At 34.1% G+C, this 72,089-nt stretch overlaps 3 protein-coding genes, 1 long non-coding RNA gene and 1 other non-coding gene across 5 annotated transcripts; 2 read left to right on the forward strand and 3 right to left on the reverse strand.

Annotated features, from left to right (window-relative positions):
• Positions 1 to 22,782: 22,782 nt before the first annotated feature.
• LOC132058506 (exocyst complex component EXO70H1-like) lies at positions 22,783 to 24,919 on the reverse strand. Its single transcript, XM_059450986.1, has one exon. The coding sequence runs from the start codon at positions 24,753 to 24,755 to the stop codon at positions 22,809 to 22,811; it is 1,947 nt and encodes a 648-aa protein (XP_059306969.1). The 5' UTR covers positions 24,756 to 24,919; the 3' UTR covers positions 22,783 to 22,808.
• Positions 24,920 to 29,742: 4,823 nt separating this feature from the next.
• LOC132057200 (uncharacterized) lies at positions 29,743 to 31,931 on the reverse strand. The gene is made up of 2 exons (XR_009415089.1): positions 31,713 to 31,931; positions 29,743 to 29,845 (listed from the first exon to the last, which is right to left on the reverse strand). It is a non-coding gene; the product is annotated as an uncharacterized LOC132057200 (long non-coding RNA).
• A 24-nt stretch (positions 31,932 to 31,955) lies between these two features.
• Positions 31,956 to 38,352, reverse strand: LOC132057201 (probable pectate lyase 4). The gene is made up of 5 exons (XM_059449682.1): positions 37,977 to 38,352; positions 36,031 to 36,382; positions 35,553 to 35,763; positions 35,376 to 35,444; positions 31,956 to 32,231 (listed from the first exon to the last, which is right to left on the reverse strand). Exons 1-5 carry the CDS (start codon positions 38,236 to 38,238, stop codon positions 31,995 to 31,997), a joined length of 1,131 nt encoding a protein of 376 aa, XP_059305665.1. The 5' UTR covers positions 38,239 to 38,352; the 3' UTR covers positions 31,956 to 31,994.
• Positions 38,353 to 39,863: 1,511 nt separating this feature from the next.
• Positions 39,864 to 39,980, forward strand: LOC132058626 (U5 spliceosomal RNA). The gene has a single exon (XR_009415350.1). It is a non-coding gene; the product is annotated as a U5 spliceosomal RNA (small nuclear RNA).
• Positions 39,981 to 63,300: 23,320 nt separating this feature from the next.
• LOC132057202 (ankyrin repeat-containing protein At5g02620-like) lies at positions 63,301 to 67,315 on the forward strand. The gene is made up of 3 exons (XM_059449684.1): positions 63,301 to 63,845; positions 64,638 to 65,047; positions 66,287 to 67,315. The coding sequence occupies exons 1-3, from the start codon at positions 63,512 to 63,514 to the stop codon at positions 67,166 to 67,168; spliced, it is 1,626 nt and encodes a 541-aa protein (XP_059305667.1). The 5' UTR covers positions 63,301 to 63,511; the 3' UTR covers positions 67,169 to 67,315.
• The last annotated feature ends 4,774 nt before the right edge of the window (positions 67,316 to 72,089 follow it).

Genomic DNA, 72,089 nt, shown 5'->3' on the forward strand with positions numbered 1-72,089 from the left:
TGTGTGTATATATATAGGAAGTTTTTTTTTTTTGATGAACTATATATGAAAGTTATCCTTCTGCATTTGTCTTTTTGCTTATTTATAGGGATTATTAATTGATGTCCTTATTAAATGGAATGTAATAAGTTGTTTTAATTATGGAGTAAATCCTTAAATCTGTTAAGTTACATTAATTCTGTCAAGACACGGGTTATGTTTTTTTTGGGGGGTCAGATATTATTAGTTAAAACTGATATGTTTAATTTTGTGCTAAAATTATGTAATGTCAAATTTAACATTTTCTAGGTATTTAAAAAAAAAAAAAAAAAAAAAAACTTAGTTCTTGTGAGTTTGTTACTAATTCATAGCAACTATTGAGCCTTTTGCATAAATTGTCCTTTTAGTATGATAATTATGGGCTTGGCTTAAAAGCATTATAATTCATTTTGGCTTTGTAAATTAGATAATTGACCTCGGCCTATTACTAATGTTTTGTATACCTATATTTTGTGACCTCCCAAATTTATTGGTGGGTCTTTCGAGGCCCACTAACATTTCTAGATGTAAAATTTTCACAAACAGCTACCTTTTAGCTCGTTCTAACAACCTATAACTACATGTTCTGCATTTACAATTCGTAACTGGAGGACCTTATATTTAGCTAGTAGATGCGTCGACTTAAATATAGGATAAAATATAACGGAAATACACACGCTGAGAAAACTGAAAGTGCTATATTTATGGAAACAAAATCTATTCCAATTTAAATTAAAATCAGTTTTTAATGTTCCCTGATTCACGCAAATATCACCCCATTCCATATCTGATCTCATAGCTCATTCAAACAGCTAACAAGATGTTATGTTATATTGGTGGTTTAATAAGATTTGAAAAGTCTACTCTATATAAACTGATTTGACCTTTTGTTTTGGATTTATATTTTAATAGTTGTATTTCGTATATATTTTGGCTATATTTTAGTTGCATTTTGACCGATCCGTTAGATACTAATTAAGTTTCTTGTTAATTATATTTCATATATATTTTACATATATTGGGAGTATATTTAGATGAAATTTTAACTTCTGTAACATGCTGTACATTAAAAGTGGACTTATGGAATATATCTAAGTTATATTTGTTGTATATTTCGACTGTATTTAAATGGTTAAATATACTACAAAAAATTACAGTTATGGTGAAGAACAATAAACACGAATTAACTGAAGAAACATGTGAAAAAAAATAACAATACAAAATATACTTAAAATGCACATAAAATATAGATCTATAGTTAAGTCACAGATCTGTAATAACTGAACTAAAAAATACAAACGAACTAAATATACTGAAAATACAACATAAACATATAGGTTAAATACACGGTGAAACGTAAAATCAGTATAGAATCTTACCTTTTTTGGGAATTAGATTTGAATTATGAGTGAAATTAATGAGTAGTTAATTAGAGATAAACAAGGAAGATGAACTATTGTAAAACTAATTTGAAATTGGAGGAAATTAAGGGATATTGGGCATAATGACGTGTATTTAGGGGATAGGAGAGAGGGACATTTTTTGGCTTAAATTTAGGAGTGTGGAAGTTATCAGATGAGTGGTAAAAAAATGGTAGCTATAGGAAGTAAATATGTTATATTTTAGCTACTAAATATAATTATTGTAAAGTTTAGTTATGTTCCATAAATAGGTAATAATGTAAGCTATGCAAAGTAAATTTTAGTTTCTAGATTGAGTCAACCCCTATCATGGAAGGACTAAGGCATTGGAGCATAATTTGAAGTGGAAATATTTACTTATGCATTTTTCTGTTGGGTTTGGTCGGCCCAACTCCCTATCTCTTTACTATTTATTTGTCAAAATTGATTAAATGTGATTTATTGAAACCCTTAAAAATTGTCATGTATTAGAGTTGCCAAAAAACCGTTTTCTAAATATAAAACTGATTTTTACAATTATTAGCATAAAAAAATGATTTTTGGGACAAAATAATAGACTTGGTTGATTTTGCGAAACTAGAGATAAAAAATGATTGTGGACCGTGCATATGGACATCTTGGACAAAATTGGACTTAAACTTATTTTTTTGGATCAACTTGGATTAAAAGGATAAAAATCTAAAAAATATAAAATATGGTTAAAATATGGATAATAATAGTATGCCAAAAAATAATTTTAAAGCTTAAACTAAAAAACCTTTTTCTTAAACTCGGGTGGGCTTACGTAGTTTTCTACTTAGGTTAACGCCTTCGGGTTTTAACCTAGGTGCTCTAGTCCGAAACCCAAAACGCCCAATTTTGGGAAAACTTTACCATTTTTATTTCTTGAAAGTGTTGTATTTTGCGTAAATGACCAACTTTTTATCGCGGGAATCTAAAACAAAAGCAGTTTTATATCAAAAACCATTTATATCTACAAGGCATACTATTAGAACCCGTAGGTCAACCGTATTTTATGGATCCTTAATATCGAGGTGCCTAACACCTTTCCCGGGGGATCACCAGAACCCTTACCCATACTTTGGTTAGATTAGGTTTCTTTTAAAATTTAGCCCTTTTAAATGAACCCTTTTTGAATTAGTTTTCCTAATTTCCTAAAAATTAGGTGGCAACTCTAAACAATATCCATTTACAGCACCATCACGTAGAGGTATATTTTTCCTTTTACCCGGTACAATTGACAATCGTACTTCCCCGGGATACTTTTGTTTTTAAATGAGGCAAGTGCAAGTACGAATCGGAAAAAAATATCGACCCGCTACAGGAGCATCACAGGAAAAAAATGTGAGCTGCACAAGATGACCGAGTATAACCTGGCTGAACGTGTGTATGAAGTCGGGACAGGTTATTACGAAGGCATGGGAGGAAACTTACATACCATTTATGAGGGCACGAGAACGTGTAGTTGTGGTAAGTGGCAAACATACCACATGTCGTGTTCTCATGCCGTCAAATATTTCGAGTCAATGGGAAAAACGGTATCAAGTTATGTGGCATCGGAATACAACATCAAAAGTTACCTTAAAGCGTATGCCGGCCACTTCTACCTACTTGGTGATCAAGCTTATTGGCCAAACGAACCATTTTCAATGGTTGCTAACAAGGAGTATATCCGTAAAATCCGTGTTAACGCATGAACTCAGATTCACAATCAAATGGATGTCAATGATAGGACATACTCTCGCAGGTGCTCTACGTGTAAGGAATTTGGCCATGATAAGCGTTTGTGTAGCCTATGAGGCCGTGGTGGTGCAAGTACCTCTCATAGCGAAGGAGCGTCTCGTACTTGATGTATTGTTTTAAATATTTTGTTATTGTAAATAATGATGTATGAGTTGGTTATTTCAATGAATTATTTTGAACCTCTCGTATTGGATGAATTATTTTTTAATATAAAATTTATATTTGTACATTCAAAACAAAGTAATGTCTTGACTAAATAATAAGACATTTAAATCAACACCTTATAAAATAAAATACTTAAAACATAAATATAACAAGATTCAAATAAACAAAACTTACTTCAGGGCACTTTACAACCCCTAAAACGACGATCCAAACGTTTAAGTATACTTGATGTAATGAGCCAACATTATTGTCCGCAAAAAAAGATATCAAGTTCTATATAAAATATTGATATTTTGGAGTTTTGAAACATGACTAATCTTTAGTCCAAGTATAAAAAAAAAGTGAATTTGAGAACTTTAAGATTGTACAAGAAAAAGATAACCTAGTGCGCAATAGGACTAAACTGTAAAATTGCAGTTTAGCCCTATTGCGCACTAATTTAGTGCGCAAAGGGTAGTTTGGTTACTTTTTTTTTTATTGGGTTATTTTGGTAGCCGAACCCACTTTTTGGGTCATTTGAGTTGCGGACTCACGAAATACTCTCTCTATCCTAATTTATCACTACAAAAAAAGGGTAATTTGCGGAGGTTGAAACTTGCAATTTGCGGGGGTTTTAGCCTCTTCAAGCAATTAGTGGAGGCTAAAACCCTCGCGAATTGCAACTTTCAACCTTCACAAATTACTCTTTTTTTGTAGTGTATGTCGCACACTTTTCTTTTTAATATGTTTTAAAAAAATGTCACATTTCTATATATATATATTTAGAAACAATATAACTTCATGAGATGACTTATAGCCACACATTTATTTAAGGTTTGTTTTGGATTACAAATTTTAAAAATCGTTCTTTCTTTCTTAAGCTCCATACCTAGTCAAACGGTGCCACATAAATTAGTACGGATGGAGTAATTTGCAGGCTGCAGTGAAATTGCGTATCACAACAGGAGAAGACTTATTCTTTTTAATGTCTACTTACTTTATTAAGGGGGAGATGAAAACTTTCACCTTGTTGGTGAGGGTTCGAACCCCACATTGTAATCCCCTCCCCATTTCCCTCTCCCCTACCCTCAATGAAATAAAAGATTTAAAAAAAAAAAAAAAAACGGGGAGATGAAAACTTTGCGAGAATGTTTGACAATCAACAAACATAAATTATAAGTTCAAGACATCATCATCATTATGATATATTAACTCGTTTATCTTTTCTTTGCATTTTGTTCGGGGATGGATTCAAAATTTTAAGTTTATTGATTCAAATTTTTTTAGTATACTTATATTTATAATATTTGTTGCTCCCAAATGCACACGCAAGTATACGTGGTCGTACAAGTAATATAGACTGTTAAGTCCAGATATCGATCCCACAGAGACTTAGATTCCACTGTCGAACTAATTCAAATTCGAATAAAACTATTCAAGGAAGTGAAAATCAAGGTATTTGTTGTAACTAAACTAAGACTGAAAAGTAAATAATTTGTGATGGGTATTTTTGTGACTGAGAGTATTTTGACAAAGACTGTAAGATTTATCAGATGAGAGAAAGATCTAGGGTCATGGCTTTCGACAATCCAGTTGATCTTCGGACAATTCCACCTATTTTATTTCCCGGGTTATTAGTTGACGGGTTAATTATAACTTTATGATATTCTCTCGAACTACTCACAAGCCTGTAGATGTTAGTGTAACGCCTATATCTCTATGGTCATCAGAGGTAACAAGAACGCATTTAATTCTCCGTATTCAACTAAGTAGGGCTAAAGGGTGTATCTCTATCCTTAGCAGCGAAATGATTAAATCGAACAAACTCTATTTATTCTTATTACGTACGTGAATTCCCTTTCTCAAGTCCAATTCACGCACCATAGATAGTGTCTAACTATTGGCCAGATAATCAAACAATTAAGATCAAGAATAAATAAGAAACCCAAAATATGGAAATTTAATTGATAGAAATAGTCACCAAACCAACTATCATGTCTTTCGCCACAACCCTAGAATTAAGAAGTTTAGCTGCTCATGATTCTCAATGAACAACAAGAATTCATGAATAATCTAGGGTTAAAAAGATGAAAATAAAATAAAATCTAGAGAGAGAAAGTAAAACGGCGGCTTACAAGTCTTAGAATATCCCAAAGACACCGTTTTCAGCTAATAAAGCAGTTATATATACCCTAGGGTTAGCATAAGAAATAAGTAAACCTCATCCTGATCGAAACGGGAAAGCGGCCCGTCGTTGTGCTTTCCTTCCGCGATGCGGTAGGATAGCCTGATGCACTTCCGCTTTTCTTCCGCTATGCAGATGAAAAGCCTTATGATAAATTTTGGTCAGGAGCTTGTTTTGTTCGCTTTCTTCCCGCGATGCGGATGAAAAGTCTGATTGTGCAATTTGATCAGAGATAGATTTCCTCCGCTTTTGTTCCGCGATGCAGATGGATCGCGAATTCTTCAGTTCATCACTTCCTCTCTACTGTTCCTGCTTCTCACGTCGCCACAGTCAGATGCCAAAGCTTCCAAAAAAAGTCCACCAAATTGCTCATTTCTCCCCAAATGGTTGCGTTGCACCTATTCACAAAACATAACGACATAACCCCCAATACAACGATATTGTCTTCAAGAAAACAAGTAAAGTACTAAGTTTTAGAGGGAAAGTGACACGAAACTTTAGATATTTGTGCCAAATATCAATATTCAATTAATTTTTTAATACATATATATGGTTTGAACCAGATTTACTAAGATTCACCGAATGTCCGTACTTTCCATCCCACACCCACCCTTAATTCCGTCTCAATAATGAAGTTCAATCCAATATGCGAATTGGCCTTCTTTTGGGGTGGTCTTTAAATTTTGCCCCTCATATTTGAAATCTTTAAATTTTGCCCTTCGGTTAAAACCCATGGGTTCCAGGTTCGAATTCCCATACAGTCAAAATTTTAAAAAAAAATCGCAAGGAAGAGTTTAAATTTTGCCCTTCGGTTAAAACCCATGGGTTCCAGGTTTGAATTTCCACACAGTCAAAATTTTTAAAAAAAATCGCAAGGAAGAGTTTAAATTTCGCTATGCCCCCACCGGCATACACTAGTGAATGAATTACCAAAGTTATGCCGGACCCGACATACTTATGCCTTATGGGCAGACTTGGCATAAGTATGCCGGGTCCGGCATAACTTTGGTAATTCCTTCACAAGTTTATGCCGGGTCCAGCATAAAAGTTTGCCCATTAAAAGTTTGCCCATAAGTATGCCCCCACCGGCATAAACTTGTTAAGGAATTACCAAAGTTATGCCGGACCCGACATACTTATGCCAAGTCTGCCCATAAGGCATGAGTATGCCGGGTCCGGCATAAATTTGGTAATTCCTTAACAAGTGTATGTCGGGTCCGGCATACACGCGACCCAAACCTTGCCTTGCAATTTTTTTTTTTAATTTATGCTTGAGCGGGGGTTCAAACTCAGAACCTCATGATTTCTGCGTGAACGCTCAGGGTTGCAATGCGAAAGGCAAAAATTAAAGACCAGCAATATGAGGGGCATAATTTAAAGACCACTCCAAAAGAAGGGCAATCCGCGCAAAAAAATGATATGAGTCAGCTTTGCTATCAATCCACTATGAGTCAGCTTTGCTATTGAAAAAATAGAAGTCAAATTCCAAAAAACATACTTGGTTTATCGAAAAGCAAAACAGTCATCATTCGTGAAATCCTTGATGGTGCTTTCTGAACATATCAAAAATAGTATACAAGATCATAGCAAGAAAATAACAAATAAACTTTTTTTATCCCAATCGCGATGGAGAAACTCAAACGATAAACAATCCTCTAATTTGATCGGTCCAAAAAATAAATCGGACAACTGATGTCCTACATCCTCTGGAAAAAATCTAATCACATGAGCAGAATGTCTCTCTTTTACTATCGCGTCTCTATATTTATTGTAAAACTCTCTATACAATGGAACTATTTTACTTGCAATTGACACTTTCAAATCATCGCGGAGTTTACTATCAACTACGACGCACACGGAAGGCTTCCGGTGAGCTTGCTCGGACGATAAATTGAATCTCTTGAAAATCTCCTTCACTTGTTGTGGAGTCATTGTAGCGTTTGATTCTCGCGGTAGCGACTCGATGACGTGGCTCCATCCTAGCCGTTCGTAGTTTGACGCGAACTGTTTGACCTTTTCCTCATGTTTCGATATCCAATTTTCAACTAGCAAGTACTTGAGATTCGACGAACAGACCTTTACGGCTATGTATTGGAAATTGTTGGCTAAGAAGATATACGCGAAGGAAACGTCCTTGTAGTGCTTCGCTTTGCCGTCGAGTTTGCAGAGAAGAATAAGAATCAACGAAGTGAATCGAAGTGATATCACCGGCACCGGGGACTCGATTGTAGTGCTTGTAGCCGAAAAAAAGGTTGCGATTTTTAGGAGACCCATTAAATAGAATGGTAATTTTAGAAAAATTTAATTAATGTATATGTTTAAACTTTGAAAAATTCATTCATTTTAGACTATAAAAAGTGCCAAAAATTCATTTAAATTAGAAGGGGGAGTACATTTTTATTCTAAATATAATTAATTTTAAGCTTCTTGTTATCCTTAATGGATAGCTCTTTTCATCCCAACTTATGTGACACTTTTCATTTTTTTTTTTATTAGAATTTGACTAAAGGTGAATAATATTTTTGATCCCTCAGCTATTGGTAAGTTTTAAATTTAGTCTTTGTGATATATGCCTAAGCATGTTTAACCTTCAATCACCTGAAATGTGCACTTTTTATCCTTTTGCTTGTGAATGTTCACAGATTTTCAGAATTATTAAATGTTTCACCGTTTATTTACTTATGTGTTATACTTAAGCTTCTCCTATTACTTTATATTTGAGGGTAATATACTATTACATATAGACCAAACATGACATGCTTACCTCATAAAGGGACCAAAAATATAGCCATTTTAATTCATTGAAGGATAAATATGTTGAAATATATCACAAGGACCAAAATCAGAATTTATCAATAAGTTAAAGTTAAAAAATGATATTTTCTCAATGACTAGTCTTTGAAACTAAATTGAATTAAATTAACTTAACATTTTGAAATTAAAATTTGAATATTTAAAAACTATACAAAATAAGTTGCAACTCTTGCCAACATGATAAAAAAATACATTTTAAAATATTGATTAAAATTTAAATAGTTTGAATCTCGTAAAGAAAAAGTACTACGGAAAAAGTATATGATTAATAGCCTCAATAATAGACTTGTTTTGGGCTTTTGGGCTCTTGAGAGAAGAAGAATCGACTGGAGAAATTGAGCTCTTGATAGAGAAGATAGTGGGAATATGTGCCGTCACTGAAGAGAGAAAAGGGGACTTATGCACATTTTAGGAGAATAGAGAGAGGAGCTTTTGTATATTTTAAGAGAAGTGAAATGAACTTAAATGTATAATTTTAAACCTCCAAACTTTTTCAAATTATGAATTGTACCCGAACCCCTTTTCCTAACTCCCAATCCAAAATAATAAATGAAAAAGAAAATGAATAACCTTATTCTCAATTAAAACTTGAAAGTGGCCTGCCAAATCTTCTCCTCTGGCTTTCTTTTTCTTCTCATTCTAGAAAATGAATAACCTTATTCTCAATTAAAACTTGAAAGTGGCCTGCCAAATCTTCTCCTCTTGCTTTCTTTTTCTTCTCATTCTAGAAAATGTACGCATGAAAAGTTGAAAACAGCTTTTAGTGACATAGATATTTTTGAACTTTTTTTGAGATGGCGTGATATGATAAAAGAGACGCGTTTTAAAATTGATTAAGAGGAGCCATCATATATCTGAGTCAGGCCTGACTTCAATTACATTACTATATTAAGCAACAGCAGACAGACTTTTTATTTCTCTGGACTTTAATATGGAAACTGGCGTATCCTAATGCCTTTGAAAAATCCCATTTTAGAAAAGTAAATAAATTAGAAAGAAACCAAAGAAAATGTCAATAAATAACTAGAATTGTGGCTGATAAGCAAGCTGGTAAAAAGATGAGGTAAGCGATTTCATCTGAATCCTGTGCTTACATTTTCCATGACATCGTAGTTGGGGTCCACAGCCCTAATAGAGTAATACTGATCCAAATTATTTTTAAAACAGGTTTTGGTTTCTAAATGATGTATTTTTCCATTAATTAAGTAGAGAAAGAAACCATTCGGATTAGTTGGTAATATTAGTATTAGTTGGAAATTTTGTGAAAGATTCTTATAGAAGCCGTTAATCATGCACTGTTCAATATTATGTTTGATTGGTGCTATTGCCCTCCATCTAATTTCATTTTATTTTTATCGTGGTGATGTCCAATCTCTTGGTTAATTTTATTTTATCTCAGTCAAACTTTATTTGCTAATTAGATAGAGGCACATTATTTGATGTTTTCATTACGAGTTGGTTTCTCTTTGCTTGCATCTTGATCGAGCTGGCTTGGATCATTTCTTCTTCTTCTTCTTCTTCTTCGTTTGGGCTTCCCACAAGCTTCTAGTATTCATTGTAGGGTCTCGATTTCTTTGAATTTGTGTTGATAAATTTTACTTTAGGAATAAAATGCTCTCGATCAAAAACTGTTGGGACAAATATTTAAGATGAAAATCATCGTATATCTTCCCGGATCCATCATGTCAAATCACGTAGAAAAATAAAGTTAGATAAGGAAGCGTACCTAAATTTCATGAGAAATAATGAAATCTTTCGTCTTGCGGGACGTAATAGCAGCTCTCAAGTTTTCTAACATGAGACGATAATCTTATTTATAATTATTGCTCATGGTTTATGTAATTTTAATTTAGTCCATCATTAAATTAGATATTACATCAGGACATCTACACATAAACGACATATATACTTTATGGGTGTCTTAGGCCCAATTAATTTTAGACCTTAATTAGTTGATCATTTTTAATTTGTGCCGATCAACTTTAGACCTTTAATTTGTGCCGATCTTACGATAGCCCCCCTCCCCCACCCCCCAACACACACATATAGGTATATAATTCATTTGTTTCAAGTAAGATATTTCTCGTTTACTCTCCAAAATTATAATTGTGGCAAAATCTCTTGTACCCGATATGCATTTTTCGTACTAAAAGTATAATAATAAGAAAGCAAAAAATAAAAAAAAAATAGATATGGGGTTTTGATTAGTCGTAATTAGCAAGTTGTAGTTAAAGCAAATAAAAAACCGTGCTCCTAAAGTCTTGCTATACGACTTATATGAATATATGATTTTTTTCTATTTGCGAGCTACTATGAGAATTGATAGGATGAGCACCACTTGTGATAGAATGATAGGAGTAAAAGCTTTTAATTTATGGTTAGAGATTTTGGGTTCAAGTTTTAAAAATAAAAAAATTCTACGATAAAGAAAGCAATAAAACTTTCCGTACTAAGCTTTTTATAGCGTAAAACCTCCATTACACGTTTACGGATAACTGAATTAGAGATAATTATTTTATCAAGATAAATACGACTGAATACTTCTATTACCTTCAAATCCCCGTGACACAATTCATAAAACAGTGACGATCATTTGTTCACAATTTTAAGTAAGAAAAAGGTGATCGAAATAAGAATCTCCAAAGAATCGAGTGATCAAATACTGATGCTTAATTTTGTACACCCGCATTAGGAAAAAATAATGGACGGGAATAAATTAAGTTCGGGGGGATGATTTTTTTATCTCCAAAACATGCCTTAAAAAATATGGGCTGAAGTGTACCGATATTTGATTTTGAGATCACCATTTAAGTATATTTGTCATGCATAAAAATCTCTAGTCTATCCAGAATAACTTCTGACATGTGGTGTATGGATTTTTTTTTTTAACCCCTCCCCCAGGAGCTTCTCCTTTTTGCTTCCTTGGTGACTCAAACCCACAACCTTCGGGTTGAAAGTGTATGAAATTTTATATGGCTGAAATTCATTTTTTTTTTTTTTTTTGGCTTGAACTTCAGTCATATGCAGAGGCGGATCCAGGATTTAAATTTTATGGGTTCAATCTTTTAAGATTTAGCTTGAATCCATTATGTTTTAAAAGTTATGGGTTCATGCCTACTATTTATTGCAATTTTACTAATTTTTTACACACAAATTTATACTCCGCATCGAAAGTTAGGGGTTCAATTGAACCCCCATATAGAATGCTACATCTGCCACTGGTCATATGTAACTTCAGACACTATATGCCTGAAGTTGTTCGGAAGTAGGTACACATATAAATAAGTTTTAAAAATGAGTACAAAGTTAATCAATATGTCCAAATAAGGTATCCCCAGAAATCTTTTACAAACATTAATTAGTATGGCTATATATAGTGTAATAACAATGGGCTTATCTCTTAAGCGTGACGTTCCGGCACCCCCCCCCCCCCCAAAAAAAAAAAAACTCCCCCGGCCGCGGCGATAGATATCTTAAACGTGACATCTGGGTTTGTTGATAGTTTATAAATGTAAACTCAATTATATTCATCGTGCACTTTATGTGTTTGGTGGTCTAATGTGGGGTAAATAGTGTAGGCTAAACTTGATGAAGCCCGTAATGTGAGAACCATCAGACTTCATTAGTTGCAACTAGGTTCCATGATCTAGTCTTTACATGAACACACCATCAAAATTGTTTCATAATATCTATTGTGTGTGTGGTAGCTGTCTATTAATGTTGCCATATTGTGAAAGGAGAGATGACAATCAATCCGCGACGTGGCTCAAGCAGGTATGCAATCATTCTTGCTAATCTGCATTATTTTTGTGTCCTAATAGCATGTTGGATCTTGGTTTAATATGTTAATTTTCTTACGTATATATAAATCATTAATTCATTAAGGTAATAAGGAATTTTTGAGTTAAATGTTTCTAAATAAAATGTATCATTCTTTTTATGATAAACAAAAAAGAAAAGTGTGCCGCATAAATTAGGACAAAATGAATTCTATGAATGTCATATTTTTGTATTTAGGAAAAATATAACCTTAATATTTTATTTATTTTTGTTTTACCCTTAACGAGACGCTCAAATATTTCTAACTTGAAATATTTCTAACTTGTTTTAGAGTCTTTCTTTTAATATTGAATTTTATAATGAATCAAATGATGTCACATAAATTAAATTAACAATTATTATCCATAGGAAAATTTCTATTGAATTGATTTCTTATTACGGAGTCGTCTATATACTGTGGAGACTGAATCTTAACGTTAGCTAGCTTTCTTTTGGCTTAAATCAGAGACATAGCTAGTAGTTATTGAATTTCTTAAATTTGCACAAGTTGTGTAGCAATTATAATTGAAATTCATTGAGTACATTTATTAGTTGACTGACTTTAAAGTAGGAGAATCTTTAATCAAGGTGTGACACTTTCAAGGTCATCACAGATTGATTGATCAAGATGAAATATTGAATGAGGTGAAAACAAATGCATATTTATTGTACTCCCTCCGTCCCATATTAATTGTCCACATTATTACAAATATTCGTCCCAAATTACTTGTCCATTCACAAAATCAAGATAGAATTAATTAAATTTTTTCTATTTTGACCTTAGCATTAATTGTTTTTAAAAATAACCAATATTTATTAATAGAGCACAATTTTGACACAACATGCACGCAGAAAAGGCCCAAAAACTAAAGTCGACAAGGCCATCATGGGAATTGTACACCAAAACACAACCGACAAGGCCACCATAGAAGTAGATACACATCTAAACGAAGACCGACAAGGCCGCACAAAAGCTATCGCAAAGATCTTAAAGGTAATGTTGTAAAAGTACACTTTTATTAACGGTTTTTTTAAAGTGCTTGTAAAGGGAAAATTGGACAAGTAATATGAGACGGAGGGAGTAAAGTACAGGTGCAAAATGCCAAAATTGTGGCTAGTATTTGTCATAACTGTATTGATTTATACTCCTTTCGTCTCAAATTATCTGTCGTGGTTGTTAAAAATAGTTGTCTTAGTTTACTCTCTTTGTCTCAAATTATCTGTCGTGGTTATTAAAAATAGTTGTCTCAAATTATTTGTCATTTTACAAGTTCAAGACAATTAATTATTTTTCCCTATTTTATCCTTTGTAGAATTCTATAATTAATGTAGATGACACATAAACAGAGTAAACATTTAGTGGAGAGAGATTATAATATAGACATAACTAACTAAGGGTAAGTTAGTCAAATACCCCTCCTAATAAATACTCCCTCCATCCCAAAATAAGTGTCACCATAGCAAAAAGATTTTGTCCTAAAATAAGTGTCACCTTAGAAATTCAAAACAAGAATTCGCAAGTGTTTCCAACTATGTCCTTAGTATTAAAAAAGCAGTCATCTTTAATATTGCTTAATGTTAAAAAAAAAACATCAAATAAATAGGGGTAGTTTAGTAAACTCCGCATTATATTTATTAATTTCTTAATGGGTGTGATTTTTGCTGGGGTGACACTTATTTTGGGACGGAGGGAGTATTTATTAAGGTGCAAGTAAAACAAAAAGAAAAAGAACACGACTGATAATTTGAGACGGATGGAGTATTTGTTGCTTTAGAAGTTTAAGACACAATTAATTATATTTTCCTTAGTAGAATTTTATCGTTAATGGAGATGAAACATAAATAGAGTAAACATTTAATGGAGAGAGATTATAGCTTAGATTAAAGGTAAAGTAGTCAAATACCCTTCCTAATTAATATTTCTAAAGGAGTGGGTAAAAAAAAAAATAGAAATAATTTGAAATGGAGGGAGTAATTGTTTGCTTTGTTCATGTATAGTTGCTATCTGTATTATGGAAAATTGTCAAAAGGTTCTTGACCTTATGATTGGGACTAAATCAGTGATAATTTCGATCAGATTATTTGGGAAATTTTGAAAATTGATAGATGCAAGTGAATATTATACTAGTGTTTTTCAGGTTCAAATGTATCCAGTTTTAGTATTCATCTTTCTAAAGATTGCCCCATTTTAGTTTCGCTTGGTGAAACCACAAAAAAACATATATTGACGGATTAAATTTTGAGTTTTTATCAGTAGCTAGGTAGTGTTGTATACTTGCTTCGTTCCAATTTTATGTTATAACATTTCCTTAGTAGCCTGTTTTGAAAAAATAATGACACATTTCTATATTTGAATACATTGGGTTGCACGACCTACTTTCTATCCTATGCAATATTCAATTTTCGCTTAAGGATGGAATACGTTACTTTATTTATTCTATGCTATCGTCTTGCAAAATATAAACAACATGTAAGTAAAGAACAGATGAATTTTACGTGGAAATTACCCGGCTCATAACGGCGATAAAAACCATGACCTACACCTCTGTAGGATTTTCCCCAAAACTCCACTACAATAGTGAACCTCTGTAACCTAGGAACTAACCTCTAATCCCTTTCTTACTAATCGAACTCTGACTAGCACGCAACCTTCAAGTTGACCTCCAACTTGAAGTTGAATTTACAACGTTTTGTATCTAACTGTAACGCTTCTAATAAAGCCTATAAACATACAACTCGATAAACAACCTAATCAAAGTTTTCTAGACTCAAGAACTGTAAAACATAAACTCTATTCTACAGCTTCTTCAATCGTCTTCTCATACTAGGGACACACACCTATTCGTGATATCTTCATTGACCGCTCAATATTCTGAAATCTCTCTTTGTGGGTGCGCCAACCTTCTTCTTGGTAAGACTTGGATATATTTAGCATTGAGTGCACAAGAAGTCGGCAAACACAAAAGATTCTTCGAGCAGGGCCATGAGATATAATAGGGTTTGTGTTGAATTGGGATTCTTGAATTTTGGATCAACTGCATTGTCCTAGTAGGAGTCCTGAAGAACCTTGTTTAATTATGATAATTAATCTTATAATCTTGACCGCCAAGTCTTTACCATAAAACTGCAAATCCTAGTTGCTATAGGACTTGCGTTGGAACATGTTCACGAACCTGTTTCATCCACCTGGTTCGTCCGACTCTGAATCTTTGCACTATCTGAGATGGAACATGTTCACGAACCTGTTTCATCATCCCCTTCTCGCTCATTCCTCTGACTGTATCTTAAGCCTGCTTTTGTGATGGATGATGGAACATGTTGACAGACCTGTTTCATAGCATCAAGCTTTTTGTTCGGTGTTTGTATTCTCTTTATTCAGATTTATTCAATCATGTCTTCAGCCTTGTCTAGCTCTGTGACTCTGATCATGTTCTTGCTCTGTGTTGGAACATGCTTGCAGAACTGGTTCATGTGCTTTGTCTGCGACTCTCTTTATTCGAACAAAATACTTCTGAGTCATCTTCACCTTTTCTCCTCATGATCTCTTCTCTTCCTGATTCATTCAATCATTGCACCTGATGACTTTTTGATGTTTTCATGCTTGTTCTATTCTCAGCGCCGGCTGAAGCCTAAAGCCACCAAAGCAGTGGCTTTAGGCCCCAAATATATTAGGGCCCCAAAATAATTTGTATTAGATATATGATTTTAAAAATTATATATTTATTATTAGTGATAAATAATTTTACGATAATTTTACTGGCAATTATTTATCAATTATTATTAGAATAGAAAAGACATTATTAAGTCCTTAAATATTTTTTAAGGCATAATAGTCACTGACAGTTTTAATCTATTTTTATAGTTAAAGTGATACGAAAATATTTATATGTCGAAGATGATACTCTTATTGGCCTGAAGTCTTACTTCTATTTTTAAATGTTTCCATTGCTTATAGAATAATTTTGAAAAGGTTTTTGTAACAATCGCTTGAGCTAAAAAAAAAAAACCAAATTGATGAAATGATCGTAAACACAAAATATAAAACTTGTGATTCAGTTAATGTCACATGAAAAATTACACGAATTGATTATATCGTCAATTGAAAAAAATACACTTTAAAAAAGCTATAAGAATAAATAACAAATAAACTATATTGAAATTTTACTATATAAATATAAGGCCTCCTTTTAAATTCCGGCTTTAGGCCACCGGCCTGTCTATTCTTCAAATGAATTGCTCCGTGACTAAGTCATCTTCATCTCCTTTATTCTGTCTGTGTCATACCTTATTTTAACCAGGGTCAAAATAGTTTACAACATCCGGGTAATTCCGGGGTTATTTAAAGTTGGGAGTCGCCACCTAATTATTATGGTGAATTAGGGCACCTAGGGTTATTAAAGTAATTATCTAAAGTTGATTTGTTTTTAAAGTCTACGAAACCAAGATTCCGAGTAAGGGCTCAAACTAACCTAGAGGGAAGGTATTAGGCATCCTCTAAGTTCCATTAATAATGGTTAATCCGACCGGACTCAAAATTAATTAGGCTAAGGGTAAATATAATATCCTAAGTGTTTGGAAAATAGTATGTATATGACGCTAAAATTATAAATAGGAATATAATAATGCTATTTTAAAAAGAAATGCTTGTAAATATTGTACTGCTCAAATGAAAATACAATAATGTTATTCGAAATAAGATTTGTAATAGATATAGCAATTTGCATAAAAGGGGAACTTTAGATACCATTGAAAGTAGATTTAAAATGTAATGATTTGCTTATAAATAATAGATTTTAACAAATTTGAACTTTGACTAAAATAGTATTAATAATATAGATGCAAACTGAATCTAGCTTTGCTTTTATAAGGATGTGAATTTCTTTCCCTTTATTTAACTATGTTTAGCTAAAAGCCTACATGATTGATTCAAGCTTTGAAAAGTTATTTATAAAATATACACAGTTTGTACTTGCGTATTAATGATGTTTTGAAATTAGGAAAATAAGCATAAAATACACTCCTTTAATTCAAACATAAGAACTTATATTATCAGTTATTCTAGAGACGAATATTATAGCCACTATAAATGATCTTAATATAAAGAAGAAGATAAAGTTTATGGGATTAATTATTAATTTTCCTTAAGTTAACTACCCATTATTAAACTAAGTCCCACTAAGTTGCTAAAGTTCATCTAAATCACAAGCAAAATGTTAGTCATACAATATATGTTACTACACATAAAAATAAAAGTGAGAGATAGTTATAATGTAAATGGGCCTGGCCCATTTGAGACTGCTGCGGCTGTTTGCTATTGGGCCTCAACCCAGGCTTTGTTTTCCATTTTTTTGCTGCGGATAAGGGGGTCGACGGAGAGAGATTTCGTTGGGCTTCGGCCCAACATCGAATGCGGGAGGACAAGTCCCTCGGACTCGCGTGCGAAGGTCATGCAAAAATAACGGAGGAAAAGGATTAGCATACACTCAACGAACAAGGTAAAACATGGAAAACATGAACTTAAAATAGATCAATAGATGATATGTATACTACATGTATTTGAGTATACTTCGCATGACTAACAAGTGAGGGAAGAGGTTTGAAGATGTAATTCAAATAAAGCTTAATCTATAACACATTTATTGGAACTTAAACAAAGGGTTAAAGCCCCCTTTTAGATTAGATTACGATAAGCTATCTTAAGAACTAGTACCGTACAACTCATGCATGATACAAGCGGAACATCAATTAACCTAACCAATGGCAAAACTTAGCCTCTTAAACAACGAATTCAAACTTAACACATTAATGATCCATGTATCAAAAAACCAGAATATTAACCACCATTAATCAACGGAATGTTAAAAAAACATCAAATAAAAAACATATAACTAAAAATGAGCTATGTTGGCATTCAATTTCTTAATGGACACGGAATGACATAGGCCTACCTACGTGAACGGATGACCCAATCGGTAATTTTAGACCAAGATGACAATCAATCGGTATAAAGAACAGTTATAAACTGACACAAATGTGCCCATGAACTGGATTTAAGAAGCAGGAAAAGAGACTTTTAGATGTTATATGTTGTTGATTAAAATGGGTTCAAGTTAGGCATCCATTCTAACACTCGATGGTCTTTACACAGAAACACACAAACAGTAGCTGAACACACCAACATTCAAACTAGCCTATGTCTTTGCCTTAATTCTACAATATGAAGGGGGAAAACCATAAAAAAAAAATGTTCTTATTCCTCATATTGAAATTTGACCTATTTTATGCTAAAGTGATAAAAGAACCGATTAGTTTCTCAAACCAATAATCACGGAGACTCGGACCAAGATACCAACGTCTCGTATTCAAACTTTAAAATCCAAGAATGATGTTATTACGGGATCATGAAAAAGGCGAAAGCCACATAGAGACTATCGAATGGGCAAGAGGTGAATGAATGCAGTTCTTGCTCTATCCGTTTGTATTCATATACATAATATACCTAGGATATATATACCACGTCGTGCACTCTCTTTATACCGAACAAATATCTTCTTCATCTCGATAACCTTTTCTATATCTTATGTATATTTGATTCTAAATAAGCTCCAAGGTCGGAAATTCATTCGCAATCAACCAAACCACGATACATTTTCAAATTCATTACGCATTCTAGCAACTCCGAACATCAAACGGATAATGCGACGACAAAGAAAACTACATAGCTAAAATAGAATAAGCTAAAATCTTAACTAATTTGAAATTAGAGACTATAAGTCATGATTATCGAAGTTTACCTTTTTTGTGTGCGGTGATGCGGAGACTTCGAGTCCCGAATAAATAACGAATGGTTCGAATCTCGGGTTGAGACGAACCGAAGCGTATCAATTTTGCGTATATATTCAATATAGTTGTAAAAGTATTTTGAGGGTAATTAAAAGGTTAAAGAGTTGTTTCTGTCTTAAATTTATAAAGACGAAGCTAGGGTTCCTTCACTTTGTTTTTGGGCGGGATTTTAAAATCTACCACTCGAATTGGGTCAAAACCCATTCAAAATTTGAACGTTTCGACTTAAATATTCATCGAAGAAAGGAGAAAAGAGCGGATGATCACGTGATTCGGCTTTGATATTTAAAGATAGTTTGACCAATATCTTTGAAGTTTGTCGTATGATTCGAAACCAAAAAAAATGGAAAACCTTTTGGTTCGATGACTTGACCGGATGTATTAAGCCAAGATGAAGACAAATCGTGTATGGAAATGGTTAGACAAAGTTTTTGAGGGTGAAAGAGGGTTCGTTGTTTTTACCGAAAATAGGAGGAGAGAGAGAGAAAAGAGAGAGAAAGAAGAGAGCCGCGGGAAGAGAAAGAGATGAGAGAACGGTGAGTTTAGGTTTAATAGACGCGTGATTGAGTCGGGTGTATCATGAAAAATTAGCGGGTATGGATTGGACTTGGGCCTATTTTATTGATCCGAAAATGGGTTCTTCCTTTCCTTTAATTTAATTATTTCTTAGGCTTCTAATTTAATAACTAGTACAAACATACACTATGATAATTAGTGAAATTAATATGTAGAAAATAAAGACTTGATAAAGTATAATGACGACGAACCGCTTTGAAATTTGTGATAAGATAATGCTAGTAATGTTGATAGGAAATAGTAAATGACAGTAATGATATTAATAGCAGTAAATAGTAGCGAAAATAAAATATTTAGATTTAATTAATTTAAAAACCCAAGGAAATAAGTTGGAATAAAGGAGGGACAAAATTGGGTGTCAACAGTCTGCATCTGTATCTGTGAGAACATGTGTGTGGACCTGTTCTAATCACCCTGTGCTTCTTGCTTTTTGCACCTGTCTCTAAACTGGTTCACATGCTTTTGTTCATTTAGTGAATCATCAAAACTCAGACGTGCTAGTGCCAACAGAATATAATTAACTTTACACTTCTCATTTCACCTTTAATGAGATTCTTTTATAGTCACACTTAATGCTATGACATGTTTAAATCAAGTTTCAAAAAAATTGCACATAAGTACTGTTACAAGATATTTATAATCACAAACTTTAAAAAAATTCGTTTCATTTTTAAATTTCGTATCGATTCAAATTATGTTACATAAATTAAAACGAAAACATACTTCGTTAAGGAAAAAAGTTATGAAGAAAAAGAAAAACATTAAAGAGAGAGTTGGAGAAATTTCATGGTTAACTTGAATTACCAAGTAATTGCAAATGGAGAAAGATACGTACTCCAAAATTAGAGAACATTCGTTAAAGTTTTTTGAAAAAGACAGGAAGTTTCTCCAAAATAGGACTTTTTATATGGCCTTTTCTTCAAATTTGACTTTTTTATAAGTTTTTTTTTGTCTCAAAGTAAAGACCACAAATAAAATTCTGTGACCGCAGATGCATTTTAGGTCCATCCAGGCTCATAATAATATGATAGCTTCATATATCAACTTATATTTAATGTCATTCATAAAAAACTCTTCTTTCATATCACGTAAGCTCAAAATTCATAAATGCATGTGTCAGTATTCTTACGAGGCTGTTACCACATATTTTCCAATAATTTTTCTTTGTGGACCTTGTGGGCACTGACAGATGGATGTAGTGGCGGAGCTAGCTTAGAAAAGCGGGATTCAACTGAATTATTTTCGCTGAAAAATTAAGTATCGTTTAAATAGAATAAAAATTATGAGTAATTGTTTGAATTATATTAAGCTGTTGAATTTTTCTTGATATTTGACCTTGTAAAGTTATAAAGAGAGTTCAAAAAAAAAAAAAAAATTGTGTTCGGTTACAAGTTCAGATTCCAAATGTGGCACTTTTTAATCTCCTTATGTAAAATCCCAACTCCGCTATTAGATGAATGTATGAAAACTTTGATTTATTTCATGCGTAGGGTCAGACTCAGAGATATAATGGCGCATTTCAAACCTTATATTTATTTACAGGGATGAATGCAACTACTCAAGTCTGACACATATGGATAATGAAAAAACTTATTCACACCATGGTTGGTGAAAATATAAAGGTGACAATGAGTTTTAATTAATCATGATTGAGTTATAGCACGTTTTATTAGGTCGATATACATGTCAAGTGGCGATCATAATCTTTTTCTATCTGATATCTATTGATCTACACCTTGTGGGTGTGGGATTCTAATTCGTTTAAGTTACTGAATTCTAAAGTAAAAATTTATACATATTTAATGAATTTTTCAAGACAACTACAGATTTGAACAAAGTTACTGGGTTCGGCCGAACCCGCAAATCGTATGCTGGCTCCGTCCCAGACTACACAATGTTTTTCAGATGCAGCATAGCATAAATTGGGTAAATTATACCGAATCAGTTTTAATATTCCTACAGCCATGTTTTGTTGGCTAAAGCAAAGAAGCCATAGAGGATACATACATTTTTTTTTTTTAATATTATTGGACTGGCAAATCTTACCAAAAAAAATGACCGCTTACTAGTATATATTTTCGTGTACCACTTTGTTTGACCCTCCCACTTATCAGATCACAGTGAGTACATGTGTTGTTGTTTGTTTGACATTATTTTCTTGTTAATCTGTTTTAAAACAATAAAAGATTTTTTATATTTCTTAATCAAAAGCTTTTATAAGTATACAACTGTTATATATGATATGTTTAAGATCACAAGTTTCAGAATTTTTATAGTCAATACAACTATTATCATGTATTTTAAACCAAATTTTAAAAGTTTTCATTTTTTTATTGTGCTGATTGTGTCAAACTAGTAAAGTAGAACGGATCGGAGGGAGTCGTTTTACTCCTAGCCAAAAGTAAACCTTTCCCACCTTATGCCTACGAAATACTCCCTATGTCCTAATTTATATGACACGCTTTCCTTTGTAGTTTGTCCCAAAAAGAATTTTATATATATATATATATATATATAGAAACAATTTAACTTCATGACATGATTTATAGCTACACATTTATCTAAGGTTTGTTTTGGATCACAAATTTTAAAATTCTTCATTTCCTTCTTGAACTTCATACCTAGTTAAATGATGCCACATAAATTGAGATGGAGAGAGTAATCTGCAAGCTGCATGCAGTGCAATTGCGTATCATAACAGGAGAAGAGTTGTTCCTTTTAATGTCTACTTGCCTTATTAAGGGGGAGATGAAAACTTTTCGAGAAAGCATGACAATCAACAAACATAAAATATAAGTCCAAGACAGCATCATCATCATGATATAAGTTGTTCATCTTTTCTTTGCATTTTGTTCCGCAATGAATCCAAAATTTAAAGTTTATGAATTCGAAAATTTATTATATATTGATCATGTTTTGTGAATTTTTCAATACATATATATCATTTGACGCGGAACGATCGTACTTTCCATGCTACACCCGCCCCTAATTCCGTCTCAGTATATCCAATATCAGTCAGCTCTGCTATTGAAAGAATAGAAGTCAACTGCCAAAAACATCTTTGGTTTATGGAAAAGCAAAACAATCATCATTCATGAAATGCTTATCACTGCTTTATTCTGAACATATCAAAAAATGTTGCAATCTATACATCTGTAATATGGTCTTCATGTATTGTGCAACTTAACATAGTATACAAGATCCTAGCAAGAAAATAACAAATAAACTTTTTTTTATCGCAATAGCTATGGAGAAAACTCAAACGATAAACAATTTTCCAATTCGATCGGTCCAAAAAATAAATCGGACAACTGATGCCTTACATCCTCTGGCGAAAATCTAATCACATGAGCTGAATGTCTCTCTCTTACTATCGCATCTCTATAGTTATTGTAAAACTCTCTATACAACGGAACTATTTTACTTGCAATTGACACTTTCAAATCATCGCGGAGTTTACTATCAGCTATAACGCACAGGGAATGCTTACGGTGAACTTGCTCGAACGACAAATTGAATCTCTTGAAAATCTCCTTCACTTGTTGTGGAGCCATTGTAGCGTTTGATTCTCGCGGTAGCGACTCGATGACGTGGCTCCATCCTAGCCGTTCATAGTTTGACGTGAACTGTTTGACCTTTTCCTCATATTTCGATATCCAATTTTCACCTAGCAAGTACTTGAGATTCGACGAACGGACCTTTACAGCTACGTATTGGAGATTGTTGGCTAGGAAGAGATACGCGAGGGAAACGTCCTTGTAGTGCTTCGCTTTGCCGTCTAGTTTGCAGAGAAGAATGAGAATCAACCAAGCGAATCGGAGTGATATCACCGGCGCGGGTGACTCGTTGGAATCAGAGATACCGAAGTATGATTCCGGTAACGAATTTCTACTTGGAGGAGGAGACTCGACGAGGATATCGGAGAGTACATTGCTGTAATCAGCAAGTAGAGTGATGTAATTCATTGCTTCGACTGTGAGATGATGTATTCCTCCTCCCGCAACCAGTGCTTTTGACGAGTCCTTTTGTAGAGCAGTTTCAAACTCGGTTAACCCCGTCCTTATAGACTCGGCGAGCTTGACAAGTGATGTTAATACTTGAGACCGGATAACGGATTCTAAATCAGAAGAAAATATAGCTTCAATCTCCGGCAAGTGTTCCGCGATAGCGGTGTACAAATCGAGCAGACGGAACACTTTTTCCGGCGACTTTTTGATGTTTTTCGCTATATTTTCCGGGAAACTAAACAGAATCATGGCTGCATCTTTTGATATTTCAGTAAAACACATCTCTCTGATCGAATCATTCGATAAAAAAACGTGATCGCAGAGAATTCTCTCTCCATTGAACAATGTTTTCACCGCTACATCAACAGCGTGAAGCCAATCCTTGATCTTCATTTCCAAAACTTCCCACTCCATTTTATGAACTTGTGAAGAACTCAGTTTCTCAACACCGAGTTTATAAATAGCTTCATCGATGATTGATTTACGTATAACTTTGTAAATCTTCACACACTCATTGGTGTAACCTGAAGAAATCGTACAATCTGCTATTAATCTCAAATCATTCATTGCAACATTAGACACAACCTCAACTTCAGAAACAGATTCACCAGCAATCACAACACGATCATCATCATCCTGATCACCTTCGAACTCAGAAGTGCTCGAGCGAGTACTTAACGAAGTTCTAGAAGACACAGTAGTTATAGATTCAGGATCCAAATGAACTCTATTCATCGACAAAATCTGGTAAAACTCTTTTTGTAGCCTTTTCACCGCGATTTGCATTAGAGATTGAGCACGAACGAGCTTATCGGATTTGGCATTCTCAGTTGAGTGAAAATGCATAGCCTTTTGTAAGTTATACACGCATTTGACGAAATCTTTGGCTTCTCTTCTGTTTTCGTAGAACAGAGAAGTCACTTTCGAGAACGTAGTTGTGTTAGGGTTCCATTTCATGATCATGGGTTCAGCCATCTCAAGTGTACGGTTGATAACTGAATCAGAAAAACTGGGTCGTGGAGATAAAAATGAGAAACGTGAAGGGGAAGAGAATAGTGAAGTACTTGATGGAGAAGTACTATGATCAGTTGTTGAACTTTTTGGAGAACAACAAAGTTCTTTCATCCTTGTTTTTGGCAAACTTTTTGGAGAAAAACAAAATTCTCTTGTTTCTATTTTCGGCATTTGATCGTCGAAAGAAGAATTTAAATGTAGGATTAAAGCTTCACAATGGATTTTCAGTTTTTCCTGGAGATTGAGAAGAGGATATATATAGTATACAGAAAGAGAGAAGAGCAACCCGTACAGTTTGATGATATCGCTGAAAGTTCTTCATATAGAAATTGTGATTCGATTCACATTTAACTCTTTTTCTTTCCCACCCTGATTCCCTATATATGAAGAAAAACTATTCTCACTGAATTTATGTGATATATTTTTTTTTAGTATGCTTCAGAAAACATCAAATAAATGATTTTTTATGACACACTACTTAAGAAAGTTAATTAAGAAGAGGATAGTTTGTCAATATTATCCTTTTGTTTCTTCACAAGCTTTTCTTAAAAGAAGAGATAGTCAATATTGATATTTATTAGCCAAAAAAAGTTGGGATTTTTAGAAGACCCATTAAATAGAATGGTAATTTTAGAAAAAGTTAATTAATGTACATCTTTGGACTTTGAAAATTTGAAAAATTCATTCATTTTAGACTATAAAGAGTGCTAGAAATTCATTTAAATTAGAAAGGGGGAGTACATTTTTATTTTAAATATAATTAATTTTAAGCTTCTTGTTATCCTTAATAATGGATAGCTCTTTTTATCCCAACTTATGTGACACTTTTTAATTTTTTTTATTAGAATTTGACTAGGGTGAATAATATTTTTGATCCCTCAGCTATTGGTAAGTTTTAGATTTAGACTTTGTGATATATGTCTAAGCATGTTTAACCTTCAATCATCTGAAATGTGCACTTTTGATACCTTTGCTTGTGACAACAACAACAACATACCCAGTGAAATCCCACAATGTGGGGTCATCCCTTTGCTTGTGAATGTTCACAAATTTTCAAAATTATTAAATGTTCCACCATTTGATTACTCATGTGTGTTATATTAAGCTTCTACTATTACATCATATTTGAGGGTAACATACTTCTAAAAATAGACTAAACATGACACCAAAAATATAGCTATTTTAATTCATTGAAGGACAAATATGTTGAAATATATCACAATGATTAAAATCAGAATTTATCAATAACTTGAGGTTCAAAACAATATTATCTCAATGACTAACCTTTGAAATTAAATTGAATTAAATTAACTTAATATTTTAAAATTAAAATTTAAATATTTAAAAACTATACAAAAATAAGTCGCAATCTTCTCTTGCCAATATGATACTACTACTACAAATTGAGACAGGGAAAGTACATATGATTAATTGCCTCAATAATAGATCTGTTTTAGGCCACACGTTTTTGACAAAAATTGGATGGATCACACATTGTATGCCTTCACTTTGCCTTGCACTTTGGGAGTTAGCAATGGACGCCGCGGTGACACGTGGCGGGTAGGTAGAATTACTGTGAAATAACGGACTCCGAAAAGTCAACTTAATTGAATTATTATTTTTCTGATGAGGTAATTTAAGAGGACCTAAGCTAATTCACACATTTTGACGTTTAGCATTATGATATATTAGTTTTGATAATTGTACTTCCTGCTTTCTTGGAAATTGAATTACATATTATCACGTGTCTTGTTTAACAAGTATTTGACATATTTGATTCGAGTAAGTTTTGATAATTGTACTTCCTGCTTTCTTGGAAATTGAATTACATGTTATCACGTGTCTTGTTTTGACAAGTATTTGACATATTTGATTCGAGTTATCCACGTTGATGTATTGTGTCATAGTTCGTTTAATTTAATTAACTCTTAAGAAAAGAAATGCTCTTATTTCCCGTTACACTTTATTCCGATGAAAACCTTACCTACATCATATGTTTACACCAAACAGATATATGCACAATATGTGTTTGCATAAAGATTTTCTTACTTAATCATTATTAATTAGTAGTACTCCTCTCTCAATTCATATATCACAATTCGAATTTCGAGAATCAAATTTCTTAATTCGACTATGGACACAAATATTGTACTAAGCTTTTTGGCATAAAATTTTCATAATTGAATACTACATATGAGTACAGTAAATTACAATAACTAAAAATATATAAAAGCATATGAGAAAACCACGATAAAAATAACTAGTTTGACTCTCAAAATTTGAACATTGCCACATGAATTGGGGTGAAAGGAGTATATTTTCACTTCATTAGATCACTTAATTTTTGTTAGACACACCGTGTATTGTTGAGAAAAAGAAAACCCCTGCAACCAAGCACTTCCGCTCCAAAATAGGGGAGACTGAAGAACCGCCAGGCTATTGAGGAAACATTTGAAGAGAATTTTATTGTTTTCAACTAAGTGGCAATCCCAATGCAGCTGATAGATAAGGCGACGATAATAACAGGTTTAATTCCGCGTTTCCAAACAGATTAATTTGTCCATCACATCATCTATAATGGGGATTATATTAGTGAAAATGTAGCCTAGCCCTAATGTCTCTAGAGCTTGTATTTCAATAATAGGTAAGATAGTTAAATTATATTCGTATGTTAATATAAATTGGTGTAAACACCAAATTTTTATCTTTTATTCTCCTCTAAAGGGAAAAAAGAGCAGAAGAAATATGAGCTACCTTATTCATTTTCAACTTTTTCTTAGGATGAAGTCCAGTGTAAACGGGAACGAGTGAATATGAAGAGAATCGAATAGTAGCTAATTTAAAGGTGGAGTTATCATACACTTTCTTTTTGTTGGGGTCGTGGTGGTGGGGGTGGGGTGGCGGGGGGGTGGGTTTCAAGTTTCATCCCTTTTCTCGGCATGACTTTTTCATATTGTAATAATTGAATATTTTAGTTTTATAATTAATTGTTTTTTGTCACATGGTCAGAATGTTAATAAAATAATTTCCTGCAATTTCTAAGTAAAAATATATATATATAGGACAATATTTAATTACAAGCTAGATGATTTTTATTTTCACATTTTCAGGGAGAAGTAAAGGTCCAATATAATTGAGTGTTAGTGGTCATGATGCCATTAGAATTTAGAACTTAAATTCATGAAATTGATGTTTAGATTGTGTTCTCTTTTCCTATTGGATTATAGTTTAGAAATGAATTACTCTTTTTATCAATGAACTAATGGAGTTCTTACCCTTAGGTATATTTAACTACGGGTCAAGATTTAAAATTTATAGTTCAGTATTTTAGATAATATAAATTGCTGGATTATGAACTAATAATTTATCTAATAAATATCTGATAAATTCTTAAGACGAATAAGATTTGGACAAAAGTTACTGAATTTGGCCGACTTCATAATCCATATTCTAGCTCCGCCTATGTCTACAACCACACAAAATCTCGTGTGTCAAATTTTATGCAATTTTCTTATCGATAGGTTAATTATTGTGTGTACTTATACAATACTATATTAAGAAAGACCGGTAATAATTAAATCAGCCTAATTATGTGAATCTTGTAAATAGTGAGTATATATATGAGTAGTCTTGACGGAATAGAAAGATTTCTTAATCTGATCACTTTGTCTTTAATGTGAAAAGGGCAAAAGTCAATTTAACCGACCAGCGTAAGCCGATAAACAAAATTGTGTTTCTTTTCTTTACAACAAGTCATGAACACTCGACCAAAGAGTTTTAGTAGGCGTTTGGCCATGAAAATTAAATTTTCTTTATTTTATTTGAAATTTTGTAGTCGGAGTTAAATTTGAAGTTGAAGATGAAGTTGCGTTTGGTTATAATTTTTGTAAAGAATATTTGGTTGTTTGAATGTATTGAAAGTGAAAAAAGTGAAAACAAGGTTTTAGTTGTTTTCCAAATTTCAAATACAACTTGTATTTGAAATTTTCATGGCCAAATGCTGATTTTCAAATAAAGTAAAATAATTTTTCAGAAAAAAGTGAAAAATTCCCATGGTTAAACGAGCCCTTGAGCAATCTTTAAATAATATCTATATAATCAGGTCATTATATGATGACAGTAGGTAAATTTTTATGATAAGAACTAAAAGTAAGTCGATAAAATCGATGATTAACTTACTATCACAAATTAAATAATACTGATAGTACAAAAAGAATTACACTGTTTGCATATATAAAACATGATCCCTCGTCAGAGGCGGAGCAACCATGTGAACTTTTGTACAGTGACATCATGTGTTAGTAATTGAGTTTTGAATTTATTTTTTGTGCATATTAATAAAAATTCAAAATATGAATTAAATTTCTGTCGAATCCGTATATGTAACCTTGTAGGCCCGCCCTTGATTCTCGTATCATTTGACGAGTAATCCAATTTCTATGTGATTTCTTTTTCTTTTTTTTTTTATACTTACACTTTCAGTACATGAATTACATGTGAATCGCTTACATAAACTGATTTATCTAATCTTATTATCAGCCATCATATATGTATATATATAGGTCCGCAGCCAGTTATTTTCAATTTAATGGGTCGTGTATATTAATAGATTCGCGATGACCACCACGGGTTGCACTGGATAAATAAAATTTTGTTGCTTGGTAGATACATAAGTGACAAAATTAAAATTTGCTATGCTTCATTTCTATCATGGCTAGCCGGTGTGCGACTGCATTAAGCTCTCTAAAGTTATGTTTGATCTTCGAATTCTCCATCTGGTGAATCAACAACCTGCAATCATTAGCAAGATAAGTATGAGCTGATATAGGTTGTGTCAATTGATAGGTCAAGAATTTTCGAGGAGTCTGTTTCAATTTCCGGAGGATATAATGCATAAAGATCACAAAAAGAGTTCCGTTTTATTGTTCTTTCATATTTATGGTTGTCATAAACATTATCTTTAATCGGAAAGAAAAAATGCTACTCTACGAGGGAAGATGCGGATTAAAGGCCAATAGCTTGATGTCAGCTTCCACGACATAAGTTTTATAGTTCTTTCGTATATTTGGTTTTCATATACGTTTTTCATAATTGATTGAACGTTTTGGTTCTCAATTTCTCAAAATATTTCAATTCATGATACACACAAGAAATAAGCTAATTCAACAGTCTTTTGTTCAATCTCTCGTGGAATTAAATTTTCTCCCGTACAAGTCAAGAGAATGAACTCTTGGCCTCAAATGTCCATATAAAGAACACGCCTAGAGACTCCGGGGCTCCTATACTTCTTCACATGAATAAGAAAAGTGTTCTTGTCATCGCATTTATTATTTCATTATTTTGAGTACTATTGAAAATCGTGTATTTGGAACAAAATCGTGTATTTGGAACATGTAAAACATGTAAGCTTCACATCAATGATAATTATGAGTAGCGTCATCAGAATTGTTAGCATATGCCATAAATTGGAAAAGACCTGTTCTTGTAAAGAGAGTAGCAGTGCCGGTCACACAAATAATTTTTGGCATTTTACCAAACCTCATTTAATCCCTACACCACTTGGACAGGGAAATTTGAAAACCTACTCGATCGAATCCAAAATTTAGATGCAGTCAATTCGAAAAGAGTGTTTTCCTAATTATAAACATATAAACCAATAAATGTATAATATGTGATAGAAATTTATTTGCACCGGCTATTAATACAGAACCAATATTATATTAAATACATGATACATATTTGCGCATACATTATATTACGTAACTATGGTTAATTAATTCATATTTTTACTTCATTAAATCACTTAATCATGGTAAGCTAAATTGAATTGGTGTATTATTTACCCACACTACATGTGGCTTTTTGGTAGGGTGTACGTAGTGCAAAAATCTCATTTTAATTAATTTTTAATTTTTAAAATTTATTTAATTATTAAGCAAAACTAATTAAACAATTTATTTGTTTATTTATTAAAGGTTCAATCGGTCAATCTACGCTACATGTTAAATTCAAATTAGCCCAACTTTTAGATGAACTGAATTGGACGAGTCAAAAGGGATTTAGCTAATAAATGAGCGGATCACTAACCCGCCAAACTTGAATGGGTAGGCAAAATCATATTTTTATGAGCTTATTTTGCCACCATTTTAAAACCAAAAAACAACAGTCCATTTTATTATGATCATTTAAGGTAGCTCTACTTTATTTATCCGTCAATAACACTTTACAAAAGGTGTCATAACTCATTTAAAGAGTACCCTACCTATGAAGAATTCAAGAGCAAGTCAAGTCAACAATTAAATGTATTGGCAAAGTCATTTGATAAGATTTGTTCAATTATTTGGTTAGACATTTGAACTTTTCCTGCAAGAGACCTTAGTAGGTAAACTGTGCACATGCAATGTGAAATTGTCAACCATATGATGTATTATTTGATCATGAGAATGGATAACGTAATGTGCAGGCATTTTAACGCATGGTGCAACACCACAAAGCATGAACTGCTCAAAATACTGTTTAATTGATCAACATCCACAACTCTAGGTAACTTCAAGTTCTCAAGTCATAACATTATCTGTAAACTTGAATATGTAGAGTGTCAATCTGGCAAAAGCCTTTTTTTTTTTTTTTTTTTTCGTTTCAACTTACGCGGCAATGTTCGATACCTACTTAACGCTAAAAGACAAAGAGGCAGATTATGGCTTCAAGTTCCAATTTCTACAACATCTCATTTGATGTAGATTATGACCATTATTTGTATTTATTTCCAGTATTCTGCCACATCTAATTTAATGGTCCGGAATCTATTAATTATATATTTTAAACAATTATTTGACGTTTTACGAGTCACATTTATCTAAGGCTTATTTTGGATTACAAATTTCAAAAGCCCATTCCAGTTGCAATCCTACATTTTGGCAAAGAGAGTAACTTTTAAAGCTATACAAGGTCAGAGCCAAAGTTAGTGGGTTTATTTGGATGAACCCATAAGTGATGTTCTGTATTTGCCCCCTGCTAGCATAAGTACCGCGGAACACCAAGGCTTAGACTGATGAAAACAAATCACCTAGTGTCTTTTGTTTCCATTGTAATTTTGAACTTTGGTCTCCAAATCTTTTCACCAACTACATGAGTAAAATAACCGGTTTATATGCAATAATTCCTACCAAAAGAGGCTGCAGCATGAGAAATTTTGGCAATATTTAGGTTTAGAGCGACCCTGTTTATTTCACCGAATTGTAGTTTATGTTACACAGATATAATGGCAAAAATAATAGACCACAAAGCAAGACAGGAAAAAGCAACAACAAATCGACGATAAATGACCGTGGAGTAGTATATGCACATACGTTTTGACCTTGAAGTAATATATGCACATTTAAGTAATCGTCTCTGTTCATTTAGGTAATCCTAACAGGAGACGGGCTGATCATTTGGCCGGGGGATACACTGCCACCCTGTACAATGTTGAAGGTAGTGTTTGAGATCATCACTCAGACGTTCAACAGTCCAGGTTCGATAGAATTCGAATGGATTAAAGACGTTATTGTCGCTGCAAGTAGACAATAAACCAGCCTGAGTTCCACAAACAAACAAGTCATCTTCAGATTTAATGCTACCAGAACACGCTTCCTCCTTGTCAGCTGCCTGTAGAAGATCATTAATATCAATTTAAGAATTGGTGGTATAAGCAAAAGAAAATTTCAAACATCAATCAATTGTCATTTATAGTATGCAACAAAAGACGCCTTACACAGAGTCCTTAAAAGTGCCGTGAGCTTTCCTCACTTTGTTCTTCCACATGACTTCCACTTTCATTAATTATTTTGAGATAAATATGAAGCATCTAGAACCCTAATAAGGACCTAACGGGCGTCCTATACAACTGGCTGACATAGACTGGAAAACCACCAAAAAGTCATGTGCCACATATTGAAAATGGGAGAATGAAGTCTCTTTTTCTATTTCATATGTTCTTTTCTTCTTCTTTTTTTTTTTTTTTGTGTGTGTGTGTGTGGGTGGGGGGGGGGGGGGGGGGGGGTCCGGGGTAGGGAAAGGGGATTGTTGGGCTCCGACAGTTCCATTTTGACCTTTTAAATGTCTCATTCTGTATTTTGAGGTTAGATGCATGTATCAGCATGGAGAGAGGGGTGTTGAAACGAAGGGAACTCACTAGTATAACTAAAAATGCATATACAGAATTATGAAAGACAAATTTAAGGGAGATTGATGGGAATAGGACAGAGATAACTTTATATCCAGCTTGATCGCTATATCTCTCAAATGGAAAAGCCAACAGAAATTTTATTTCACAAGGACATGTAATTGATTCGAACTGCGTTACATGGACCCTTAAATTAGGCTGGTTCACTTGTTAGGTCTGACAAGAAAAGGATGTGGAATGACCTCAAAGTTGAATTCGTCAACTTATATCAAGTTCTTTAACTTTCCAAATCTGCCAAGCAACCATAAGCATATAGCTCCACTGGAAAAGAGGCAGCGATGAAGGAGAAGAATGCGGGACAAGTTTCTTTTGAGCTAGTCCAAAAACTAATATAAACTATAAGCAAAAGAATAAAGAGATATAAGACGAAACGCTACCAAATTAGATGATTTAGAAAATCATTTTTCCTGCTATATAATACATTATTGTATGTTCTAGATATATGATCATTCTATTGATGCCAAAGTAAAAAGTTATCTCTATGTATCCGAACTTTATTACTAATCGGACTAGGCACATCGAGCACCTAAAAGATAGGCAGCATAAATGTACGTTTTCAATTGCCAGAAAAAGCAGGAAAATCTCAAAAAGTTGTGCACCCAAAGACTCATTGGAACCAAAGGTGTTTCGTTATTACAATCCATTCTCAGAGAAGAGAGTACAGTTACTTCCGTTGAACAGAAACAAAGTTTTACCTACAAAACCCTCAATTTTTATCATCAGCATCTATATCTTTTGATTATAGACAAGCTAAGAGTCATAAAGTGGACGGTGTAGTTGAATTTAAGGTTCACCCATTTTCTTACTTCTTAGCTATGATAGTAGTAGCTTCAGATTGAGGCTTAGTTGTTGTCTGTTTGTTTTGTTCGGCTACCATAGTGAGTTTGGATTTCAAAGCTTCTAAGAATCAACTTAACAGGAGAAGTGCTGCAGAGGTGGATGGGAAATTGGTTACTTTATATGGTCTCGGGCGATCCTTACCTCTTGAAGTGCCTTTTGAGGTTGAGTTAGGCCATGATCCATTTCTTCACATGGCATCAGAGCCAAGCCCATCTCAATTCTTGGTTTACCCGATGGGCCTCCATATTATGTTGTCCACGCTCCAGTTGGCACGCCTAGGCATGCCGGGGGTGTTAGAATTTGGTCTCCTTATATGGTCATGAGCAATTCTCACCTCTTAAGCTAACTTTTGCGGCTGAGTTAGGCCCCAGGTCCATTGCTTTCACAAGCGCATAGCACCACCATTCCGTGAAGTTCTCATCCTCATGCCTTGAAACTGTTCCCCACATAAGTTACTCCCCTTTCTTCCTCTTCACCTCAACAGACCCCATCCCTCAAACACCACCATTGATCTCTGTTATTCTTTCTTCCTTCCTAAGCCATAACTACCCCTACCCTTACACCACACCAGTCTTTATGCCCCGTCGAAGTCCCACTGGCTCTTCTTGCTCTTTTTTTTTCCCCCCTTTTCTTCCTCATCTTTTGATCTTTTATTTATCCCCAATTCTTTTCTACTAAACGCTTTGTTTAAAGTAATTCAAATCTTTGCTTAGGATGGAATCAAGAGAAAGAAAAAAGTTTTCTCAGCAACTCTGACAGAAGAAGCAACCACAAGCATTTTCAAGGAACAAAATGCAGATTAATGTGAAAGTCAGTTCCCAGAGAAAAATGAGAAACCCCTCCCCCTCCCTTTTCCAGTTAAGGTAATCAATTTTATTCGTTTAAAATCCACTAGATAAAATAAAAGAAGCATGTAACCCATGAAAACATAGACAAGAGAGATGGAATGGCACCTAAAGACTTTTTGAAGGCAAATTTGAGATTATCTCCTATGTTGCTCAGACTTCCCAAAAATATTGCCCCACCTGTGTCGGATCCTCCAAAAATGCACTACTTTTGTATTCTTTGGCTAGCTTTTTGGTGTAAAATGATTGACGTACATGAGGCAGATACCCTACTCGACTTCCCTAGTACCCTAGCACCTCGTTAGTGCTATTGGCATCTGTAAATTCTTGCTTACTTATCCAAAAAAGAAGTAAAGAAAGTGGGCGTGAGAGAGATCAAGAACTAAGAAGCTTATCAATTTCTTTCCTTCTTCATAGACAGCTCTTAATTTGTAAAGCGGTCTTTTGTTCTTCCAACCAAACCCTTCGAATAAGCATCAATTATCAGCATAATTTTTTGAAGCGCAACTTAGTTTGATTAATGAACCAACTATGCTTCGATCCAAGCTAGTCGGGATCGTTTAGACGAATACTCAATCTAGATATTCATGTTTCAATACTTGGAGGATACCTCATAGTACGACGGTCTTTACCCTGGTCATCAACCTATCATAACACTCTTCTTACGACAATTAGGACTTCAGGAAGAAGGATTATCTTAAATTTTCCTGCTAATTTTTTGGACTCATCAAATTTAAAGGTGAAGACTGCTCAAATCTACTATGCAAATCAAGTTGCCGTGTAAGAGAACAAATTGAAATTTTTTGCATAAAAGAAAGCAGTAGATGATTATCACATTGTGTTTGGTTGCAAAATAAAATTAGTATTAGTTAGTAAATTTACCTTCTCTGTGAGATATTTAAAGGCCACCTTTTTTTGTCCAGCTTCATATATGTTGCATTGGGAATATATCTGACACGGGAGATATTTAAGTTATCAACAACAACGGCATGGACAAATATTACTGAATTTACATTAACCCTATTTCCCCATCCTTCAAAAAGATGAGAGAGAGAGGACCTGTGATTCTACACTTGCGCAAACAGCATAAATTCCCCAGTTCCTGGTGTAGTTATTGTACAAATGTACTTTGCCAAACCTAACACGAGGATGCCGCTGTCTAGTTCCATCAAAAAAACAATGGTGAATGGTGACCCTTATACATCTATCACCACAATTAGAAGGATCTGCTCCAATAAGCATTGTTTTATCGTGCTTTGAAAAGTGACACCTGGTTGCAAAAAGAAGCTTGAAGATATAAAAATAGATGTCATAATAAGACCATATGATAAGAGAAATTGACATAAATAGCCGCCGACCAAAATAATAGCCAGCAAATGTATATCTTTTGTATATTATTGTATAATATACATAAAATGTACATTTTTTGATACATAATAGTGTATATTTTTTTGTATAATAGCCAGCAAATGTAATTATTTGTGGCCGACTGGCCAAATGTGTAACTTGCCCATATGATAAAGCTGGTTCAACTGACCTAGAAACAGTAATATCTGTGCTCTCTCTTGTGATGTCAATTAAACCATCGTCATAGTCGCTAAGGCTACAACGATCTATCCAAATATGCCTCGACTTTGGTTTAATCTGAATGCCATCAACATCAGGTCCTCTGCCTCCCTCGAACTCTAGATTGCAGATGATCACATGTTCACATTCTTTCAACCTTAAACCTTTCCCTGTGAGTTTTATTTTTTGGCCTCGCCCATCAATAGTTTTGAAAGACGACACAGTCAAATAAGAACGGAGCTCAATGGTCCCTGAAACTTCAAAGACGATCCATAGAGGTTCTTTTTGACGACATCCATCTCGAAGTGATCCTGGCCCATCATCTACAATAAATATGCGAAAGATAAATCCTGTACTATCATTAGAGAAAACAAAAAATCCAAGATAGCCACACTATTATCCACCATGGAGAATGCTTATTAATACATGCCATACTAGCCAAGAGGCTTTGTACATATCCAGTGAGCTCAGCTCAACAGACATTCATCCTAGAGTACAACCTATTCAGACAGTACCCCAGATGGGACAACTTATATTGCAAAAGAAAAGGAAGGATATGAATTTTGTCCAATAATATGACATAAGTAATAAAAGTTATATCAGAATTCCATATATGAATTTTGTGCATAGTCACTAAGTCACCTGCCTTTAAGTGCGATAGTATGATGATTGAAGGAGAAAGAAAGGATGAGATAAATCTAAAATGGGAAGTTGTCTCAAATAAATTTCTTGGTTTAATGCAAACTTTGGGTATATGTTTGAAGGGGAGAAATGTAGGAAAGAACACAACATATTAAAGAAAGCCATCCATATAGATGATACCAACAAGTTAAGACAACTTTCCGGGAGAAGCGTGAGATATAGAGCGACCTGATCTGCCTTAAAAGGAAAATTATTTAGCAAAAGGATGAAGTGGACATGAATAGAGCAGAATGAATAATGAGCATTCAAATAGCCAATCACAGCCAATTAAGATCAAGACATAATTGATTGATCAATTGAAGTTTCATTAAGGTAGAATAACTTAAAGAAATGGAAAGTCCTTGCTGTTCAACCTAATTCAAAAGATTTCTCTTAACCAGCCAAACCACTTAAGGACAACATCAAATCCAAAATCAAACACTTTCCACTACATTTTCCGTTACTCAGGAAAAACCATCTCCCTCCCAAGTCAAGATAGCATAGTGTAACTTACAACAACAACAATAACTCTAACTAAGCCTCAGTCCCAAACAAGTTAGAGTCAGCTCTATGAATCCTCAATGTTCCATTTTAGGTCAAGCATAGTGTAACTTACAGCAACAACAATAGCATTAACTACGCCTCAGTCCAAACAAGTCTATATAAATCATCATTATTCCATTTAAGGTCAAGCATATTTTGACTTATTACAACAAACAATTTCAATCCATAAATTATTAAAGACACAAAAACAACTTCTCAAGCCAGACGCAAAGACAAGAAAGCAAACTAACCATTAAAATTAACACCTTGATAAATAAAAAGTCCCAAACAAGTCGGGGCCAGCAATATGAATTAATTGAGCATTCCACTTAAGGGACAGAGGGAAGAAGGGCCAAGGGGGTTCGTGCGAACCCCTTTGGTGGAAAATTACACTATTTAAACATGGTTAATTTTTTATTTTTTTATTTTTTTTTATATATATAGTAGACATTGAACCCCTTTGGCTACTCCATGTGTTTACTTTTTCATATTTTGAACCCCTAAGTGAAATTTCTAGCTCCGCCACTACAAGGGTAGTGTAACTTACAATAACGACGAAAACTACACCTCAGTCCCAAACAAGTTCGGATCAACTATATAAATCCTCACAATTCCATTCAAGATCAAGCATAAGTAACTTATTAAAACAAACAATTTAACCAACAAATAATTTAACAGAAAGCAAAAACTAACCATTGAGATTAACAACTTGATAAACATGACCATCACGTCCACCAATAGAGGAACCACCAAATCCCTCAGCTTGACCAGCAAGACCACGCAAGGTAGAGTCAACATTAACATAAGGTAAATTCAAACCCATCTCTGTATTCTTGGTTTGTTGTGTTGCAGAATGACCTGATGGACCATACATATAAGGTGGACCTGGAAATGGGGGGCCCTGTTGTTGATGGTGTTTCCTGTGATGAAAGTAACGGCCATGGTGGTTCCCCATTTAATCAAGAAGTGTCTTGATTAATTTAATTGTATTGTGTTACTAACTGCTACTATTGAATTTAATGATGTTTAACGCCAAAATATTGAAACTTTTTTGCATTAAGTTGTCAGTTTCTTTGTTGTTGGATTCTTGAAACTGAAACCTGCCGACACTATTTTTTGGCAGCACAAATGAATACTGTAGTTTAGATCACAAGGGCCAACCAGGTGTGCCTAAACCGTGTCAGTGCAACACTTTTTTGTCTAATTCAATAGGTATTCTGTACTTGCCGAATAAGATTGGAATATTTGTAACAGATATTTGGAGATTATTTTGAATAGGTGTTTTATTTATCAAATTGGTTTATTATTTCAATTTTAAATTTGGGATATAGATTTGAAGTTCGAAAAGTGGGATTGGATGGTCAGTTTTTGAATAGTTTTGTTAATATTTGTCCACCATTTAAAATGTAATTGAAAAACAACTACTCTTTAGAGCAGAAATAATATTTGGATAAAATTATCCTTAGCTAAAACAAGATAGGAGTGTGGAATTAAAATTTTGACTATTAAAGTTCTAGCATAATGTGTTGGAGTTCAATAAATTCATGGAGGTATAGTTTAAATTTTGAAAAAGTTCATAGGGTGTTAGATTGTGTCACTTTAAACTCCAGCATTTCTTCCGAGCATTTGAATTGCTACAATTTAAACTTCGTCAATTTGTTGGTTTTGTGCTAATGGAACCAAATAATATTTTTCAAGGTATTATGAGTGAAATAATATCAATAGGTTAGGTAACTCGTGATGCTTTTGTGAAAAATTATACTATAAGTTTTGAAATCGGTGTCTTACGTAAGATAACGTTAAGGGTCATTTGCACCATTGTCCTTCAAAGGCACTGGTCTTTAATTTTTGGCCCTCAAATTGGTGGTCTTTAATTTTTATCATTCGCCTAATACCCCAGGATCCTGGGGTTAAACCTCGGCTCAATTAAAAAAAAAAAAAAAAGAATTTCGCAAGGCAGGGTTTCGTAGCAAAATTAGGCCTACTCACGTAAAAGTTAGGTCTTAAGGCAGAGTTTTGCAAAATTTCAAGTGAATAAAAAAATAAAAAATTGCCTTAATGCAAACCTCTACCTTAAGGTAGAATTCTGTCTTTAGGTAAGCCATGCCAGAAGGCAAAACTCTCCCTTAAGACGGAGTTTGCCTCAAACTCCGCCTGATCAGGCAGAGTTTAACTATGCCTTAATACAAAGTTTGAAACTCTGCCTGATCAGGTAGAGTTAAACTCTGTCTTGCGAATCCAAACTCTACCTTACAAACTTCTTTTTTTTTTTTTTCACTAAGGGGGGATTTGAGCCCCGAACCAAAGAATTTTTAGCGAAGGACAAAAATTAAAGACCACCAATTTAAGGGACAAAAATTAAAGACCAGTGCCTTTGAAGGGAATTCCGCACAAAAAAATGTCCATAATATTGGAAAGAGCAGTTTTGAAAGTATTGGACGCGGCCCAACAAAGCCCATATATTGGTAGCATTATCTGTGAAGCGTGTTTGATAAAAAATCCCACATCGGCAACAAGTGACTAATTGAGCAGCTGCAAGCATTATATGAAGAGCTCGTGCTTCCTGTAGCAAAATCACGCAGCCACGCAGTGAGCACAAAGCGAACTATTCTTTCGCCTTTTACTAAAGAATACCGTGTGCGCACTGCAATTAGTGGCATACGCTAATTTTTTGAGGGAAGTCTCTTAACTGAGAACCCACAATTCTAGTTTTCAAATCTTCTGCTTTGGTGTTTGTTTCTCATAAAGGAAACATAGTTAGGAACGTCTCACAATTCTATAACTTTTACTAGGGGTGCTCATGATTTGGTTAAAAATTAAAAAGCAAATCAAATTGATTAAATAAATCAAAATTTTTATAAATGCTTTTTATAATTATATATATACAAGATATTAATTTTATAAATAATTTATATACAGTTTAGCAAAAAAATAATTACAAATACTTTTAAATATTTAAATACATTTTAGCAAAATTTTATTTATTTCTAATAGGAAAATGAACTTTATATCTTAAGCTCATTTTAAAAGGAATTCATGGATTCAAACTCATTTATTCAAAGAAATAATTTTGAGATATACCTAGATTTATTTTTTATAAACTTTTTTTCACTATATTAAATTATAAATCCTAAGAATTTTCTCTATAATGCAAGAAAACTATAGTTACCACAATAAAAGGGTAATAACGAATTATAAGTTGGAAAAAAAATAGAAAATTCTCTCCTAATTGTAGGAAAAAAACATGACAGAGAGAAATACTGTTAGTTTTCTTAAAATTTGAAAAATCGACCCAAACAGAACCAAACCGATGGATATATTATATTTGGTTTGGTTTTAATAATTTAAAAAACCGACTAGATTGGTTTGGTTTTGATTTTAACTCAAATCGATCCAAACCGACCCACGAACACCCCTAACGATTACCTGTGGTGTTATGGGAAAACTCGTTAGCTTTGGAAAGGAGTCTCCACTGTAGGTGTAATACCCTATTATATTGCTAAAATTTATTTTTGGCTTAATAAATGAATAAATTACAAGGTTTCTCTTTTAGATGTGTGCATTTTCAAATTTCAATTGTCTTTAGTTATTCATACTATTTTTTCCTTATCGAATCAAGAAAGAGATTATCGCAAATCAATTTTAATTATATGTTGTTCTTGTTGACGCCTAATTTTGGCCCTCCAATAATTTTATCTAATTATCCAGAGTTCTTGGATCTCAAACGGAGTGGAATATGTGTTAAATAAACCAAAATGATTTTTACAAAATTATTTCGATAATATTTTGTCATTCCATTTGGCAAAATAATTTCAAATATATATTGTAAGCCATTCTAAGAGATTTTTCATATTCTCCCATAGATATTAAAGTATTTTTCCAAATTAATTATTTGATCAATTGTTTAAAGTATTAATGTAAAACTGACAAATATCTTACTCCGTTTAATTCAAGAAATTTGATTAATTAAATGGATAATTATTTTTTACCTCTCAATTTCAAATTTTGCATACCCATAATTTGCATTTACAATTTAAAACTAATCATAATTAGCTATATGTTTTAGTTGTGGTTATATTTGAAAATTGTTTGTAATGTGATTAATTTTGGTTATATTTCGAAAAAAGCAACTAGTTGTTAATTATGGTCATAATTGAAATAGTCAATTTTGTGCTTTGAAGTCAATTAAGACTTGTTGACACCTAATTTTTGACCTCCCGTAATTTATTTTAATCACTCAGAGTCCTTGGATAATAAATAAAATGGGCTATGCATCTTAAATGGTTTAAATAATTTTTATATAAACTGTTTAGGTCAATATTTTACTCCTTTAAATTGATAAAGAAGTTTTTAGGACATCATAAATTATTTAGAAATTAATTGGTATCTTTGTGACATTTATGGAACATTTTATAAGAATTAATCAAAAGCAAAACAATTTTGAATAATTATTTATTTAATTGTTAAATTGTAAAAAGTCAAAATTAAATAATAATTTATTCCCTTAAATCCAAGGAACTTGAGTAATTGAAAGAATTGACCATTTTACCCTTCAATCTTTAATCCTATGTGTCTGCATAATTGTTTGAAATTAATAATTGTTTGATGCTTAAATTATATTAATTAATCAGTTAGAGGATCTTTGTTGTAAATTGGTTTGACTATTTAGTTGTTTACATTATGGCCGCAATTGAATCAACCAATTCATGGTTGAGGCAATTGGTGTCATTTTTACAAAATTAGCCTTTCAGTGGCCTTAATTGAAATGACTAAATCCATTGGCAAATCAATTAAGGTCATTAGTGCAAATCTAGCTTTAATTGGCTAATTAGATAAATAAGGTCATGATTGGAATAATTAATTAGATTAAGATTAACTAAGGACATTATTGCAATTAGTTAACAAGAGTACCATAATTGCAACACTTATTTAAAATTAGAACCAATTAAGGCTATGCTTGTAAATTGAGCTTATTAGCCGTGTTTCGAAATTAGTTACGTCCTAATTTGTTTGTAATTGAGTACTATGGTCAATAATTGATTGTTTAAAGTGTTTATCTATTTTGTTAAATTACCCATCCTGCCCCTATACGCGTATATACATACGTATACATAAATATACATACGTGATATACATGGGGAAAAGGGCCATGTTCATTTCTCTTAAAATTGGACCCGGCCCAGTCCACTTAATGGACCAGACCCGGCCCAAAAACGCGCAGATAAGGAAGGGAGTAATACTCCCTCAATCCATTTTTCATTTTCACACAAACGCAACCTTACACCCTTCTCTCTCCTCTCATTCCCCTTTTCCCCAAACCCTAAGGCGCTGCCTCAATGTTCTCTCTCTCTTTCATGCCAAAAAATGGCAACGGTGCAGAGAACCCAAGCTTTACATAGGCCTGGTATGGCTATTTGCGTGAAACAATCAATGTTTTAAACCCAAATTTACGTTTGTCACCCCAAACACGATATTGATCTCTTCCTATTACTTTTTTCTTTCATTTTTTTTTTTAAATTAAAGCACAAATTTTGCATTTTTTTACGTTGTACGAATTTTATTGTCATTAGTCCTTAAGAGTTTGGGGCGGATCGACCTAGGAGAGGTTAGATCTAACCGTATGTGCTTGTATTCTGTAGATCTTAGCCATTAATTTCATGATATTGAATGTTGCATCTAAAAACCACTTGTTACCACATCGTTTATTTAGGTCTTTAAATGAACTTTGGGGTTCTATCTCTCACAAAAAATAAGTTGGGACAACCTCAAGAGGCTAGAAATTTTGATTTTAAGCTTCTCAATAAAAAAATTTAAACAATGACCTTAAAAAGTTGGAGTTTTTCCTAAGTTCTAAAATTATTTTCTTTTGTTGTTCTATATTTTGTGTGGCTGAGTCTCGAAATTGGAAGCACAAGGCTCCAAGGTCCATTCTTTTCTTGGCTGCGCACATAAAAGGTAATTCCTATCATTTTGTTTTCCCTTATTTCGATTTTGCTTAGTCTAAGGATGTTACACTAGCTAATTTGTTTGGGTCTTGCTTAATCTAAGTGCTTGTTAATGCTGGTTCATATTATTAAGTGCTGTCCTATCTAGTTATGTGCTTAATTTATGATTCACTTAAGCAATGGTGGAACCAGCTTGAATGTTATGTTGAAACCTGCCTAACATGGGATTGATTAGTCTTCATAGTGGGTTGTTTTGCTTATGTGATCTCCATGCTTATAGGTCTGATCTGAATAAGCTTAAATAATTTAAAACTAACCTTAAAAAAATTCAATATCGTCTGCTCGTGGTTTTCTTATCGCATCAGTCCCTTCCTAGTCATGTGCATAGATCATATGGCAAAATATATATCCTTGAAAAAGTTGAGACTTTCTGGTATTACAGGTGGTTTGCTCTTTTCCTATTTCCTGCTCAAAACTACCGTGGACAATTTATGCCTGCTGCGGCTAACTTCATAACATGCTACCTCGTGGGGTCTTAAATATGAACCATCACCCTTATACTATAGCTCCATGGTCAAAGAGACCAAATAAACTTACTCTATAGGGTATATAACCTACGTGTTCTACCATACCGAAATTTGTCTTTCAAATGGTACTAACACCTGATAAACACACCATGCACTATATGGCAAGTCTTGGGTTTCGAATTTCCTTCTTGTCGCTTACACATTTGATACGTTTAGAATTCAATGGAAAAAGAATGTTACTTACTGCTTTAAGCTTCATGGCACGAATTAGAATAATTCCTAATGACTCCATCTGGAAGCAACACATCGATAATGATTAGATTTACATCTTCCTCATCTATTGAGAAATGGCGTATTCGGTAGAACGGGAAACAACACACGAGTCCGAGTGATTTCTGAGAACATAGCTCTATTGCACGATCTAGAGTTGAAAGAAGTGAGACAATCTTAAATATCTTGGTGGCCAACTGTTTATATGTGTGGGCGCCACACACATATAAAAGTGACTCCACTAGACACGGTTTCATAGACTCCCTATGACACATGAACCTAGTGCTCTGATACCAAGATTTGTCACGCCCCGAACCATGGCCTAGGCGTGACACGGCACTCGGTGTCTGACTGTCTATGACCGAGCAAACCCATGGCTGCTGAGTCTAACAGTTGTATCATGAAAGCATGCAAGATATAAAATGAACCAAGAGAATATTCTAACTCCAATATAATAGAGGATGCGAAAATAAATGTTGTGAGGCAAAACCAACATAACTGACTAAAGACTTGGTCTATGAAACTTTTATGATCAAAATACTGTAAGAATAACTAGGTCAGGACAAAACCCTGACATAACTCAAATACTAATGAACTAACTAATACTCGAAAGCTGGAAATAGACGGGAAGCCCTGCATGAGAGCGGCTCACCAACTAGCTGATGTACTCAAAGTACTGGAAGCTAAGCGCGCTTGTATCCTCCGAAAGTCGACTCGCACCGTGAAGTGCCCATGCACGCATAAGACGTTACTACATTTGAATTGTACAAGTATGATAAGCAACTGAAGCAATGATAAGGGATTCATGAACAATAAAGTATAATGAAACTGAATACTCATATCATGAGTTAATCTGTATAGAAACCACCTGTGCAAATATCATGTAACTATGGCCTCAGGACCAATAAATAATGAGATCTCAAAGTTATGGCCTCAAGCCCAAAATAATTACATATGCATATGAATCATAACTATGGCCTTAGGCCCAATCGCATACGAAGCAAAGTGTAAAACCGACTATCGGCTCAGTAACTCTCGACCGATGACTTAGATCGCATTCGAGACTCGTCGATTGAATTACAAGTCTTTTAGATTAATCTAGGGTCCATAGCATGCATAACAAGTATGAACATAATCAGAAAACTGAGCTCTAACCCTAGGTTATAAAAATCAAGAACTAGGAAAAAATCATGAACTGGTTGGATTTCTGAGAATTTTGATAATTGAGGTATGAGGATGATTAAACAATGTTCCTCATGTAGATAGTATGCTTAACATACCTGGAATTGCTCCCAAACTTGAATAAAAGACTTGAAGTTTGAAGAAGATTTCCAAAATCTTGAATCTTGAACCTTGAGATGGGTTTTCTTGAAAACCCTAGGTTAGGAATGATGATTTCTTGTTTAGATTACAAGGATATATATTAGAATTGACTTGGAATAATTAGAATAGGCTTACCTTGGTGTTCTTAATGATGGGAGAGGGTAGGAGGTCGTTCTAGGGCTTGAAGAAATGAAAAATAATGATTTGAACTGATATGGACGAATATATGTTGATCTGCAAAATTAAATTTTACGCCCAGTAAAATACTAACCGTATTTTGAAAGACGGGCCGTATTTTGAAATACGGTCTGTATTCTGTGTGGACTGCACTGCGGCTTTTCAGTAAAATGGCCATAACTCTTTGTACAGATTTCCGTTTGACCCCCATAATATACCGTTGGAAAGGTATTTTAAAGCTCTACAACTTTCATCCAAGAAAGTTTTTCCAAATTTCAAATACGTTTTGAAATACGGGCCGTATTTCAAAATACGGTCCGTATTTAACAATGTAACCTCCAAATGCCAAATTTCAGAATGCTCAGAAATCTTTGGTACCAGTTTACGACTTGAAATACGGCTGTATAGTGAAATACGGTCATTGTTCTTGGGTGTAAACCCCCATCTTATAACTGAAGAGGAAATTTCAAATTCCCACATTCTTTATCTGGTTTTCTAAGTCTAGAAGCATTATCAAAGCTTAGGTTAAAGGTATGACGTGTTACAGGTTTCCGCCTATTCACCCATGTAATCACCACCTACTATAACATATTCTCCAATAGACGCCATACTAAAGATATAATAGATTATTGCTATGGTCTATAATTGGTCGATGCCTAGACTTAGAACAAGCATCGATTCGGACAAAAAAAAGAGGGGATACGCTTTAATGGAGAACTGACTCCACAAGAGTATTAGAACAAAAAACGAACTCCACTACCAGTAGACGCGGACGAAATTAGCACCTGATAATTAAGCTTTGACAATAATGGTGAAAATAATTCGAGCTTCTTTTCAATGATTTCTAAGAGATTTAAGTTACAATGACTGAAGTGGGGAAGAAATCCGTCGTTTGGGACTGATTTTGAGATGAAAAGCCAGAAATTTGGCCGGAAACGGGATTGGAAAAGTGCATAAATGGGGAGCAATGAGCTTTTGGAGGGAGGGAACAAAAAAAAAAAAAATGAGGCTGCTAAATTGGGGTAATTAAATATGTTGGTGGTTGGGGGTTGTTTTGTATTTTTTAAAACTTTGGCTATAGGAGTGACAACATGGGAGACTTCATTTGATGATGTCATAAATAGTAGCCCTTTAGCCAATTCTTTGAGACTTATGGCCTTTTGTCAAAATAAGTGTTGAGAATGGCCTTTTAGCAAAACACCCCATCAAACCAATCTAGCTAAGGATTGAAATTACATATCTCTAATCTGTTAGCTACATTTTGCACCTTTACTTTCCTGCTAAAAATCTCATGTATTACTTGTCAGAAATACCCTTTGGTTCCTTTCAATTCAGATGAAGCCCCAACACTAATATAATCACTTTTATTTATACTAGTCACGATTTTATTTATATTAGTCTCTATAATCGTGCTTTGCACGATATTTTCTGTCAATCTCGATTATGCAAAAAATAATAGGTAGTTATTTATAATTTATATATTTATCTTATAAGGTACAAAAATGTTACTATAGTATAAGATAAATCCACTTAATATCTTTTTTTAAAAAATGATGTTATTGATATATAGTTTTTTTTTTTTTCCCACAAGGGAAACCCGTTGCGATACTAAGATAATCCAATATTAGGGGTTATGTAACCATATTTATTTATTGTTATTCACAAATATAAAAGTGTTCAAAATTTTTAATAAACAAAATTAAATTATAAAAATATCTTACAGTTTTAAGAACACGTTATTTCCTGTCAATCCCAATAATAACAAAAAGAAGCTAATTAGATGATATTATTTGTAATTACATTACTTTGTTTAAACTAATATTTAAAGCCAATAAGCCATGCCATTAATTAAAAAGTCGGAACTTATGGACCAAAGAAGATTTATAACACAAAGTGCAAAAAGTTTCCGTTGTATACTTGGATTCTTCGATGGCATTCAATTTCAATACATCTCTTTAGTTTTACTGTAATCCTAACTCGTGCCAATGTAATTGCTCAAATCTTTTACTATAATAAAAAGGAATTAGTTTTGTTCAATAATTCTTAATCTTTATCCAACTACAATTCTATCCTTTCAAAATTGTATTTCAATGTCTGACTGAACTTGGTTGTGATTAGAATTCCAGTCCACACAAATTAATATTAGTATAAGTTTTATTACAATTTTATCCCATATGGAATTATATTTTAAAGATATAAAAGTCGTTCAATATTTAAAGGATATTTTGGTCAACCAACAATTATATTCGTGCTTTTATAATAACTAGTTTCTATGAACGTGCATCGCACGCTATACCCTGTCACTTTTTTGAATAACTCCACATTCCCTGCCAAACACTTGGACAAGAATCAACAGCCAGTTAATAATGAATTAAGTAAAAGAGATAAAATGTTGAAGAAGCCATCCAATGAAATGTCACATTAAAAGACTGATGGAAAATTTCCTCTTGCCAAAAAAAATTAGGATAACAACACTAATCAGTTGTTTCTTTATTATACATAAAACATAAGTGGAGAGTTTTTATTATTAATAACTACAGGAAAATCCCTCTATCTGCTTGAGAATTTCTTCAACTTCAAACCTTGTCGATTATTATAATATTAATATTTTTTTTTATAATATTAAATGTTGAAATAATAAATTGTACTTGCATGTGGTATGGATGGTCACCTAATATCTAAATTTAACATTATTAGATAAAATACTGTTAGTTACTTAAACATGAGTTTTATAGTTTTATCTTATACTATGCACTCTTTTCTTTTCTCTACTGATAAGCCACTTGAAAAAAAATAATTATAAATTAAATAGTAGTCAAATAAAGTTGGACTATTTATACATCAATATAGATAGGCATCTTCCACCTTTTCACCAATTATCTCTTTTTAATCATTTTATTTCCTTTTATTTTGCAAGAGAATAGCTAGCAAAAATATTATTTCCGAAAATGTTGCTTGAATTCTTATAAATATATATGAGGCCTCTTTAGTTTTATTTTGTCCAAGACTCTTAAATATATTGGGTTATAGTTTTAATTTTTTAAGACTAAGACTCCTATTCAACAACAAATTCATGCACGGATTCTGTTGACCAAGGACACCATATTGCCACGTTGACCTAGGAGTTGTTTACTATTTCTAGTTTTAGGATTTTAATTCAGAATTGTAATCAAATTTTATTCTTTTAATTAATTATTTAATTGAATATTTCTAACATTCTTTTAGGTTATTAGGTTTAATATGTATGTTAGAAAAGAAATAAGATTAGAGTTTATCAGGGGTATAAAGTCGTTCAATATTTGAAGGATATTTTGGTCAACTAACATTTATATTCATGCTTTTAAAGTAACATAGACTAGTTTCTTTGTTCGTGTGTTGCACGAATATGTCACGCTAATTATTAATTAGTAAACACAATGAACAAATTGTTGTAAAATAGCAATTAAATGAAAAAAGGAAAATCCATGTAAAACTAATCTTTCAGATGTTGGTATGGTTAGAGTTTTAGATCTATGAAATAATTCTGATGATCATCAACAAAAGCTATGACATCGTGAATCTAAATTGTATCTTATACTATTATAGCATGCAAGGAGTATTTTGAGAAGCCTACATAGATTTATGTTAGAGTTTTTAGATACATAGCATGGAATTATATAGGAAACGCATACATGAACATATATCGAATTGCAATGTCCTAAAAGAAAACAAAGAGCTAAAGCTTTAACAACGAATCAACTTCTAAGAAACTCATACAAATTACATTAGGCCATACCCTTAACATTAACACTTGATGTCTTGATCTCACAACCGATTTCGAACCTGTAAGATTTTGCAATAGATTATCTGAGAAAATTGTTTTACTTTCGTTAACATGTTGAACAATTATCTTTAAACATAAGTTCAATAAAAGTGATGGCATAATAAAGTCCAAATCAAAGTTTAACAATAGAATAGAAGAGATATGGCAATAAAATATAGATAAACACATCAATTAGTTCTCTTGAAACCATGATCTTTGAATCCACATTAAGAATCGCAAAAATCGAAGGTATAAGTTGCTTGTTTTGAAAGTGCTACTCTGTAACGATTCGTTTGGTCATTATGGTCTTTTTGGCATTTTCGCCCTTCTCATTTTTGACCGAGGGGACCATTGGCATGCTTCCCGAGGTGTCTAGACCGCTTTCGGGCAATTTTTGTGAAATATAGGCTTAAAGTGAAAAATAGGTGACCCGAAGTTGACTTTTGGGTAAACGGAACTTTTTCGAAAATCCATCAATTTAGCGAGGTCCGGATGGTCGTTTATGACTTATGTGTATATCTGGTTCGGTTCCCAATACACTCGGATGCGTTTTGAGACTTGGGTTGGGAAATAGGAATGAGGTATCGGGGGTTGAATCAGTCAACGAGACCTCCATTGGGAATTCCGAGGCCACGAGCGCATTCGTAGCGTATTTTTGTGTGGGTCTGTGTATGTGATTTGTGAGCAGATGGCCTCGAGGATGGTTCGGGACTTAGAAAAATTTGGTCAGATCTGGTACCTGGTGCCCGCAGTGGCGGCACCGCTATGGTGGCATGTTGGCCGATGGGGCGGCCATGAGCATCTTGGCCCAGACCGCTGGGGCGGTCTGGGGGCGCTGTTGCGGAGCCGCTGTTGTGGTCCCGTTACCGTCGTGGCGGTAACGGGCCTGTTATTTCATTAAGTATGTTTTAAATAAGCCTTTAGACCCCATTTATTTCCATTTCGAAATTAAAGCTTTTGATGACTGTTCTTGGAGATATTTTGGGAATACTCTTGGAGGTATATCTTGCTATCCCTCTTCTATTTCATTAATCCTTATCATTATAGATTCCCCCTTTCCTTTAATAATCCCTTAGTAATGGAAGATGAAAGTGGGTTTTGATGAACTATTTCCCTAGGCTTATTAATGATGAAATTAATAGTGTTTATGTTAGATTTTGATGAATCTAAGCTTGTTAATCATATATCTTCCATTGTTAGTATTGAATTTCGAAATCCAAGAGTTAGGATTTATACCCAAATTGGGGGTTTTGCTTCAAATTAGAAATTGGGTAAATTTATGGGCTAATTTAGCAATTAGTGGTTGGGGTATGATCACCTAGTGCTTAATTTGATATTTTGCTTCCGAATTTCCCGTTTTGCCTTTATAGGCCCCGTTTCCCTAATTTTCAGGGTTAGATTGACCTAAATTGAATAGTAGCAATATTAATACCATTCTTCATGATTTCTAATCTAGATTTCGAATATGCCTAGACTACTTTGGTTCTGAGGCTCAGCGGAAAGGAAAGGTGATAGAGTCATTTGTTGGTGTTGCGGTTCGGCTATCTAGGTAGGTTATGACTTACCCTTGGTGATACTTCGTATAGCGAAGCACATATATAGATTATATTGTCGGAGACAGCATGTGAACCTTCGGCTATGAAGTTGGGTTGGATATTTGTTGCACCTCGGAAAATTTCATGTCATCGTGTGGTGGATAGACTAACGCAGGGTGAGACGAATGTGATGTCCCTACAAGTAAGAAGGGGTACTTAATGATTCTAATTAAGATTCCAAAGACGTTTGAGGCAAGAGAAGGAAGTTCGTTGAGGAACGTAAAGTATAAGTCGTGTTTCGAAAAAGTTGGAAAGTACCGAGCTAATGTTGATTAAATAATGTTTTGAGGTAAAGCTATAATGCTCCTTAGGTTGTTAATGAAGTGTTAAACAAGTGCTAAGAAGGTTCCATAAGGATTGGAGATTAAATGAAACGTCGGAAATAATTTCAAAAAAGTGGAGTTATACGACCACTTATACGGTCCGTATAACTTTATACGATCCGTATAAGGGTCCGTATAACCCAACAGAAAAAGGGATTTCCCTGATGGTGAAATACGGTCACTTATACGGACCGTATAAGGGTCCGTATAACTCTCGACGGGCTGAGTATTTTCCAAGTATAAAGATGTGTTCCCGCTTCTAATTTCTCATTCTTCCAACTTCATCACTTCTCTCTAAACCTCTAGAACATTCCACACACTTCATTTACATGAATTCAAGGAAAATCAAAGATCAACATCATCAAACCAAGGAAACCAAGTGCAAGGAAGCTCTCTAGGGTTGATGGAAGCAAGAAATCTCTTTGAATTTGAAGTTAGGGTTTTCTCCAAGTGAGGCATTTCCATCCAAAACCCGTTCCTACACAATCCAAGGTGAGTTTATGATCATTTCATATTATTTAGAACATTGAATGGTTGAAAGACTTAGATTATGGAAGAAGGTAGAATATGGAGCTCAATTGTGAAATAATGGTATTCTTGAATAGTAGTTTGACATGAGTCATAATTCTTGAGATGTTATGAGTATAATCTTGTTAGAAATGATATCAAGAATATTGGAGAAGTATTATATGATAATGAATGTGGTGTTGCATTATGGCCATGGTTATGGATGACCTTGAGAGGAAATTTGGAGAATTGAATAATGTCGAACTTGTTAAAGTTATCGATTATGATATTATGAATGTTGTTATTGATGTTGGGAGTTGTTATATCATATGGGAGAAGTTGCAGACACAAAGGAGATGCTTCCCAATTTTCGTTAGCTTTAGCTTAAGCTTAAGTATGTTTCCGATTATCTAATCTTAGTACGAATTCTCTTGAATGTAGAATCATGAACATTGAAGGAAAGCGTTTAATTGATAAAGTTGGAGAGATGTAAAGGTATGTAAGGCTAGTCCCATTCTTTTCTAAGGCATGATCCTTGCAATATGACTTCCTTATCTTCCATAACTCTCTTATATTCCAAAAATTATGAGTCTATGATTAACAAAAGCTCCTCATGAAATGAAGATAAGAGATGAGTTGTGAATATGACAATGATGATGATGAGTCTAAGTCTAGAGATACCAAAGCTTATGATATGAAAATTCTTATGAAGCTAATAATTCCTTGATGATATTCATTGTTGCCAGACTCACCTTATAATGCTGGTTCATTCAAGGTGAGGCATGATGATCATGATTACTCCATAATGGAATCGGGGGTTCTCGACCTCACGTCACCCCGATAGAGTTATAGTTTGTATTTGAGTTCTAATACATGCTTATGATAAGTATATGATAATGAGATTACACCGTGCCTATATGGCCGGGCAGACAGGGCTAAGGCGAGCGACATATACACCATGTCTAGAGGGCATGGGCAGACACCACTAGTGGGCGGCATGAGATGGTTACCCCGGACGCGGGCTCATGATGATCACATCGTACCTATATGGTCGGGCAGCTTATATATACATACTTGATATAATGTTGTCATGATGTAAGTTAGTATGCATTATTCCGTCTTAAGTGACATTCGCATTACAGGTTGTTTCCTTACTTGATGTTCTCTTATCTCTTCGACATGTTATTATTGTTCATGCCTTACATACTCGCACAATGTTCGTACCGACGTCCTTTCTTTTTGGACGTTGTGTTCATGCCCACAGTAGACAGAGGTAGTCCGATTCGTAGGAGTCTATCGACGGCTACACGAGCACTTCACTATTCCGGAGGTGCCAGTTATTGATGTATTCTTTTGCGTATATATATTTGGGCACGACGGGGTCCTGTCCCGTCCCGATGTCTCAGTATTCTAGTAGAGGCTCGTAGATACGAATGCGTAGGTAGTAGTTGTCTCATGGATACATTAGTGTATATTTTTGTATATCTTTTTTGCAGCCGAGAGATCTTATGTATATTTATGCATTGCCTTCGAGATTATACATATGTTCAGGTTGGGTATGATGATTAGCACAACGAGCGGTGCTCGGTAGTCAGCTCCGGGTACCCATCATGGCCCCTAGTTGGGTCGTGACAATATTGCCTTAGGTTGGGCCCTGTTGTGTGTTGGGGCTAGCCACCCCGTTGTGTTGTGATTTGATTGTTCTTTTGTGCTGGCTTGATGCCATGAGTTGTTGATAGATATTGGATTTTGTTTTATCATCTTGATTACGATATTGTTGGCATACCCACTGTTGGTACTTATGATTCGTTTATACTGTTGGCATACCCACTGTTGGTATTTGTGATTCAGATATATTGTTGGCGTACTCATTGTTGGTACTTGTGATATTGAGCATGATTATTGATGTTGATACATGCATTGCACGCACTCTCATTTTCATGAAACACTATTGAGATACTGATGATACTGATAAAACACTTTGATGAGCCGGTTTGCTTACTTCGAGTGACGTGAGATGGCCGATATCCGATGTTAGTTTCGGAATCATTGATTGAGAGAGCGAATGGACTCTGCGGGCCCCCGTATTGGTCCGCGAGAACCCCCGGGCAAAGATCGCGGTCCTCGTGCGTTCGTAGGGCAAAGATCCGAGACGGGTGGCACTTAGACTTCGCGAGTCACACTGGGTTGTGCTACCGAGATGTCGATATTTCCGTCCGGAGTACATGTGTACACAGCACTTGCATGGCATTGTATTGCATTCATATACTATTGCATTGCATTGCATTGTGGCTTGATTTTGAGATGTTTTGGTGTTGTACTTGTGATTATTGGATTCAGGCTTGATACGTTCAGACTTGGTACATTGGGATTAGATGCTTTATTTAGGCGATGACGTGTACTTGGATTCAATTACAATTGTTTTATACTTGTTGGTTTATCTGCTTTATTATCTGGATTGTGTCAGCTATGCTTAATCGTCCGATGATGCCTACCAGTATTGTTGTTTTGTACTGACCTGCACTTGCTGCATTCTTTTATGAATGCAGAGTATCAGGTTGGATCCGCTTCTTTTACACGTGGTTGATAGTCGTTTCAGCATTATCTTTGAGTCTCCAGGGTGAGCATGGTCGTTCGTTGCCTTGAAGACTTCTCTATCTTTATATCCTATTCTATTGAGAGACATAGACACTTTATGTATTATTATTCCAGACTTGTATTATTTCCTCTTTAGATGCTTTTGTATTATTCAGACTAGACCTTGGGGGTATTGTTATTATTCCGTACTATTCTACTATATATATATATATATATATATATATATATATATATATATATATATATATATATCATGAGACTTACGTATTTATTCTATTCCGTTGTTTGATTTAATTATTTATGTCTTATTATCATTGGGTTAAGGGTTTGCTTACCGAGACGGGAGAGGTAAGTGCCCGCACGGCTTATGCCAAAACAAGTCGTGACATACTTTGCCATCAAAAGAGCACGTGTCATGATCTTTACTGCCTAACTTCTCTATATATTTAAATTCAATTAACAATGTTTACGACTTTACATCCCGGCTCTTTATCATAACCTACCTACATAAACGTGGATAAATATTACTCAGAACTTAGATTGTTGAATTGTAAAGTCTTGAATAAAAGAGCAGAAGAAATTGATTGCGAGAGAGACAGATGGAAGGGGCTACGGAAATTGTAAACATAAGCAAGTTGGGTCATTAGAAATGACGATCCTTATTGCAATCTTTTAGGAGGCGCACACATGTGTGCATGTTCATCACTTTTCAAGCTCAATGTTAATTTGGAAAGTATACCATTGGGTCCATCATCTTGTTTTGCTGATAGAGTTTTCATAGTATCAGTTATCATATTTAAACTGAAATTTACAATTTTCATACTCATTCTCCTTATGAGCTTTTTAGAATTGACAAAAAAAAAAAAAAAAAAAAACAAAACCACATCAACTGATTATTTCATAGTTTCTTTTAGCAAAAAATAATCACTACTCACTTTATAATTAGATTGTAATAGAGAAGCTACTCACACATATGTTAGCTCCAAATTGCTTGAATGCTTGTAGTAAATTTGAGACTTTGTAAGCAAAGCCTTTTTATTTATAAAGGAAATAGAGTTCATCACTTAATTAGAATTAACTAAACATTAGGACTTTAGTTGCCGACTTGCTGATGATTTGTCATACGAGTGGTATTTGACTAAACTTCTAAGTGGACGAAAGGATCCAAAATTATTTAACTCAAATTAGATTTAAATTTTAAAGTTCTTGCATATTTAGCAATTGTTTGTATCCAATAAAGTCATATTATTCATGAGGTGGATGACAGATTATGACGTGTTAAAGTTTTAGACAAGTAAAGAAAAACGTGTAATTATTCATTATACAGTTTTTAACCAGTAATAAAGATTTCTTAAAGAAAATGATTAACGTGGCTTTTCAATCCAAGTAAGATCTGATTTGCCAGTTTTTAAATGACTCGATTAGGATTGACAGATTTACATTGGATTCAAAATTCTGAATATAAGTTAATTAAAAATTAATATATTAAAGATGATTACAATTTTATCCTGACTTAACTTAAATTTTTAAGCCAAAGATAAAAGTCGATCAATATTTAGAGAATATTTTCATTATTCAACATTTAGTGAAAATTATTCGTGCTTTTAATATAGGGAAAAGGGTCAAAAATACTCCTCTACTTTGGGAAAAGGGCCAAAAATATCCCTTTCATCCTTAAAATTTTCAAATATACCCCTGTCTTGACAGAAATTATCCCCCAAATAACTCGAAATCCTTTTTAAATCAGCTCCATCATTTAAACCCGACCCAATTAAACAATAACCCATAAGATTCCCTTATTCCCCCAATACGTAGGTATGAAGTTTGAGGGAATTGAGAGAATAAGCGGATTTTATGGGTTATTATTTAGTTGGACGGATTTAAATGATAAAACGGGTTTAAAAAATAATTTTGGGTTATTTTAAGGGATAATTTCTGTCAAGATAGGGATATGTTTGAAAACTTTAAGGATGAGAGAGATATTTTTGACCTAAAATAAGTTTAGAGAATATTTTTAGCTCTTTTTCTAAAGTAGAGAGGTATTTTTGACCTTTTTTCCCTTTATATGTAGATAGATAATATATGTAGATGTAGATGTAGACAAAATAGCAGTAGCACGCGTGTCTTGATAATAATTTGTGCCATAATTTAAGTAAGATATAAAAGAACCCCTGAGTGGCCCTTATGCAAAGGCGGGCTTGCCTCTCAGTTATTATATGCATTAATTATTCTAACCAGTCCTATAGGTTGTCTCTTTATATAAACCAATCATACAAAAACGGGTGTGCACCATTTTCCCGATCCAAAGAAACAGAAACCTTTTCTATAGTTGGAAGTCCCTATCAAACAGACACTACCAGTGAACTTAGTCAAAAACTTGTTCACACTTGAAAAAAAGACTTTAATAAGGTAAATAATTGGTAGGCCCATGCTTCAAAAGATTAGTTAAATATGGTTTATTTTGACAAAGATTTATAGTCTTCTTCTATGTGATAAACAATTCTTTGTAGTTTAACTAATAAATTGTCACATTTCCATGTTTAAAAACTATCTAATTTCATCATACGCATTTGCTCTAGATAATATGGCTTAAAAACTATCAGTAGGTGAATTATTTTCATCATTGGTAATCTTAGTGGGAAGAGTTATCCGATATATGTATTGGTGAGAGATAGCAGGTCTCCGATAAAATATTTGAGGTGTGCGCAATCTGATCCAGACACTACAATTATTAAAAAAATTGATTTGTTAAGATTTATTTGATATAAAAGTTGTCCTTTTTATGCATGCGAGAATCTGAAAAAATACGTGGAACTCTACCTCGCTTTTTTTTTTTTTTTAATTTTTTTTTTAATGTGTCGTAGTAAGGGTGTTTTTAATATTTTGCTTACATATTATAAGTTTTTTATTTCTTAAGCTCCCCATCCTATCAAACATTACCACACAAAATGAGACATAAGGAGTGTTAAGGTAGTACTAATACTAGTAAACAATTTGACGATAAGTACAAACCACATTTCTTGTAATCTTGAAATGGTCCCACCATTAATCAGTGCACATGAGTTAATGTTTCTAGTCAATTTCTGCTATGATCCTGTCTTTTCAACTATATTCATTTTTTCAACTACCCATTTTGACGTCTCCTAAAATTAATGTGGCGTGAAAGCAGTAAAGAAACGAGAATATTGTTGGGAGAATTTTTTTTCTGTTTTTGTATTTACATCATGAGCTATTTATATACAAATTAGTCACATTCTTAAATTCTATTCTAATAATATCATAATTACGATTGTATAATTAGAGTATTACACTTCGACTAGGATTTCTTACACCAACATGACCGGTCTAATTCCAATCATAATACCCCCTCAAGTTGGAGCATGAGGACTTGCCAAGTAAAAATTCACACGGTGATTTTCCGGTGGTAACTGCTGCAAGGGAATTTTGGTGTCGCACAAAGAAATTATCACATGACATATAGTTAGCTAAAGGATAAAGCGCACTGAGGATTGCTGAGGAGCAAGCAGACTTTGTTTTCGGAATGTATCAGTGACATAATCGCGCAAACGAACTGATTCTCGCTTGTTACGTTTTCCTCGGCCCATTTGTTCTTCTATTCGAGTTTCTTCGGTCTGGACTTCTTCAGTCTGTACTTCCTCTGTATTTGCTTCATCTAAACCGGTCTCTATCCGGTCTAAATCTGTCTGGACCACAAGTTCGGTATCTGGTGTCCGGACTTCGTTATACCTACTCTATCAATCCGGTCATCGCTTTCGGGATCGTCGGATATTTCTCCTTCTGTTTCTCCAGTGATTAAGTTCCCCCTTGCCGCAGTATTTCCTTCAGTGGGGATTGATTCTCCCGACCCTATGTTTTCGATCTAGACACACACGATTCTGCGGCAAACGGGAACTTGGTCTCGTAGAAATCTACATCCCTTGAGACAAAAAATTCCTCATTTTCCAAGTCAAATGCCCTCCAACCCTTCTTTCCTTAGGGGTATCCCATGAATCCACACCAATGACTTCGGCTCTCAAACTTATCTCATGTTCTTTCCTTTTTGTGCGCATAACATAATGATCCCATCACCCTCAGATGTTCATACCGTGGTACCTCCCCATATCCTTTCAACATTGAGGATGGCGTCCTATTCATCAGATACCCCGCATTCAAAACACATTCACCCAAAAAATTTATCAGAAGATGACCCTGAAACCTTAACGCTCGTGTCACATTAAGAATGTGACGATGTTTCCTCTCGACCCTTCCATTCTGTTGGGGTGTCCTAGATGTTTGAAAGAGAATTCATTTCGAAGAAATAATTCTTCATACATGACTTCGAACTATCTTCACTCGTTTACCAAACTGCCTATCTACCAAAGCGAGAAATTTTTTCAAGGTTTGGGACACTTATTTATTATCAACTAGCAGAAAGATCCATACTGCTCGTGAACAATCATCCACAATAGTAAAAAAATATGAAGTACCATAGGAAGAAGGGGTCCAATACGGCCCCCATAAATCACAATTAATCATCTCAAAAATATCAGAAGCTATATTATCACTTACAAGAAATACACTTGTTTGTTTTTCCCTCTGGTAGGCATCGCACTCTTTATATGATCTACCACTACTCTTCTTTAGTCCTAATGCAGAAATTAATTTGCGCTGAAGGATGACCTAGTCGTTTGTGTCAACCATCAAACCAATCCACCGCTTCTGCCTTCATAGCTCGTATCCTCGGCACATTCCAGAAATAGTAAAGTCCGCCTCGTCGTTCGCCCATTCCAATCATCTTTCTCGTGGAGGGGTCCTATATAGTACACATAACTTTGTTAAATTTTACATCACAATCCAGTAAATCAATTAGTTGCGACACAGAACTTAATTTGCATGTCAAATCCAGAACATAAAGAACATCCTTCAACTATATTTTTTATCATTTAGCCTGACTGATTCTTTAGTAGCTACCGAATTACTTCCATCCGGACACTCAGGTATGTCCGGTTGATTACACAGCTCTTCCGGATAACCTGTTACATGGTTGGTATCCCCGAAGTCAATAATCCATTGTGTGTTTTTGGTCTTACCATCCATCTTGTCATTTGTTTTCATGTTTTGTGATTTCAACATGTGAATCACAGTCCTCCAGTCCTCGTTGCTCAATTAGTGGGGCCCTCTCCGGCCTATTTTTACAGGTTCCAGTTCCACTTGTTCCATCCTTGGTTACCACAATATTAGTTCGGTAGTTGCCTCTTCACCGGCCACCAAATCCCGGAACACCTTTCTGATATTGTGGCTATCCTCGACCTCGTCCCCAGCCACCTGTTCGGTCATCGGTCCCATCGCCTTGTTTATTACCAAGCCACTAATCCCGATAGCCAATGAACTAGAAGCATCCGTCAACATTGTAGTTGGATCTCGTGCAATGTGTGCAAAATAAACCATTATTTTTCCCTTCACCTTATCGGGTAAGAGTATTGTCTTTACACCGCAAAAATCATAGTTTCACTTCGCTCCTCCGCTTTACGTGCGACTCATTTCACACGCTCTTCTTGTACCAGCTTCAAATAGACTTTGTTCAAGGATGGCAACGGGTCCTGTGCCAGTATGTTTGACCTCACTGTTCCGTATATGGTCTCATCCAATCCCATAAGGAAAAGATACACCTTTTTTTCTTCTCTTTGGCCTCTAAGGGCGTTCTAAAATTGCACGTACACTTACCGCACGTAAAAGTTGGGATCTATTCGTAGTTAGCCAACTCTTCCCATAACTTACTTAGCTTTCAAAAGTAATCTGCTATGCTCCTCCCCTTCTGCTTGCGCTCTACAAGTTCTGCCTTCAACTGCATCTGGGCACCATTTCCCCGGATGCTCGTCCACTTCCTCTCTATGTGAGATGGTCGATTGGAAGGTCGGTTCTATGGTGTTGTGAATCCACGACACCAACAACGAGTTTATGGTCCACTAATCTTCCAGATCCAGCGACTCCTCGTTCGACTTTTTGATCGTTCCATCAACGAAGCTGAATTTCTTCCTTGCTCTTAAGGTCATCCTCATGGATCTGACCCGTTATTCATAATTCTCGCCCTTCAATTAGACTTATGTTGTAACAATTCCAGGGTTTTCATTCGACATAATGTCTTATGGAGAGATAGTTTTCCTTGGAATTCTATCTTCTTCACCGGCAACTCCTTTGCCTTTATCACCGATTGTTTCTTTGCTGTCACCTGCCATTGTTTATATGTATATAGGGTTTCGTGTTCTTTCTAACAAGGCTCCGATACCATGCTAAAATTAATGTGGCGTGAAAGCAGTATAGTGGGAGAATTTCCTCTGTCTTTGTATTCACATAATGACCTCCTTATATAAGTTAGTCAACTCCTTAAACTCTATTCTAATAAGGTAACCCTATTCTAATATGACTACAAATTCTATATTACCATAATTACAATTGTACTATAATTAGGTTATTACACTTAGACTAGGATTTCTTACACTGACATGACCGGTCTAATTCCAGTCATAATAACTTCTTAATTTTGCTTTCTTATAGTGCTCAATTGTGCTTAAGCACTTTTAAGTAGGCCGCACTACTAGAAATAGAGGTTTTTCCTAATAAAACATGATTTTCTCACCTCATTCCAGCTGAACCAGCTCACAAGGAAAACGCATGGTGAAAAACAGGTCCCATTGCAATGCTTCAAAACTTTCTAATTTTTCCGTGTGAAAATACTATTATTGAAGTTTTTCCCACCGACAATCAGTGAGAATAATCACTCAACATTTTTCAGTGAAAAATTTCAGTAGGAAAATAGTGATTTTTTAGTAGCGTCGGATTATCAAATTCTGAATCTTGAATACTCTAAGGATCTTATGCATAAATTTTTAATTATTGTAGAAAAAAATGAAACAAATCTGAATTAGTAATATGCATTATTCTGACCAATAATGTTGTCTCTTTCTATAATCATACAAACCATATTCACGATCCAAAAAGCACTGAAACATTTTCTATATTTGGAAGTCCCTTTCCAACATAATTTGTAAAAATTAGTTAAAAAATTGTTCACACTTGCAAAAAGTCTTTAAAGTAAAAGATTGGTTAATCTGATTTATTTTTGATGAAGATTTATTTCGTTTGTCCGGATTTCACTGGGGTATGTTGTTGTTGTTGTATTTATTTCCTCTGTCCCATTTATCTGGTGTATTTTTTCTTTTTGATCAATCCCAGTCACAAAAAATGAAATTGTCAAATATTTTATATTTGAAAACTTTTAATCTTATCATTTGCCTTTAACTTTCATGAAATGACTTGTTATGACCATTTGACATAAAAGTTCGCCTTTTTATATGAAGGAAAGAATATGAAAGGACACGCGGAATTCTCGTGTAACACATCTAATATATAGTATCCATAATGCTCACAATTGAGAGGAAAATTGAATTCTGAAAGGGCAAGGAGATCACGCTTTTAGGTTTCAAATCATAATAATAATATCAATTTTTTTTATTTATGTCCTAATTTGACCTTAATTTGGTTTGCCTGAACTCAATATAAATATAAGAGATCGTGCTTTTAGGTTTTCATTCACAATTCACAAAGACAGAGAGATCGAAATAAAGACCTTTCAAGTATTGGTGTGGGACAGAATTGGTCAAACCCCATAAGTTGATTTTTGCAGGCTTAAAAAATGTGACGAGGGATCGCCTGATGAGGAAGCTACGCAGTGAACCTGATAACTAATGTTTAAGGACATCATCCATCTCATTTCGATCTTCTATGCTTGTAGCTATTATTACAAATGTCAACTCATGTTCTATAGTTTCTATCAAGAACTGGAAAGAGAATCTTGTGGTGTCATGCTTCTAGTTTTTCTTAGAAATGTGGGGTTATTGATATATGTTTTACTTTTACTAAGAAAATCATAGAGAATGTTATCCCTATAGGTTATGTGTTGAAATGACCCTTAATTAGAGTTTTTGACCCCCCAAAAAAATAAAAAAATTCATAGTGCTCATCAAATCTTGAACTCCCACACCCTACAACTTGCACCACCTCTCTTTTGATTGTGAGTAGTAAAAGTAATTTTGGTATTTTACATAATATTTAGCATATTTGTCAAAACTTTTTATTTCTTTCTTGAACTTCCCGTCCATAAATAATATTGCCATGTAAAATGATAATATAAGCCACCTTTTGAATAGTGCTCAATTGTGTTTAAGCATTTCTCAAGTATGGAGACTATCAAATTCCTAATTTTAAATAAGGATCTTAATTCCTATTGCATAATTTTTCAATATTTAAAGAAAAGCAGACACATCTGAATATCCTTTATTTTCAAGAACCGACCCCACCATTATGTTTTTCATTTAATAAAATAAAATCAAACCACTGATTGCTTTCTAGAAATGAGTTGACTTTCTTTCTCTTTCCTAGTTGAAAGTCCTTGTATGTTTCTGAATTCATGTCTCATGGTGAAAATGATGGACCAAGCGTGTGGACCAACTTAGCCAAAAAAATAACTAGTGGACATTAAGCCATATCTAAAATCCATTTTGTTAGTGTTAAAAAATAGATATATTTTGCCCATGTCATAGATAAGTAGAAAACTAGAGCACTTACTTTTTTGATTTCCATCCTATCCGGTACCATATTGAACTCAAACTAAATTTGGGTTACCACCGATAAATAGGGGTATCAATGGATCTTTAAAAATCGACTGAACTAAATCGTACTGAATCGATTATCAAATCTTTTTAAAATAAAAGTATAGGTGTAATATAAATCTATAACCGCACCGCATAATTAAGGTAGGTTCTTAATTTTATAAAAATAAATCAAAAAAAAAAAAATCATACTGAATTATTTTTAACTATTTTATATAGTAAGCCTAAATATAACCAAACATTATTGTTTTTCCTTCGGCCTTAGACAACGCCTACAAGCCAACAGATAATTATTCGGTCCATATTTAGGGTAAAATGCTCCCTAAAATAGGCTTGTTTATTCAAGATTCAAACTCGAGACGTCTAATTACCACCCGCCACAACCCTGGTTGCTTTGAGCACTTATTATATTACATGTTGACTTTAAAGACTTTGATACAATAAAAGGGGAAACTTTTAAAGAACTGTTAGAAATTTTAGCTGAAAGTAATAATGGATTCCTCTGTTGAGCAGCAAAAAGTTTCTGTGAAGAAGATGACTAAACAGTTAACAGGAAAAAGAGGAGACACACAAATCCATTCAGTTGTAAGAAGTGGGAATCTTGAATTGGCTTTAGAGATCATTAATGGATGTGATGAAGGAGAATTGGTTGAATTGTTGTCTAAACAGAACCAATCTAGTGAAACTGCTCTTTATGTTGCTGCTGAATCTGGTCATTTGGTTTTAGTGAAAGAGTTGATCAAGTATTATGATATTGGTTCAGCTGGTATAAAGGCTAGAAATGGATATGATGCATTTCATGTTGCTGCTAAACAGGGTGATTTTGGTAAGTATTTTATCTTAGTGGTTTCTTATTATCCTTTGCTGACTCCAATTTATTTGGAATTGAGGTATAGCAATAGTTGTTGTTGTTGTTGTTATGGTTTGCCATTATCCTGACATCTATGAACTTATGAAATTTCGCATAACCACCCAACAGTGTGGCCTAACGGTCGATGAAATAAGTGAAAACCGTGGAAAACCATGGTCCAAATCCTTATAGAGTAAAAAATATGCTAAGTTTTCTTCCATCTATTTAAGTCTTTGTGAGTGCCGGTAGAACAATATTTATCTTAGCTGTTTTTCCATATGCTGTCATCTATGAACTTGTGAAATTTCTTATATTGACTGAAAAAGCATAGGAGCTCCCCCAGTCCCTCTCTATTGTACGAAATATTTTAATTTTACCTTCCGTTATACTTTGTGGTAATTCGTTCCCTTGCCGGTTAACCAAATCATCTCGTATATGGTCTTGATTTTAACGGATCAATGTGGACTTGGTGGATTACACGTGTCAAGATACTCTGAGAATCCAAATTTACCCTTCTGCTTTTGACTTTGACCTCAAAATTACCACCCACTATAATTTGGGTTGGGGCTTTGTTAAGTTCAAGTCAAATATAAGATGAGTTGCTAACAACAAGGGTATGAATTAAGATATTTCGTATAGTGGAGAGATATTTTTGCCCCTTTTTCTGTTTAAAATTAGATTTTCCTTTTATCCTTAGCTGTGATTCTATTTCAACCAGTAATGAAGTTTTGATCAAGATACTAAAAGGTTGGATTTTTTTGGTGGCAGAAATGGTGAAGGTACTATTGGAGGCATTTCCTCAGCTATCAGTTACATTTGACCAGTCAAATTCCACAGCACTGCACACTGCTTCTGCACAAGGCCATATTGAAGTTGTCAATTTCCTGTTGGAGACTAATAGCAGTTTAGCCACAATACCGAAGAACAATGGCAAAACGGCGCTTCATGCTTCAGCAAGAAATGGGCATGTTGCAGTTGTGAAGGCGCTTTTAAGCAAAGAAGAAGGGATTCTAAATTGGAGAGATAAAAAGGGACAGACTGCTCTTCATATGGCTGTCAAAGGCCAAAGTGTTGATGTGGTTAATGAGCTTATTCAATCAGATTCTACTTTGGCTACAATTATTGATGGAAAGGGTAATACTGCCTTGCATATTGCAACGCGAAAAGGCCGCATAGAGGTAATTTCTAATCTGTATGCTATAATCGCGTTTCATTTTATATGGAGGTGTTTGACTGACATGGAATTTAAGAACCAAAAAAAAAAAAAAAAAAAACTCTTGTTGCATAAGCCAAACATGTATAGCACAAAAATAATCATATGTTTTCTCTGTCAGGCTTTCCTAAGCTAATTTTCTGTTATACTTGCCATAGAGTCCATTATTTACACGATTTCTTTTATGTTCAGATTAGAACATTATAATCTTCTTTTAAAAGCTCAACATAGATGATTTAGAGCCCGTTTGGATTGGCTTATAAGTTGGCTATAAGCTGTTTTCAGCTTTTTTGAGTGTTTGGCTGGTCAGCTTAAAGTCATTTTGTGCTTAAAATAAGCCCAAAAAATTAATTGGGTTTTGTTTTAACTTATCTAAAGCAAATTATGTTCTAAAATAAATTATAAGCCAAAAAAAATAAGTTGGACTACACCAACTTATTTTTTTTTTTTTACTTATAAGCTGTTTCCAGCTTATAAGCTGCTTTTTTTAAGCCCATCCAAACAAGCTCTTAATCTGTACGGCCGTCTTAGTCTCTCTTACAGAGAAAGAAGAACTTCCTGGTGCTTGTATAATGTTATCGTCTTTCTTTCATGCCCATAAATGAATGTTAGAACTCTAATGAACGCCGTACACATCTCTCATCAGTATCACCAGAAGCAGACATAATTAGTTAATGTGGAAATTAAGAGTTGATAATAATATAGGCTTATTTTTTGTGCTGATATGCCACCAATCTGCAACACTATGTTTTATTCCTACCATTATCAATTAGCAGCATTTTATGACTCGAAAGAATGTCTCAGTTTGGCATCTGGCTTGCTTTTAGAACCTCAAATACTAAAGAATTAAACGGCATCTGGATATATGAGAGAGAGATGACTTGATGTAGTGGTTGAACACTTGAAATTCAATAAAATATGTTGGTGTGCCTAAAATTTACAACACAAGCTTCTCCATATTCCGCACGCAAATTTTGATTGGTTACGCATATTTTTGGTTGTGCACACATTTGGTTGACCATGTACCTTTACCAAGTATTAGTCAGGTCTACTGACAGTGTCAAGAATTTTTTATACCTTCAGTTAAAGTCCTTGTTAAGAAACTTCAAGTGTACCTAATAGAAGCAATCTTTTAAAGGTAAATAAAAATCCTCAAAGATGGTTTAATTCTTCGGCTAAGTACTATCCATATAATTTGATGCAGATCGTTCAAGCATTGGTGAAGGACAAAAGAATGAAGTGGGATGCGATTAATAAATCTGGTGAGACAGCTCTTGACACTGCTGAGAAAGCACGAAATTCAGAGATAGCAACAATTCTAAAAGAACATGGTGTCCTGACTGCAAAGGACATGAAACTAGCATTACCAACACGTTCAGCCAAAGAACTGAAACAAAGTGTTAGTGACATAAAACACGATGTTCACTACCAGCTCGAGCACACTTTCCAAACACAAAAAAGAGTGAAAAACATAGCGAAGCGCCTCAACAAAATGCACTCGGAAGGGCTCAACAACGCAATAAGTTCCACCACGGTCGTCGCCGTTCTTATTGCCACCGTTGCTTTTGCTGCCATATTTAATCTACCAGGTCAATATACCGACAACCCTAAGAATATACCTCCCGGATACTCATTAGGAGAAGGAAGGATTGCTCCTCAACCGCCTTTCGTGATTTTCTTCATATTCGACTCTCTTGCACTCTTCATATCATTAGCTGTCGTGGTGGTTCAAACATCAATTGTGGTCGTTGAAAGACGAGCCAAAAAGCAAATGATGTCAATTATCAACAAGCTAATGTGGATGGCTTGTGTATTCGTGTCCGTAGCGTATCTTGCATTGTCTTATATAGTTGTAGGTAAAGAAGAGAGATGGATGGCAAGTGCAGTAGCTTCTATGGGAACTTTTATAATGGTCGCAACGCTAGGGACACTGTGTTATTGGGTAGTTATGCATCGGATTGAGTCTTCGAATTTGAGAAGTCAACGGAAATCCGCTCGGAGTAGCAAATCGTTGTCACGGTCCATATCGGTCATGTCAGAATTAGAGATCCCTGAAGACGAGTATAAGAAACTATATGCTATATAGTTCTTCTATGCCTTGTATCTAGCTGTTAGCCAATGTATATTCTTGTGTTATTATAATTTTTGATCCTTACACTTCAAGCTTCAATGCAGTTGCTCTAGTTTTTTGTGGTATATGAGCAAGATAATGGGAAGCGTAGGATTTTTAGCATTATGCTTCTTGGATTTATGAGCATTTTACATTTGTCATTTTACATTTGTAGTGCTGGTCCAAGTGAAAAACAGTGTAGTATATAAGCAAGATAAGTGAACTGTAGAATGCTCTACTAGAATTTTGAGCAATCTTAACTATGTACAGATCATCGGTTTCCAACTTTGTAATGTTGGAAAACTTACGGTGGTCATGAACCTTGCAGTAAATTTTCGAACAATCTCATAGCTTGAGGTATCAATTAAGGCAATTAATGCCAAGGATATTTCACCCAAAAGATATACGTGTATTCCTCAGGATTCAACAAGCTCTTCTAGTACAAAATTAGGAGCCAGAATCTAACAAAGATTTAAGTAATATTATAAAACCCAGCAAAAAAAAAAAAAAAAAATAGAAAGAAGAAAATATGCTGATGTATTCTCACTTTTTCTATCTCACAAAGAGAAGAACTTAAGAATGCGTATATCGACTATGATTCATGCAATATTGACATCTAATTTGATAGCCCAAGAAAACGGGTACTGCCATCTCTTTATTTCATCGCACGTAACGTTTTATCATAATGGTATAGACATTCAATTGCACTAATTAAGGGAGGAATATGAATGAAGATTGGCCAACAATAAAACTGATAACGGTTTTTGCTTTAAACCTTATTATAATGACTAATTAAGGGGCTGGTCATAAATTGAATAAATAATCAGACCCATATTTGAATGATATAACTAGGATAAACTAAATATTAAGAGAATGAACATTATTTTGGTAAGAATGAATTTGGACACTTCCTTTTGAGATATTACATTCATTTTCTCAACAGTAACTCTGTTATATGCTTCGGTTTCCTCATGTTCATTCATTCACTTGACATATCTGTTACTCCATCCATTTCAATTTTACGTGACATGGTATGAATCACCACGGAGTTTCAAAAAGAAATGAAGACTTTTGAAACTCGTGATCTAAAACATGCCATAACATTTGTACGACTATAAAACTTTTGAAACTTATGGCTTTAAACATGGCGTAATATTTGTGCGGTTATAAATTTAATTGTTTCCAGATTTAGAAATGTGACTTTTTTTTTTTTTAAACGGACCAATTGTGTGTCACATAAACTGGAACAGAGGGAGTAGTAATTAACAAGCATCAAGAAAGCATACTGTGACACATAATTAAGTTTGATTCTTTCTGTCAACATGAAACTTAAAATCCTAATTCTAAATTTAACAGTAATGTTGTTTTCATTGGTTTTGAGTCTCTTGAAAGTTGTAGATTCATAGTGTTAAAAGTGCAATCTCTTGGAATCTTTGGCATCAACAATCATTTTGCCATATCTGGCATGAGAGTTTAGAGTTTTGACAGCAACTGACACTCAACTTTTAGTCTTCTTGGACACATTCTATCTGCTCCAATGTGCAATGTTTTCATCTTTTTAGGTGTAGGCCTAAAGCGATACATCTCTTGTACACATGGGCAGAGCTAGAAGCCAACGTACAAGTTTGGCCAAACCCATTGACTTTAGTTCAAACCTTGTATTTGTATTAAAAACCTCACTAAAAAGTAGTACAAAAATTAAATTTAGAACTCAGTTACTAACAGTTGATGTCGCTATCCCGCAAAATTAGAACCATAAACTTCAAATCCTAGTTCTGCTTGTACACCATGTCCCTACCCTCTTACTTGTGTATTTGCAACTTTTATATTCAGGCATAGTTTAGAATAGCAAAGGGTACCGGATGTAGATCAGGACTTAGAATCAAATGGACAGAGTTCGTTTAAGATCTGTCTTCGGTCAAAGTGTGGATATAGTCCTCAAGTGAAGAATGACATGACAGTGGGGTATAGGAAGCGAATTGATCTGAACTCAACTCACGTACCAGTTGAATTGTTGAACGAACGAACCCTTGGAAGCTACATATATGGTGACATGCTCTGCGCATGGCTTCTTCTTCCTTTTTTTTTTTTTTATTTTTTTTTTTATTTTTTTTAGGGAAGTCTGTATAACTTCAAAAGAATCATAACATACATGGCATATTAGTGGAGATCTAGTAACGATATACTAAAATAGTTATAGCTTCATACTCTGCATACAATCTAGCTAGTTTCATGAGTTTCTTATTGGAAAAGCTAAATGCCATGCATTTTGATGGTTACTATTGCTTCCATTTGTTCGAAAAGCTTCCTCTATAATATTGTAATTTGATTCAAGGTATGTTGCTTGGACTCTTCAAAAATATTGACGGGTACGTGTTGGATCCTCCAAAAGTAGTGCATGTTCAATTTGGAGGATCTGACATGAGGTGACCACCTATTTTTGGTAAGTCCTAGAAATATAGGATTATAGTTGTTTAGGCACATGAATTTGTTGATGCTAAGATTAAAGACTTCATTAAGCTCCGAGGGCTTAGTTCAAGCAGCAAAGGTTGAGGGACTTGTGACATAGGTCACGGTTTGAGTCTGTGCCATGCGAACTAGGCCTGTTATTTAAGTGGAGAATCGTAGAGAGGCGAGCCCATCATTTACCCGAGTATTGAAAGCTAGCTGCAGTAGGTCATAAGGGTGGGCTCAACAATTGCAGTCTGTCCTAAGGGTTGGCCCGAGACGAATTTCTCGACCATAAAATAAAAAAGATTCAAGCCCGCCTCAAAAATGAATTCAGGCACATTTTCTTACATTTATGTTCAAGAAAATTTTGATTTGAGAGGAAATTGAAATGGGGATCAACTGAAAGAGCCAAAAGCTCCAAGACAAATTCCAAAAGCTATTGCCACATGGTCTGCAATCACAACCAATCTCTATATTTTGTCTCATATACTAACTTCTTTTCTCTTGTCTCCAGTTTTGGTGTACATTGCTTGGAGTTAGGAGCATGAGATAAAATATTGATATGACATAAAATTTGTGACTGGCAAATCTCCACATCCAACTTCTAGTTTCCAAGATTGACAACTCTTTGACTTGAGTACAATTTAACAATATCATCCTTTAGAGCTGGTGATGGATTAGTATAGTTGGAGAACCTTATATCTTAGAAACTAATACCAAAAGAAGCGCAGACGACTTAAATATGTGATGAGGTATTGTAAGTGGAAGAGTAGTCTTGCTGCCATGATTCACTGAGATTCAACACTTTGTCGCTCCGATTAGAAGAAAAAAATGCCAAAAGAAGCGCAGACAACTTAAAATAGTTACAGGATATTGTAAGTGTCAGAATAACCTTGCTGCCATAACCTACTGAGATTTAGCCCTTTTGTCGCTCCTAGAATAAGATATTCTGGTTAAAGTGTTTAAAGGTTCTTTATTGAAAAAGTAATCTCATTCAGCAGTTGTATACTAAATGATTAAATTGCATGACTCAATATTTTCCAGGTTATAATGAAGGGAAAAGGACACTGTGTGTCCACTCAGCCAAACTAATCCCACATTTAACCACTGTTTGGGCTTAATCCCACTAAGTGTCCGGTCGGCCCAAATTAATGCTAAAAAATGGCCGGTCGGCCCAAAATAATGCCAAGGCTGGCCGGCCCAATAGCCCAGCGCTTAAAAAAAAAAAAAGACTTTTTAGTCACCACAAAAATATCGCCACTAAAAGGCTGCTACAGCATATATACATATGTTGAAATTATATATACACTTTATATACAAGAATTATACATTTTATATACATATGCTGGAAATAATCTTACATTTATTATACATAAATTATACGTTAATTATAAATTTATTATACACATATTATACAATAATGATATGATATTTATTTTTAACATATACAATAGTGATACATATTATATGCCACAATGATACGGTTTTTATGATACATTTTTTATACGTATGATACACTTTCTATACAAGACCGATATAGTTTATATACACATCTTTGGAATTATATATACACTTTCTATACAAAAATGATACATATTATATACAAAAATGATACAATTTTCTATTATATAATACACATTATATACACAAATGATATATATTATATACAAAAATGATTACACACCTTAGTGATTCATATTTTATACAGTTTTTATACATTACAGATAGGTACTGATACGTATTTTAACACACAAACGATACATATTATATACAAAAATCGTCTCAGAGTTTTTTGGGATATTTCTTACTAAATATACACATATTATACATGTTTTGGGATAATTAACCTTTAGTGGCCAATTTTTTAATTGCCACTAAAAAGCCTGATTTTTCTGTAGCAGTCCTTTAGTGGCGACTTTTAGTCGCCACAAAATGTCTGACTTTTTTTAAAAAAAAAAAAAAAAAAAGCGATGGGACTGTTGGACCGGCCAGCCTTTAGTAGTGACTTTTTAAATCTTTTGTGGCGACTTGCTACAGATTTTGGCTACCGTATGGGAATAGTTTATGGGCTAATTTTTGGATTTAGGAATAGATGGGCCAGCGCATGGGATTATTTATGATCCAATGGCCATTTGTGTCCTTTTCCCTATAATGAAATACTACAAGATGAATATTAGTTTTTAGCGGGGGCGGCTCAAGACTATTTGTGGCCTAATGCCAAACTTCAACTAGAGACCTTATATTTTTTCCTCAAAAAATTATTTTTTCATACTATATATTTTGTATTTGAAGTCTATTTTTTTAATTTTTGAGATGCAATATTATAAATAAGTATTTTATAACTTTTCTCTTCTAATAATATAGTTAATATATTCAAATTTTCTTAAGATATTGTTGAATTTAAGTAAGATTTTATCAATTTTAATTTTTAAAAAAATCGGGTAAG

The sequence above is a fragment of the Lycium ferocissimum genome, chromosome 5 (assembly GCF_029784015.1).
Source record: "Lycium ferocissimum isolate CSIRO_LF1 chromosome 5, AGI_CSIRO_Lferr_CH_V1, whole genome shotgun sequence".
Lineage (NCBI taxonomy): Eukaryota > Viridiplantae > Streptophyta > Magnoliopsida > Solanales > Solanaceae > Lycium > Lycium ferocissimum.

Bases quoted from the DNA above. Each gene is read 5' to 3' on its own strand.
- LOC132058506 (XM_059450986.1), bottom strand. From the start codon at position 24,755: ATGCCGAAAATAGAAACAAGAGAATTTTGTTTTTCTCCAAAAAGTTTG.
- LOC132057201 (XM_059449682.1), bottom strand. From the start codon at position 38,238: ATGGGGAACCACCATGGCCGTTACTTTCATCACAGGAAACACCATCAA. The intron at 36,383-37,976 runs GTTAGTTTTTGC...TATTTATTGTAG, and splicing joins TCAAGTTGTTAATCTCAATG to ATGATGGGCCAGGATCACTT. The intron at 32,232-35,375 runs GTAAATTTACTA...GATCTTCTACAG, and splicing joins TTAAATATCTCACAGAGAAG to GCAGCTGACAAGGAGGAAGC.
- LOC132057202 (XM_059449684.1), top strand. From the start codon at position 63,512: ATGGATTCCTCTGTTGAGCAGCAAAAAGTTTCTGTGAAGAAGATGACT. The intron at 63,846-64,637 runs GTAAGTATTTTA...TTTTGGTGGCAG, and splicing joins TGCTAAACAGGGTGATTTTG to AAATGGTGAAGGTACTATTG. The intron at 65,048-66,286 runs GTAATTTCTAAT...AATTTGATGCAG, and splicing joins CGCGAAAAGGCCGCATAGAG to ATCGTTCAAGCATTGGTGAA.